At 41.2% G+C, this 72,089-nt stretch overlaps 2 protein-coding genes across 2 annotated transcripts; one reads left to right on the top strand and one right to left on the bottom strand.

The window, feature by feature from the left end:
* The first annotated feature begins 14,124 nt into the window (after positions 1–14,124).
* Positions 14,125–26,804, top strand: CMAS (cytidine monophosphate N-acetylneuraminic acid synthetase). Its single transcript, XM_075758623.1, has 8 exons — positions 14,125–14,348; positions 17,241–17,383; positions 17,592–17,747; positions 20,312–20,445; positions 21,708–21,802; positions 22,595–22,766; positions 24,637–24,787; positions 25,462–26,804. Exons 1-8 carry the CDS (start codon positions 14,158–14,160, stop codon positions 25,731–25,733), a joined length of 1,314 nt encoding a protein of 437 aa, XP_075614738.1. The 5' UTR covers positions 14,125–14,157; the 3' UTR covers positions 25,734–26,804.
* A 12,290-nt stretch (positions 26,805–39,094) lies between these two features.
* Positions 39,095–47,559, bottom strand: LOC104634775 (sulfotransferase 6B1). Its single transcript, XM_075742892.1, has 6 exons — positions 47,415–47,559; positions 46,418–46,602; positions 45,308–45,434; positions 43,093–43,187; positions 41,885–42,071; positions 39,095–39,988 (listed from the first exon to the last, which is right to left on the bottom strand). Exons 1-6 carry the CDS (start codon positions 47,557–47,559, stop codon positions 39,870–39,872), a joined length of 858 nt encoding a protein of 285 aa, XP_075599007.1. The 3' UTR covers positions 39,095–39,869.
* Positions 47,560–72,089: the final 24,530 nt, after the last annotated feature.

The raw sequence follows: 72,089 nt of genomic DNA, 5'->3' as shown, positions 1-72,089 counted from the left end.
GGAAGAAAGTTGGGTTTTTGTTTCTATCTGTGCTGTATTGAATTTGTGTCCTCTAGGCTGACAGTGAACAATTCAGACTATTCCTGTGTGTTGCCCAGAGGATGCATTCAATCCTTAAGAAGATCCATATCTTCTTTTTCAGGCAAGATATGTAGTGCAGTTGTCTTTCTTACTTTTCAAAAAAACATTCAACCATAAAGGGTCCCACATCTGCCTTTTATCTAAATCCTCATACTCCAATCTCTGAAGTTGCATATCTCAAAGCTGGAAGCTTTTTAACAAAGCCTCTGTTCAGGTTTCTGGGAACAAAAAAGAACTTATATTAAAATTCACTTTCATTTGGGGCAAACCCCAAATATATTTAAAATCATTGTCGTCACACTTTATGTTGTATTTCAGTTAACAATATGTCATCTGCATAATTTAACTACTGCAGTGTAAGTGTAATAATTGAGGCTTTAAATTGTTCTGCCCTGTTCTTTGCCTTATTAGAAACCCCTGTATTTAGTGGGTACTAAATACTGATGTCCTGGATGTCTGATCTTTTCTCATTCTCTTCTTTCTGATGTCATCTGCGACCCTTGTTGGAAATTGGGAAATAGTAAGGTCCATCTTAGAGCACACAGAACTTTACTAAATCCCATTCTTATGTGGGTTAAAATCTGGAATAGAAGTTGGTCAAAGGGATCAAGATTAATTTAAAATAACTCTACTTCTTTACAGTAGGACATGTCAATGGCACAGCAGTGGAAGGCAATGTCTTAGCAGAAGACACAAAAGCCCATTAATGAAAACAAATAAAAATTTCCTAAATTATCCAGCAATCAGCACACTGCAGAAACATTATGTCACAAGGAATGGTGCCCCCACAGATTCTCCCAAAACACTTTCTGATGTGCCTTGGTAGGATATATCTAAGGTACTTCTGTAATACTTCACCATGAGCCTGTGACAGCAGTCTGATGGCATGATCAAAGGGTTCATATAGGTAAAGAAAAAGTGGGATAAATTGTTACAATACAACTCGGTCCAATTCCAAGACAGCAACAAGATAATACCATGTGGTACAAAATTATAGAAAATAAAATAGTCTTTGGGGTGAAAATAGCGGTCCAGTAGAACAGTAGTAGTAAAACACCACTCCGAAGTGTATAATGCTTCAAGGCAGACTCTTGGCAGACAATATAAGGTTTATTAATATAACTTCAGGGTTATTTAAATCATATTTGCTGTAATAAAGCAAATGGTCTGAGAAAAGCAAAAGGGAATTAAACAGACTTTCATCAGTGTTCATTCTCTGGTTTAGATCTTGTCCCTGTAGCAGTCATGGGCTTGATAGGGAGCACTATCTCATTTCTAGTGGACTAATGGATTCTTTTGTAACTTTGCATATGAAATGCTGACATGTTGAGGCAATCTGGAGATCATTGAACAAATACAACCAGAATCACTCGAGCCAGACTTTTAGTTTGTGAATTGGTATGTAAATTGACTCCACATGATCCTGCATTCAGTTATTCTGATGAACTAATTTATCCCTCCTCCCAGTTATCTCAGGGATAGGAAGACTAAGCTAGAATGTGCACGAGTGTGTGTTACATGTTAAGTAATGTATTGCTTATCACTCCAGCTGCAATTAAAAATGAACCCCATCTGTACAACTCTGATCCAAATCTGGTCTGTAGATGTGTCATCAGCCAGCAGAAGTTTCCAACTAAAGGGTAGTTTTTTATCTACAGTGAGACAGATTCTGTGAGCCAACTTGTGGCAACTAACTGCTAGACATGGCTGAGGGATGTCTGACAGCAGTTGAATATAATTGGGTTTAGATTTGAAACATAAGACAACATCCACTAGTGATATGAATTATAAACATATGATATGTTATGTCTGAACAGATGAAATGATATCTTCAGGAGGTCAAACTCTCATTTCCCTCTTCAGAAAATCCTAGATGGAAATATGAGTTCATTAAATCGGAACGCAATATGTCCAGTATGTATTTCATAGATTGTATTGTGTCCTGAGCAGCTGATGTGTATGTGCACTCTTTTATTTAAACTAAAAAAACCCCAAACTCACTTTATCTGTTGCTATGGCAATTTTATGTTGTTGGAAAAAAGTAGCTACTGGAGAAAGAAACTGAGAAAAAGTGAGGGGAAGAGAAAGAAGGGAAAAGAGAAAGGGAAAGGAAAGAGAAACAAATCCTTGTTTTAGAGGATGTCTCCAGGAACATTTGTGTCTTTGAGGAAAAATACAGTTGCACATCCTTCTTACCTTCATTGAGCAGACCCTCTTGTAAGACAGGGTGGCTTCACCTGAACTGGCTATTTGGTTAAAGTAACTCAAAAGGTGAGATCCAAGGAAAAAAAGAGGGACGAATCTGGTCACTTTCAGGAATGATGAAGATGAGCAGGTCCATTGTGAAGCAGCATTGTGTTCTGAAGTTTCTCAGATTTGTATGCTGTTTAATCCTTACCACTCAGCCCAGGTAACTATTTAATTAAAATGGTTCAATACTAGCTGATAGGAAATCCATGACTAACAGAGTTGGTTGGAATTTTGCTTTGAGAAGCTTTTGTCTTACTCATTTAAAAAAAAAAAGTTAAAAGTATTTTTGTAATGTTTTTACTTTTTAGTTATGAAAAATACAGCCTTTTTTTCTTATTTCTATCTTTTTCTCCCTCTTTTGTTTCCTCCCTCTTTTTAGTAGCAAAACACAGAAGACGAAGTTGGAAAGCCTTTTTTTCTGGCATTTTGAAAGTTCTTAGTATCTCATATTTGTTGAGATGAAAATTATGACAAAATTGTAAAAAGTCTTATGCATGAAAAACTTATCTTTCTGATTCCTATGACTTTTGTTTCAGCATTTGCAAAATGCAAAATGCTAACTTTAGGCCCCATATTTGAAAATCTTAACTTGCCTTCTTAAGAACTAGTGCTAACATTTCTAAGTACATTCTCACTGAAGCTGGGAGGAGATGCAGATTCCTGATACCCCTAAGAATCAAATTTTCTGAGGAAATTTACAGAGCTAAAAAGAGAGATGTATATTAATTGAAGTGAAAGAAAATGGGGAATGTATGGGATGATATAGTTACTTAATGTACTAACATATTTTGTTATGCCTTGGGAAACTGAATAAAATGAGATCCTGATAAATAAACCAAACTGAAATGCTATTTTATAATAGATAATATTCCCCCTACATTTACCACAGTTTCTGGATACACTTTGAAGAATAGAAAACACGATTATTGTTCAGAAAGCTTTCTCTCCTGCAAACATGCATTTCAGCTTTCACCACGAAAGTTTACGAAGCTCATAACAATGGCAGAATGGTTCACTTATCAAAACATTCTGTGTTTCATTATCAGCTATCACCAATAAAAGTGTTCAATACTATCATATTATATAGATATCTACAACAACATTCTCCTCTAGTCCTTTTGAAGCAAGTATTGAGGTTGCTGGAATCTCAGAAGCTAAAACATTATTACGTTCATTCAATCAATAAAATACAAAAGCATTAACAGTCTCAAATTTATAAACTTTTTCTTGCACAGACAGAAGCTGATGAAGTCTCCCAAGGAAGGTGAGTTTGCCTGCTGCCGCTGTACCTTCCTGCAAGTTCCTGGCCTGTAACTGTTAATGCTGATCCCACTATAATTTTAAAACAACCTCCTTTTCATACATAGTCTGAAGCATTCAACACTGGTACCGAAACAAAGTGCACCAGTATTCAGGCATCTTCTATCTACATATGGAACTGTGGAAGAAAGGCAAGTGATACAGGGGAAAGTTCCTCCTCCCTATCATCAGCCCTGCTTGCTATCAGACCAGTAGGTGTCATTCCCTCTAAGCTCTAAGAAACACATCAATGAAGATAAAAAGTTCTTGGCTTGTGCCAACAGAGTACTTGATTAGGGAAAATGGCAAGACAGACAGGAGGAAAATTAGCCTGCAATTGTATTTACATGAGCAATTTAGCCTGAAGACAAAAATGGTTGACAGAATAGTTGGATGCTTGTGGTCAGTGTGGCCGTGGTCAGCACGAGGAGGAGCTCTGGCTCCAGACCGGTATCCCCTTGCAGCTATCTCTGCACTTTCTGCCCGAGTACAATTAATCCAGCCTAAGCAAAACACTTATTTCCATGTCAAAGATATATATATATATATATCACACAGTTAGTGACAGCTAAAGGAGAGGTAATGCATTTCAAACACTATAAGGTAAGAGATCTAACTGGCACTATCCACTGGGCAGGTCCTTGCAAGTGCTGTATTGTCAATAGCAACTAGTGTTTTCCAGGAATCCTTTCATCAGATACAAGGCACAGGAGTGATGTCTGATTTGCCTCAGACTTCCTGGGAAAGCTCCTTCCTGCACTTGAACGGAGATCTTTCTTTCAGATCACTTAGAACAAACAGTTGTGAATCTCCTAAACTGTTTTAAGACATGGTATACAACACATGCTGTAGAATACATGCAAATTGTAGCCCAAATAGTTGAAAGCAGGTCACTGTGTAGTACTGAAGGGTAGAACATTTAAAAGACCAGCTCTGGACCAGGCTTGGACTGGGGTTTGGAAGATGATTTGAGGTTACATGGTAGGACAGATTGAGGTTTTAGTACCATATTACCAAAACCTCCTGAACTGTTTTCAGAGATTTTATTGAAAAGTGACAAAAACGTTGCAAAGGCAAGGGTAAGGGTATTATAAGATCGAAGACAATAAGATGACTAGACAATGTCTGTCTCTATAAAGTAGAGGTTTCTGTGTCCAACTCTTTTCCAAGACATAGCAAAGAAAAAGTCCAGAGTACATGAGTCACCTAATGTCCCTTTAGTCACCCCTTGGCCATAATGTCCACCTCAGCTACCTATTTGCCCTCGGGAGGCACTTCAACCAAAATTGCATTGTTGAAGCTGATCACTGCAATTCAGGGATAAATCAATCAAAATTGCATGACTGAAGCTGTTTTTTAAAAAATAAAATCTATAAAATCATTTTATATTACAGATATTTTGAATGTTCTATGTCTTTATTAACAAAATAAAATAATTCTTTACTCCGCAACCAGCATAGTACTACTTCCAGGGAGGGTTAATGAAAAATCAAAATTTATCACAAATGTTCTATGGCTGTATGTCTCTACTAATATATATTCAATGACTTTCCTTCCCAGCAGCAATTACAAGTGAAATGCAGCTCATGCGCTTGCATGGGTTGTCCAAAATGACCATTTGCTAACCGATCAGTTAGAGTGTGAGAACCACCTTCCAGAAATTCCCATTGTAGTGAGATTGTCCGTGCAGACCTGAGCTCTGCAATAGTCTCAGCGGCTGCGTTGAGGCAAGTGACCCTATGGAAATGTGACACAAAATCTCTCTGGGTCTGGGAAGACAGTTAGCTAAACACAGGGGCACGAGAGCAACGAGAACGTTCTGACTCTGTTGCGCAAGCAATGGGGAGTGGGACGTAGATTTCCTAACAGCAGGAATTACAAAGGTGGTTTCAGGAGACCCTGATCTCTGCCTGATCTTTTGTACAGGCTTCTGTGATTCACACGCTTATAGAGACATTATTCAGACGACTATTTATCTGACCCCGCAAAATTATGTTCAGGCTGCGCATGTGCTTTCTATCTAGGGCTTGCTCCATGGGTCATCAGCCAGCAATGAGATTGGAAATAGGAACTGGTCCAAACAATAACACTTTACTGTACTTGTTTCCCATCCAGCTTGAGGCCTCAACAGAGGGAGCGTGTTTACATTGAAAGGAAGATGAGCAACAAGCAGGCGCAAGGGATTCATTTCACTTAAAGGGAAACTACCATCTGCTCTATACCTGTAAGTCTTGCTCTGTGAGGAGTAGGAATTCGAATTCAACATAACGTAAAAGGAGCAAAAAATGCAGTAATTAGAAACTGCAAGAAGTAATGGCATAATGGCATCTGCAGAAGCTGTTTCATGTGCAATAATCAAAAATAACTGTCTGGAAATCTGTCTACAGTAAAAATAGCTAGTGATTTTACTGAGTTCTCAATGGATGCATTTTGACAGCACTGTTAGAGTAAGAAGGGTGATTTAAGCAGAGTTCTTATTGCACCTCTGACCATGATTTTCTCAGTTGATTACTACTTGCCTCTGTACCACACGGTGTTAACGCTGCTATAATAATGGCACTAGATGGCACTGTTCCCACCAGCCGCCAAAATAGCATGCAACTACTACTTTGGGTTGCTAATTCTGAGTTACACGGGGTTATATCAGGCTATGTTCCAGGAGCAGTTTCAGAAGACATAGCAGACTATGAGCAGTATGAATCTATAATTAAATCTACCGCTTTAGATACAAGAAGGTATAAATTGCTTTAGACTAGGAACAAATAAAGCAAACTCTGTCCTGATTAGGCCACAATTTCAAATTGTGGATTTCTCTTCTACTGAGAAGCAACATGCAAAGCCTCACACTTGGTAGACCAAAACCATTAGCAGCAGTCAGGGATGTTCAGTGTCAGGCAAAAAGGAGGCACTGTATACACATTCCTGTGCTTCAAGGGAAATAATTTGTTAATGTGTAAAATAAATGTGCATTTCATAAATAGTTTTGACATATATTGTGGGCAAACAGCAGCAGCAGATTGAGGATGTTTATGGACTCAGGCAGATAAACTGTTTAATGGCCCAGTGCACAGATAAAATGTGCGAGCTGGCCGCTAAAGTTGTAGAGATTTGTAACCAAAAAAAAATATTAAGAGTGTTATGAACACAATATGAATGGAAACATATGTGTGTGAAAGTACCAGATGAGATAGATAGCAGAACAAGGAGTAAACGAATAGCCTGTACTGGTAATGAAGAACACCATTCCCTTGACACTGTTCCCAGAACATTGTTCTCAGCAGTAAAATTGAGTAATGTGATGTTTAGGTCAAGCCTAAAAGACCTGCACTCAAGGCCACAAGGCCCACACTCTAACACCACAGGACAAGATGACTTGTCAGCAGAAGATGCTGCATCCTCATAACAGGAGGATGGCAACAAGGCTGCAGCACATGACATTCAGCATTTCTTTTCCCATCGACCTGTTGGAAAAACAGACATACATTTCAAACGAACAAGAAAAACATGGGCAAAACCAGCAACTTTGCCTAAGATTTATGGAGGCTGAAGTAAGCAAGAGCCTGAAACAAAGGACTGCCCTAAAACAAACACTAATTGCTAAAGCATATCAAAGATCTGTCAAAAATCAGGTTCATTGTTGTCAATAAGAACAACTCCAGAGAAATGATGAACATATGACAGACAGTGTCCTTTGCTATCTATGTTGCACCCAAGCAATCCTTGCCAGGGAGACACATGTAGGTGCTTGCAACTGTGATATGGGACTGTAAGTGAAATATTTGAGGGAATGCTACTGCATAACATCAACTTACATAGAGACTTTGTAAATAGATAAAAAGTTCTCTTTCTCTAAGATCTAGCACTAGGTTTTGTTATGATGAATTTTCCTTTTTTTAAAAACGTCTATTCCCATGTCCCTTGGCTCCTTCACTTCTTTTAACTCCTCTCTATTGTAATCTTCTGTGAGCCTTGTGTATGATAGTGGGTTTGGGTTTCTTCTCTCTCTGTTTTCTTTGTTAGATTGTCTTTCTTGCAAATCATAATTTTAATAACATAAAAAGAAAGGGAGATGGAAGGGACTTAAAGAGATCGTTTAGGTCACCCAGTGGTACCTAGAACAAATCCTAACACCATGTCAGTGTCAGCTGCCAATGTCACATCCTCCCTGAGCAACACAGGGGTAATTGCCCTTCCAATTACCATTTCTAATAGCTGTCCTGAATATCCTGTGATGTAACTCAAGCTTGTAACTTCTTGTCCTAAGCACACTGACATGACAAAGATTTTTTCTTTTTTGTTGCAGCAATCTTTCGCTTGTGTGACGATTACTATCACATCCCCTCTCGGTTTCTCCTTCTTTTGATTGAAGAGCTCCATTTCCCTCAATGGTTCTTCACAGTTTCAGCCTAAGAAGGAAAACCAGGCAGGATTTTTGGTCCTTTGCTTTTCCAGCTGGCAACAACTATCTCATATTTTCAGGGTTCAGCTAGCCTCCCATAGGCTAGTTGATGGAGGGAAGATGTAAGAACAATAGGCTAGAAAAAATCACCTGGTCATAAGTGTGATAGAGGGTTGGTCCAAAAAGAATTGCAAAATGCCAAACCATGAAATTTCCTGATGCTGTAACAAGACATACAAGTTGGAATAAAAAGAGTGAAAAGCCACCAACTACAGGAAGTAAATATCATTCATGTACTAAGTCCTTTAAGTAGGAACTTTTGAGGAAGATTTAGGGAGGATCACAACTAAATCACACTACAGAAGAAAATTTAAATAACAACAATCAAGGTAACAAAGGTCTTTGCAAGTCTGAACCAGGGGAAAATTTCTTTCTGCTTGCGCATCTGGCTAAAATCTTAACCTTGTCCAGGTAATCAGGACACACTAACCTGGCATCTGAAAAAGCTGAGTATCATGGGATAACTAGCACCGCTAAAACTCATTTTCCCGCTGGGGAAAGCTGGTGATGCACCCTCTCTGAAGGCAATCCAAAGTTTACGTGCCTTCAATTGTTCTCTAACGGTACCTTCTGAAGGATATTTGAACTATATACTTTGACTATACAAAGAACCTTAGGTATTCAGGCTTCCAGCTTATTGCCTTATGTAGATGCCTGAATTTAGGTAGGATGAATGTAATTCATGGTATCAAAAATGATGCATAAGTGTAAATGTCTGCAACATTGACTTGATTTACAAAGTTGTTTGGATTCTTTTATGGAAAATATTAAATATAAATCAGTGTTTTTATTACAAGAATTAATAATTATTTTATAGCCAGACAGGTAATGTCAACATCATTTATCAAATAATGTAATAGTCTTGGTAATAATAATAAAGACTTCACTTCAGCAGTTTGAAATTACTCTTAAATATATATATTTCAGTTCTCTCTGATTTCTTCTGTGTACATGAGATTGCCAAAAGGAACATAATCCATTCAGCAGGCATTGAATTAAACAGTGCATTTCAGTATGCTGCAGCAAAGTAGTTTGCTCCATTTAATTTCTGCAGAAAGTCCAAGTAATACACCGGGTCACATGTAAGCTCTAAGTAATCATATTCCTTCCTGTCTGCTTTTAAGAAGTCTCAGACCCTTGAACACTTCCTTGGCCTTTTTTATAAACCTGTATTCACCTAACTCTCATGTATGGACAGACTGTATCAGCCCAAGACTTGCATGAAGCTTCCAATAACGGGAACAGGGTAATTTGCTAGACTTTCCCAGACTCATTCCTTATTTCCTTTACACTGGTTTGACTCTGGCATAACTCCACGTATTTCACTGGAGCTATCCATGGTTCAGAGCCAAGAAAGAAGATCTGGATCTCTGAACTTTCCTGTTGCTGCAGAGAAGCCTAGAAGGACGTATCCCTGAGGCTACCACTACATGCTTCCATTGAGTCTTACCTGTTTCTGTAGTATTCATTAAGTTAGGTACGTCCTAGAAAAAGCCAGGACCCTGCAACTGGACCCACCTACATTGTTACTTATGGACCTCTACTAACACAAACTGAACTAGACTCCCCACATCCTGGCCCCAGTTAGGCCAACAGCAGTTTTACTGTTGTTTTTTAAGGCATTTGGCTTTGACCAACCCACGACAAGGCTCTGCTCATGAATCTCCAATGTCAGCTTCAGAGAATCACTATTACATACTTTTCTTGTCTTAAAGCCTATGAAGAGTGTTGTGAGCAGTATGATTGTCAGAAAGGGCAGAGCAGATCTCCAGACTGGCAACTGGGAAGATGAAAGGGCAGGGTAGATCTCATGACTGGCAATTCAGAAGGTGTTAGTTTGAAAGCAGACCCCAGCCGTCATTACTAGTGAGCTTTCTTGTTCAGAGCCATGTCTGATACACATTAATAACAGTTACACACTGCATAATAAAACATTTCCCTAATTAATAGTTCCACAATGTGCTCCCTGTTAGCAGATTATAACCTTTGCATGGTGATCACAGTAACACACAGACCTACTGAATGCCTCCGGTTTTGTTCATTTGCTCTTACACGTAGACTTGAATGAATGGACTTCTTTCTTGAGAGAAACTACAATGTGATATTTTATAGCAACTGAATGGTGGCCAGAAAGGAAATTCAAAGATTTTACTATCCCCAATGGAATCATATGGCATGGAACATGTTTTTAAAATAGATTTATTCTCACTAGTTTTACTAGTATATGAGTCTTTCCTTGAAATGAGTCAGTTTGGCCCTACTTTGTTCAGGGACAGCCGGGCATGACCGGACTATAGGCAGGCGGGCTGTACAGTCACAAGATCTTGACCACGTTATGTGATGAGGGAACGTGTGCTGCACTAGCTAGCTGTGAGAGCTGAAACCCTTTTTTCCAGGTTGGGAAACCTGTGCCTGCAGGCCACTTCATGATTACATAAAACAGGGTACATGTTCCAAAGAAGCGGAAAGCATTATATTCTTTGTTTTGTTGTCTGCTGCTCTATTATTAGAATAGCAAATGTTCTTATCTCATTGTGTGCTGTTACCCACACAGTCCCTTCAGGAGCAAGACGTCAGAACAAATATGGAAGAAACAAGTCAGAATGTATTTAGGTGATTAATATGTACTCAGACCAGCTCAGAGCTGAGTTTCATCCTTGGATACTGAAGCAGCTGGCTGACAAAATCTCAGAACCAGGTAGAGTTATCGAGACTAGAAAGCATAAAATGCCCCCTATGTTAAAAATGTGGGGAAAGGAAGAGCCTGACAACTATCCGCTATGTCCGCTTTAGCAAGTAGTGTGACACAGTAACAGCTTACGTGCTTTGAGACCCAGTTCAGAAGTGCACTCTTCATCTGAACTAAAATTTTGATACAGATGCATTTGAAATATTAGTTAAACACTTGATCCTGGGAAAAAAAATGCTGGAATAAATAAGTTTTGGTAAGCCCATAAAAGAAATCAAAGCCATTAATAGCAGTCAATAATAACTTAACTAGAACAAGTCAAATTAGTCAATTGCAATCTACAAAACCAAGCCTGTGGCTAGAGGAAGATGGAGTAGATATCATATATCTTAAGCTTAGTAAAAATCTTGATAAGGTCTCACATAGCTTTCATGTAAATAAACTAGACGAACGTGATTTACATGAAAATATTTTAATTTGGGGACAGATCTGGTTGCTGTAGGAATAAATACAAGATACTGCATTTGGGCAGATGTAGCCAGAGGCACAGACAGAGGTTGGAAGTATTTGGCTATGTAACAGCTCTTGTGGAAAGAAATCTTAGGTCTTCGCAAACCACTGGCCAAATTATGTCAATATTGTGCAAGAAAAGGTAAATTGTACAGAGATGTACAAATGAGAGTACAACCTTCACGGTATGTGAAGTAGTAATCCTGCTTTGCTCACTTGCAATATTCTGTTTAATTTTGAGTACTATATTACAAGCAGTCCAGAGGAGAATAATGGCAATGATCAGAAGTCTGGAAAATTTGAACCAGGAAGAAAGACTGAACTAATGGGCGTGATCCTGAAAAGGAAAAGTCTAAGAGTTGAGACGGTGCCTGTTTTCAAATACGCACGTGCCTGCTGAAGAAAGACAGGAAATACTCTGTTCTCTCGATCTGTTTTGGATAAGACTGGAATTAATGGACTTACATTGCAGAAAAGAAGATTCAGTAAAGATTAGGAAAAGCTCTGCTATCATATGAATCTCTAGATTGCCTGGACAGGTTATGAGGTCAACATTACTGACAGTCTTTAGGACTGGATCAGATACATGTCTATGAAGAAAGACAAAGGTATTTAAGATACTTGCTTGAGGACCATTTCAGCCCTATGAGTGAAAGATACGCTTTTGATGTCAAGAGGAAAAAAAAATTAAACAAGTTTTAATTATGCACAGACTTGTAAAAAAATTCTTACTAGATGAACCCCATCTAGAAGATCTATGATGTATGTCAGATCCTCTAATGTAATTTCTTTTCTCTGTAAATGAAAGTTGAATCCAGACTCAGCTCCCTGCTCGGGATATCCCTGGACTATGAGAAAGCACTGAACTATGTAGCTGAAATATTATTGATAAATCATCCAATTTTCACAATACGCTGGACCAAAATACAGATGTTTTTAACCCATTGCTACTTATCAGGTAGGTATTTTGAATATTGCCTCTGAAAGAGATTTAATACAGCATATGACTTCTCATTCTTCAGTTGTTAAAGCCTTGTATATTTTCTTTGTAACATAATATGCTATACAGGTGCCATCTCTGGCTCTTTTAATGGAATTTCTCAAAGAACTGCACAAAATCATATGATTTAAAGTCAGTCTGTAAAAACTGACCTCAAAAGGACTTGTATCTTTCAATATAAAGGACCTTTGCTGGCAGCAGATGGGCACCTTGCGGCTGTCGTGTTTGTTCAGAAGTCTGGCAGGCATTTGATACTCCTTTTTGTTATATCTAGGTCTAAAAGGGCTGACAGGTAGGATCTTGCAAACTAGTTGTGCACTGACACACTTTTCTTTATACCCTCCTGGAGATTCCTGCCTGTACAGCAGAGTTGGCAGCTCTCAGCAAGACCACCAGACTTTGCACTGAAGTTGATCTTGTTCAGGCACTCGTTTTGTTGAACGAGTGGGCACAGCAACCTCTGACAGAGTGTAGATGGCTAGGAACTTACATCTGATAAAGGCTTGAAACTCTGGAGTTAAAAATTTTTCAAAATTAAGCGCATGGAAAGCGGCCTGTAGGAAATACGGTACTTAGCAGCCTACGACTACTAGTTTCAATTTCACCTAAAAAAAAAGGTGCCTGAAAGGTGTTGCCTTGATCTTCACAGTAGACAAGCAATCTATCTCTGCTAGGTTTCTGTGAACAGATGTCCACTTCAGAAAGAAAAACCAACACCCCCAATGATTATTCTTCTTAAATGCCTGCCTGCAGCCGGATATAACTGGGAGCGTTTCCTTTGGCAGTGGCAGGTGAGGTCCTTCTGCTCTGCAACACATCTTAAACAACCTGAGGATGACTTCGGTGAACTGTGTGTGATACGTTTCCGTTATGGACTGAGACCCTGCGCCTCCAGGGGTGACTTGATGTTGTTCAATGCCCTCTACTTTCCATTTCCATATTACATTAAAACCAAAATCCCTCTGCAGCCTTATATTGGTAGCATATTACTTTATTCGGCCAGTTTTAGAGATAAATGCGACTTAACTTACCAGTTGGACTTAACATCGGGTTTTTTTGATGCTGTAATACACTTTTTTAGGAGGTGGAAAGCAGAAGCAACGCCTGCAGGAAGGTTTCCCTTCCCACGTAACAACGCTCCGGTGTGACTACTCTGCCCTCTGCCGGGACTCCTCACGCGGGAAGGGCATGACGCAGGAGAAACCACTGGAGGCTGAGGATTTATGCTGGTGGATGTCGAAAGAACTACAGAATGCGGTGGGCTGGTGCTTGCGGCAGTCTCCGGACACAGGCTGCGGTTCCTGCTCCGCTCCGAGGGCTTTCCAGCGCCAGAGCTGAACGCCTTAAAGCCACGTCGTATGTGCGACGGGAAAGGCAGCCACACCTTTGGCCAGTTTGGGGGTTTGGGGGTTTTTTTACGTGTATAAAGTACTAAACAGAGATACCCGGCCACATCCGTACCGCAGGGCGCTAGAGACCCTCCGCCCCGCCTCGAAAGCGTTACCTGAGGAGACGCTGGGCGACCCCCGCCCCAGGACAGGGCTTTGCGGGGTACCCCGTGCCAAAGGGGGGGACACCCCGTGCCAAAAGGCGGTACCGCGCCCCCTCTTCACCCCCACCGCCCCCAAAACGAAGCGCACCGAGCACCAGACTCCGACTCCCACACAAACCCCTCCGCCCTCAACCCCCGCCCTCCGCCCCGCCCCCTCGGCGGCCTCCCGCCCCTCGTGCCCGCCCCCTCCCTGCACGCAGGCGCGGAAGAGCCACCGCCCCGCCCCGCAGGAGGAGGAGGACTACACTTCCCAGCATGCACCCTGGGCACGTGGCAGGGGAAGGGCGGGGGGGGTGAGGAGAGGAGCGGAGAGCGCCATGGAGGCGGATGCAGGGGGCTCGCGGGCGCTGCTCGCGGGTGAGGGGCGGCCGCGCGCCCACCTGGCCGCGCTGGTGCTGGCGCGCGGCGGCAGCAAGGGGATCCCGCTGAAGAACATCAAGCTGCTGGCGGGGGTGCCGCTCATCGGCTGGGTGCTGCGCGCCGCCAGCGACGCCGGCGTCTTCCACAGGTGCGCAGGCGCCGTCTGCTGCCCCCCCCCCCCCCCCGGTCTCCCCTCCCGCGGGACGGTGGGCTGCGTGTCTTCCCGCACGCCGAGTCGCGCAGCCAGGGCCTGGGGCAGGAGGGGGGTGCCGGGCCGGGACGGGGGTGCCGGGCTGGGATGGGGGTGTCGGGGGGCCCCGGCGCGGGGAGGGGTGGGGGGAGAGGCCCCTGCCCGCAGCAGGCTCCCGGGGCAGCCCTCCCTTCGCAGCTGGCTTCTCCCTGACAGGCTCCGAGGCTCGGCGCCGGAGTCCCGGCTGAACTGCCAACGGCAGCCGTTACAGTGAGGGGGCTGGCATCCCCCGGGGCGTCTCTAGCCTCGCTGAAACTGCTGCTTCGGGTTCGTGGGTGAGGCAGGTGTGTAGCGGGAGGTCCTCGCTGAAGACAAGGGGGTGCAGTTAACGTGGCACCAGGTTAAGGATCGGGCGGGGCGCCGAGCAAGCAGGCTGCACCCCGCCATGAACTCTGCCGTCCCTTCCTGGTGAGGCTGAGCTGCGAAGCAATGAAGGAATCAAAGTCTTACCGCACGGTAATTTGAAATGGAAGTTGTTCTCATTCGTGGTTGGGAGCCACTGGTTGGTGATGTTTGCCAGTAAATGTTGACCTTTTTACTTTATTAAGATAGCTGCAGTAAATGAAACTGAAAGGCTGTAGGTAATCTCCTGTGACCCGCTGAATCCTAGGATGGCTTCGGTTGGTGGTCATCTGGTCCCACCCACTGCAAAGCTGGACCGGTTAGGCTTGCTCGGGACTGCATGCTGAGCTTGGGTGTCTCCAAGGATGAAGAACCCACAGCCTTTTCTGGGTGCTGGCTCCAGGGATTGAGAGCCCTCATGGTTGAAAAATTGTTTTGTGATTATCTAATTGGTGCTTCTCTGTTCTTGTGATATGTGTCTGTGTCCCTACTGCACTCATCCAGGAAAAGTTTCTCTGTTTTCTCTCTACCTGCCCATCAGGTACTTGAAGATGGCAATAAACCCGTGCCCTTGCCCTCTCTTCATAAGACTGAATCGAGGCGGCTCTTTCAGCATCTCCTGGCATGCATGTGCTCCCAGGCCCCAGTCGTCGTGCTAGCTCTCCGCTGGGCTTGCTGCGGTTTTTCTTTCTTGTATCAGGGAGCCTGCAGCTGGACGCAGCATGTCAAGGGCAGTCTCATAAATGTCAAGCGGAAGAAAATAATTGTGCGTGCCCATGTGACACAGAAGAGAAGCTCAATTTCTAGCAAAGTGCACAAAACTTTGGTAGCAATAATTAGAGCTAGGTAGAAACAAGTATGTTGTTAGCATTAAGAATATGGGCATTACAAATTTCTTTTTTCTGCCAGAACAAAACTGAGACTTTTCTACACACACACAGATAAACTTAATTAAAACTAATGTGTGGTTAGGATGCACTTGGTATGTAGCATACGTAGGTGCAGGTTCCCAACGCAAACTTACTGCATTATGGTCAGAGCAGGGGCTTGATGTAGTCAAGTAGAAATGTAGCCCAGCTAGACAGAGAACTGGAAGTAAGCACGAGCCTTCTGTATCTCGTAACTGCTGTACCGTTCTGTTCTGGAAAATCTTTTTTACTATGTCTGAAAAGTAGAGGAAGCATCACTGGCTTGGTTTAATTTCTAATAAAGAAGCAGTCAAAAACCTTTCTGACCTGGATTACTGGTAATGACTTAATGCTCGTGAATCTGTATTGCTTAATGGCCTGTGGAGGATATGGTGGTTTGAGTCACCTCCTCATTTTCTGTTTGGCATCTGAATTTGCCCAAGAGGAAGTCATTTAAGGTTATGTAGCCTAACTGAGGCATAACAGGTGCGTTAGATGGAAGTGCAGTAGGTTTTCTAGTCACCTTTGAAACAGCTGTGCTGCAGGGTACGTGTTACACAACGAAACTCTGTTAGTTGAATGGGGAGTGTATACTGTACCTAACAAGCCTGAAGCGGTCGATGGAAAATACCTCTTCTGCATTTGTTCACATGGGTGTGACTTGACATTACTGTCACTGTCATACATATTTTTATTATGATGATCCCATGATGTCTTTGGATGAAAAAAAACTTAAGCACCATTCGCTATGTACAGTGCATTGAGAATGCTAGTGCTACTGAGAGAAGAAGGGTTATTTTTCATAGTTTTTGTTTTTATATCTCACATGCTCTTTTGTCCCAGTGATGGCAGGAGTGACCTCACAGTACTCAGCCAGTGTTTATCATCACATAATATTCAGACTTAGCCCTTCCTCTTGTAAATGTTTATTATCCCTGAACAATCACAATCTTGCTTTACCAGTATTGAAGGCTTTCTGTGCCAAAACATACGTGATGTAGCTTGAACAGCTCTTTCTCTGGGATTGTATGGAGCCAAATTAACACTTTTTAAAACACTTGCAGAATAAGCTAATATTCTAACTGTGTGGCAGTTTTACTTGTTGTCAGTCTTGTTTCTGAACTCTTAAATGATTTTTGAATGCCTCATTCAACCCATCACATTTCATTGATCTGTTAGCACGCCTAACAAATTGTGGTGTGCTGACACTGGATTTTTATGGTAACACTTTGGAATTTTATGTTGCTTAAGCTTCCTACATGGAAGGTAGGTCACGCACCCTACAGTATTAAACTGAAATGCAACCCAAGCTTGAGATTTTGCAATCTAGAGAATGTGTGTGTTTTATTCCTGTTGTTAAAAGTTGCGTGTTGGACTGACAGAGATAGTTTTACTGACGCAAATATAAGAACTAGTTCCTTTCATTGCAAGGTTTAGTACATACATAAGCCAGGGTGTTGTTCAGGTTAGATTACGGCAGGCAAGTCAACAATCCTGGGATTTATTCTTTGTGTTCATTTCTGTCACTGTCTGCCAACAGTGTATGGGTTTCTACAGACCACGATGAAATTGAGAAGGTCGCAAAGCAGTTTGGCGCTCAAGTCCATCGCAGAAGCCCAGAAGTTTCTCAAGACTCTTCAACTTCTCTAGAAGCTATCAGAGAGTTTCTTAATCATCATCATGGTAAATCAGAAATGAAATATGCTGAGCTTTTATGTTGTAGCCCCAGAGGGGTGATGTACTTATTATTTAGAAGAATAAGTAAAGTCTTTAGTAAATAAAAGCTGGAAAGCTTCTCCTTTTTTTTTTTTTTTTTTGTGGCTCATAACATGCTTCACAGTTGTGTGTATTAAAAATATTCATTGTTTCATAAATATTTGTTTTTCTTTAGAGGTTGATATTGTAGGAAATATTCAAGCAACGTCTCCCTGTTTACATCCCAGTGATCTTATAAAAGTGGCAGATCTGATCCAGAAGGAGGGGTTTGATTCTGTCTTCTCTGTTGTCAGACGGCATCAATTTAGATGGAGCGAGGTAAAAAAAGGAGGTAATATTTAGCCATTTCTGGTTACAGTTATACTTAATATTTTTTTTTTAAATGATTTATTTTCATACCCGTAGTATTTACATTAGGAAGTGATATCAGAGGCAGGGGCTGAGTTCTTGGAAAGGTGTGAGATAGCTTAGAAATCCCTTCTAAGTGGTGCTGTTTTGATACTACTGATCATTGCTCAGCCTTTCTGTAATTGTTTTGTAGAAATGCTAAGGTATTGAAAATTAAAATGTTATTGACTTGTCTCAATATAGCTCAAAATATAGCTCCCAAAACCTTTACATGTTAACTTCTGCTTGGTGGGTATTCATGTGTATGTAGACATGACACTGAGGTCCTATCTTAACTAGGAAAGTGTGTGTTCTTACTATGCAGTAGCTAACAACTGACAAATAATGTGAGGTAAAGTCTTAGTGAAGATGGGGTGGCAACCTCTTAGCCTGAAGACTTAGCGTTTGTTTCAGCCTGCTAATTTGGCTGCTGACTTCAGTCAAATTGCAAAGTACCTTTGAGTCATGAGGACTGAGCTCATGTTAGTTAGCTTATACAGAAGAATACGACTTTTTGCCAGAGAAAATATGCCTCTCAGCTACAGTTGCCAAGATGACTAAAGACTGAACTCTTTACTTACAAATAAAGATTGTACCTTGTTGTAGCTATAGAAGTACCTTTTGTCCTTGTACAAAGAACTGTTCCACGCATTATCTATACCGGTTTTGCTTCTGTGTTTAAAGCAGAAATATTTGCTTCTTTTTCTAAAAATGGTTAGTTCAGATACTGTCACATCGTTATTTTTAATTTTTAAAAATGAATGTGTTACTCGGACATTACAATTATTCTGAGATGTAAATTGCTTCAGATGAAATTTTTTTTAATGAGTTTATAAAGCATCATGCTGTAAAAGAGCATGCAAAATAAATGAAGCTTGGTGTTAGAGATAAGTTGGAATAAAAGTTAGGCCTTTGTTTAGAATAAGTGGATAACTTGAATGTTCTCATTATTCCTTGTAAGAGGAGAAATAACATGATGCTGTAAGGTATAAGAGGAGTATCAAAATCGTGGATGGCAGTTTAGGACTCTGTGGATTGCACTTTAGGCAAGCAAGTGAAAGTCCACTTCACATCTTGAGATGGTAGAATGGACATCTGTGAAAGAGCAAATCTGATTTGGATGTACCATGCGCCTTTCTGAAGTGGTTGTGTGCCACCTAGTCTCAATAGGGAGATTATTAAAATAAAAAATCCTAAAGGCCTACCTAAAAGGGCAAGTAATTGTTTAGTATAAAATGATATCTAAAGTCTTTTAATGTGGCGAGAGATAAAGAATTATTCAATTGCAAGGAGTATATGCGAGGAGAACAAGGAACACATTGTGCAGACATTACCGGCTTAAGGGTAACAGCAAATGGCCTTTCAAGAGTGTGGTGCTTCAGGTGACAGTGATTCACGGGAGCATTATACACTTTAGTATTGTACTCTTTTTTTTTTTTCCAGTCGACTTTACAGATTATGTTAAAAGAATTTTATATCTTTTCCTGTGTGTCTCTATTGTTCCTTTTGCATTAAGGTTTAATATTGATGCACCCTGACAGGGAAAAATGTCTCTCTCTCACTGGAAATGTTTACTTCATTGAGCATAAAGCTATAGTGTATTTATGAAATAAAAGGTGTGTATATATACTAAAGCCTCAGGTTGTTTTGGGTGTTTGAGAATGCCCTCTAACTTTTTCATGGTTACTAGATCATGAGACCTGGTGAATTTTAGCCGCTTTGTGCGTGTGAATTTGGGTGGTGTAAGGACAGACGTCTCTGGTCCCTGGTTCATTTTCTCCTGCATGCACTACTGGCATTGATAAGAATATGGACTCTTAACGGCGTCATGTTTGTTCAAAGACACTTGTTTGGTCATTTGTGGACCCTGATTAAATCACTTATGAAAAGTTAATATAATGTGTATCCTTAAATAGGAAGTATTTTGGGGAAATGCCAAGATGTTTTCACAGGCACAGTTTCTTTCATATGTTCTTTTTTCACCTTGCAGATTTCAGGTTGGTCCTCTCAGCTCTTGAAGTTCATTCAGGACATTCCTGATTTTAGGTGTAGGTAGCTAAATATGTTTTTTGTCTATTTTTCATCTCTGCAAGTTAAACCTCTTCTATCGTATACTAGGAGATCAAGTACAGAAAGAGTATAGTATTTCTTTCACATTGGCAAGGACAGTCTAGAATAATGTCCTCCCTACAACCAGTTTTGGAGCCGATGACCTCTCAGGTTTTTTAGGTTGGTTTTTTTTGTTGGCTTTTTTTTTTTTAAGTTGGAATGAACAATTTCCTTTTCCTCTGCTAGAAATGCAGGGCAGTCCTCCAGTTTGTTACCCATAGTTCCAAGAAAGAGCAAGCAGTAATTCTTTATAAAGCTAAGCAATGAGAGGCAATAATGAAGGAAGTTGGTGACTGAAGTGTGTCCTTAATTTTTCAACAGAAAGCTATTTAAAGGAAGTTAAGTAATGCTGAACAGGGATTCTGGAAAACTTACTTTGTCATTTTTCACTCTTAACAGAAAACAAAATGACAGAGCCTCAAAACCTGAACCCAGCAAAACGGTACCGGAGGCAAGATTGGCCTGGGGAGCTGTATGAAAATGGCTCATTTTATTTTGCCAAGAGACATTTGATTGAGAAAGGCTATTTGCAGGTTAGTGCTTCTGTTTTTCATGCTCTTTAGGATAATACATCTTTTTAATTCTAGAATGTGTTCTATTTCTGATGCAGTCAGTATGAAGTAGCAGCACTTTGACCTCAGGACACTTTGCTTATTACATAACTTAATGGGGCTAGCTGTAGCTAGGGCAGTTCCAGTAACAGCATCTTCCACAGCAAACACATTTCTGCAAATAACAGAGCAGTATATAAGTATAAGCCTAAACCAATACAATATTGACTTACACATCAGCTTGCCAGGATGTAAGTACATATCTTGTAATTCATTTTAGTGTTACTGAGGGTGTGAAACTGACCTTGGTGCAGTGTCACAGGCTTCTCTCATAAACTTGTCTTCTTGGCCAGTTTAGTCTTATACTAATTTTTTACTGTAACTTAAACAGTCTTTTTCCCTTTCCTGATGTTTATGTCCCAGTGTAGTAATGCAGAACAAATGTATTTACTTCAGCTTTCATTTTGTTTGTTTACAAGTACAGTCTTTTAGTTTTCTCATGCAAGACAAGCTCTCCATCTTACAGATGATTTCCAGTATTTGTCAGCAGTACTGAAAAAAAAGCCCAGTGTAGATACTTCCATATTTCTAATGGGAATACCTTACTAGGTACATCAAGAATACCAGGTTCTTATTTCTGTCTTTTCCAGATACCTCACTAATGTCTAGATACTAGCTTTAGGTCTCTATAGTTTGCACAGACATATGCAGTGCCGGTTAGTGCCATGTGGACGGTATTGATCTGGATAGTACAGTTGTGTTGAATTCTACATTTTATGAAGGTTGGGCCACTAGCTCTCTGAGGATCAGGACTTTTACTTTTTTTTAATTACATTGGAGTATGGCGGATATTTTCCCAATTGGAATTAAGTCTTTGTGTAGATAGCAAACAAAAAATAAGCATACTCTTACTAAGTGCATGCTAAAGGTATTGCTCTTTTACTGTATTAAAAGACTTAGTGGAATCAGTGTGACGTAATGACTATAATGCATAACATCTTTCTTGCATACTTTCTCTAGTTATAAAATGAAAATACTTATTAACTATTGCTTGTAGGAAGTTGTTTCAAATGCTTGGTTCTGTGTCACTGGTAAAACATCATTATTGATGTTTCACTTATATTTAAGCTACTGTGACCACTGTGGAACCAGATAGTTAGCTTTCATTACATGGTACTAAATTGTACAGTTTTGTATTTGTATTAAGCGAAGCAGAAAATCTTAATGGTTTCTGTTTTATTTAGGGTGGTAAAATGGCCTACTATGAAATGCGTGCAGAGCACAGTGTGGATATCGACATAGACATTGATTGGCCTATTGCAGAACAGAGGGTATTGAGGTAAAAGCACTTTTTAATCCTTTATTTCTTTGATATCACTCTTTGTTTCAAAGTATGGTCATGTGAATTTATAATGTATGTAATGTAAGTAAACAAGATTAAAGTTAATTGGACAACTTTATTTCTGCTGATCATTTTTTCCTCTCTCTATTGAAATCATCTGAATTACCTTTTCTATATGTTTGGGGGTTTTTTGGGGGGGTTGGGTTTGTTTTTGTTTTGTTTTTTTTTTTTTAAGAAGTTCAGCTTAGGGAAAAGTATAAGCCTGACAATACAATAGAAATGTGTTAGTATCATCTCTGGCTTTTCCAGCTGAGTTGTCCTAGGCTTCCATGGTCTGGACCACATTTACTGATGCACATAACTGAGAGTGTTCATGCAGAAGGTATGAGCTGATTACACCTTGCAAAGAAAAGGCAGCTGGCAGCTACTCTGTACCTCTCTAAGGAATTAATGGGTGGGAATGGAATATATTTTCTGTGCCTTTTTATCCTTTACTCCATTTTGGTTTTGCCCCAAATAAACGCTACAGAGCATAACCTCTTACGCTAAGGAAATAAATCTCATCCTAATTTTTAGATGAACAACATAACTGTGCTGTCTTTTGTATTGTTCTGTTTTTTTCTTTGAAGAGACAGAATATAGTTGGAGAGTGACAATGACGAGAAAAGGCATTAGAAAAAAAGAATTTCAAAGCTGATTCTTCTATCTGAAGATCACAATTGTATTTGAAATATTTGGTTTTGGAGTGTGCAAAAACTTCTATCCTAAAAAGATAACTTCTTTGTCTAGCTTTGGATATTTTGGCAAAGAGCCATTAAAAGAGGTGAAGCTATTGGTTTGCAGTGTTGATGGATGCCTGACAAATGGTCGCATTTATGTGACAGAAGATCAGAAGGAAATGGTCTCCTACGATTATAGAGATATTGTTGGTATTGATCTATTAAAGAAAAGAGGAATCCAGGTAAGTGTTGTTCTGAAGTATGAGGATTTGTCTGATGTAACCTGAACATTAAAAGATTCTAAAACCCTGCAGCATATAAGTTGAAGTTTCTTCAGAGCACTTGTGATGAAGCAGCATAATACATTGGTCCAGTGTTGCTCTCAGATCCCTTAGAGGAAAAGAAGGGTTTTGAGAAAGTTTTCAATCTCATTCACAGTAGCTGTACCGTCTCTCTTTTTGACATGGAAAAAATGTGGGAAGAAATTTTTATGGTGTTTTGCTAGCACCAATCATATCGTTCTGTGTAGTCCAGACACTCATCAATTAGAAGTCAGCTTTACCAAGCAGGGATATGTAGTTATCTCTTGGCTATAGAAGAGAAGGAAATACCTAGGCAAATTAGTTGGTTCATCCTAGGTCACCCATGGTTGTTGCAAAGATGGGAAATCAAACCCCAAACACTTTTCTCTGCTTAGTCGTTTTAACCGTAACTTATGTGCTTTGAAGTTGTATGAATTCAGTGTAAATGAAAAACTGAAACCACAGATTGTAACATGGCTATCATTATTATTATTATTACTACTATTTATTATTATTACTGCTAGTAAATTCTGCTGATCTGAATATTTGCTTGCATTTATGTAAAATTTGCCTCCTGGCTATTTTCTGTCTGTGCTGCTGCCACTTTTGATATACCTAGAAGAGTTATTTGGAGTAAGAACTAAGTAAAGAATTAGGCTGCCTTCAGTGAGCCTTAACTCAGTTCTGTTGCAGATAGAAATAGGCATGGATAAGACAAAGGTAGCTATACCCCAAGTAGGCTTCTCTGGATACGTTTTTGGAGTCTCTATTGTAGGATTTTTTTTTATAACAGGTTAGATAAGACATTCATGACATACTTTGATGCAGCTGTTGCTGCCTTGGGGCAGTGAAATGCAGTAGATGGTTTTTCAAAACTCCCTCAGCTTTGTTTTCCGAGGCAAAAAGGGGAGGAAGCTTGTAATCATTGTTTTGTTTGCTGTGGGAGCCCATTTTCCTACTTGCTGTGACATGGAATCTTTCATTAAAAACCTCCTGGCCTTTGTGCCACACTTTACATATTTCTGGTATATGTTGCTGATACACTCTTGCTTTGTGCACCACTCCTGTTTGTTTTGTACTTAAAATCAGTGCCAAGTATTTGTTAGTATTTAAAAGTAATTAAAGAAGATAAGCTTGTCCACGGCTTGGACAGAAAACTTGGAGGGGTCGTCTGAGATTTTTAAAGCATCCTGTCGCAATAATCTTACGGGTTTAGCTTACCATGTACATTGTTTCTGAAATTTCAGATTTGGAATGAACTTCTGGACATTAACATGCTGTGCCACTTCAATCTGTTTAGTGTTCTGTTGATGCTCTGAAATCTTACTGTAAATAAAATGATGTTACTAGGTAGAGGAGTCATGGAAAATACTTCATAATATTCTGCTTCCACAAATATTACAGGAATCTTCCTTGGGAATTCTCTTATTCCCTACTGTGGCTTAATTAGGTGATACTGCACTACATAGCATGCCACTGTACTATGATATCCAATATTTTATTTGGTCCATGTTGCATTTAAAAAGACAAATGAAATTTTTTTTTTTTTTTTTTTTTTCTTTTGAGCCCCAAGGAAGCCTACAGAATGGTGTTTCACTTTCCCAAAGCAACTTCAGGACTGCAATGTGATTTTTGGATGTTAACCATGTCAGCTCTGAGTTTTGATTGAAGAAACCATTTATTTAATGCTTTTCTGATATGTGAGAGAGCTTCTATGAGCAAAACTTTTGCTGTTTTTTTTAATAAATCAACTTACATGTCTTATTTCTTTGTATGTAGAAATTATTCTAACTTGACTTTATTTTAATAGGTTCGACTCATCTCTGAAAGAGACTGTTCAAAAACACTGTCAGCCATGCAGCTGGGATGTATAGCAAAAGTTAGTGCAACAAATAAATTACAAGTCCTGGAGGAATGGCAAAAAGACATGGGTTTGAGCTGGAAAGAAGTTGCTTACTTAGGTTAGTTTCTTTTTTTTCAGTAAAATTTCATATAGTATACACAAATACAAGCTTCATAGTCCTGCTCAGGTGCAAAACACGTTGCTCATTGTTAATACACTAAACTAAAATGGATTTTAAGGCTTGTTAGGGCATGATCTAAATAGTAAAGGCATTGATGAATTGGTGTCTAATTTGGTCAGGGACATCTTAGCTGGTTTTATAATGAAACTTAAACACTTTTGATATCACACAAGCATACAGTTACAGCTCACAGTTTTGAACTGATTCTAGTTCATTTCAGATGGATATTGTATAGATGATATTCTGAAATGGAAACAAGAAATGGACAGAATTCAAACTGAAAGCCATATGATTCTGTACAAAACTATTTCAGTGACAGCTTAAGTGTATAGTCCTGCAAATGCTTATTCAGTTGCTCAGATAATTTTACTACTCTTAAAAGTACCATTCTCTTCTCTCTGAAGATTGTGTGAAGTGTGATCACTGTTTATGTGTATCACTAAGATGTCTGACAACTGACTCACACGTGCAAAGCGCTGTTGAGCTGCTGAGATGAAAATTGTGACAATACAAATTTAAAAAAATAGATTAATATGTACACAGAAAAATACTGAATTTTCTCATTTTTCCCCAGTGTGATATTTTGTCTTGTCTGTCATCTTTCTCAACAGGAAATGAAGAGTCTGATGTGGAATGCCTGAAGAAAGCTGGCATGAGCGGTGTGCCTGCTGATGCTTGTGCTGTTGCTCAGAAGGCTGCTGGTTATATTTGTAAAAGCAATGGTGGCTGTGGAGCTGTCCGGGAGTTTGCAGAACACATATTCTTGTTGTTAGAAAAAGTGAACTCTGCAAGAAAGCAAATGGAAGAAGTGAGTTCAGCAGGAAAGGAAGCATGGGGAAATGAGAACAGTAGGAGAGGAAATAAGGAGCTAATAAAAAAATAGTATCACAGTTGGTCAATCCTGCTTTTCTTTTCCCCTTCCTCTCTCATTATGTCTGTATCCCAAAGGATGGCTTATCTTTAAAGTTTTACATTGCAGTAGAGGTAAAAAATATGTTTTCCTCTAATTTAAGGTCCCACTTTAAGACAATTCATGATTGTATGCTGATAATCATCATCATATCCATGATTATTTTAAAAGCCATGTAAGTGCAATGGAAGAAATGCTACAAAAAGTAGTGTCCTATAAATTTACTCTTAATCATTGCACCTGTCCTACAGGAATTGTGTGTCTTTATTTCATAATCCAAATATTTTCAGGGATCAATGATTTTGCATGACTTGAAGATTTGTAATTCAGACTTAAAAAAAAAAAAAAAAGTCAGTTTTGCTCATTTTATTTACCTTTCCTTTATCAAATGTCAATATGATGTTGTAGTTGCGAGCTTGCCTTTTATGGGATTCATCCTTAGTAAGGAAGAGGGTTTTTTAGCATATGCTGAAGAGGTCAGGTGTAAAATAAGTATCAAACTTCTTCCTATATTTTTAAAAGACAGCTCAGTTACTGTAAAACCAGTTAATATTAGTTAAGAAAAGCACTTAAGCATTTCTTCAATTTTAAGCTCTTAAATAATTAAATGGCCTTTGGAATTGTGCCTCTTATCTTTGAATCTGTTTATGTTGGGGTTTATTGAAATGTTTAAATTAACATACCCAAATGTTTTGCCAAATTTGGAGTTAAATTTCCTATTAACTTTGAGATCTTCCCTTTGCAGAAACTCTTACAAAGGCTTTATTACAACCCCTAATGATTAAAAATTTAAAAAAAAAAATCTTTAATGTTTATTGTATGGAAAAGTAACTGCTGTTTAAAAAACACAAGGCATAGTTGTTGATTGCAAGTTTATATAAAATATATATTCAGACTTTTTAGCATGTTAAAGCTGATGTATATGTATGTTTGGTTTTATGTAATATACAATTTTTCCTGTGTCTTCATTTAAAGAACTCAGCTATCTGTAAAAAAATTTGTAGAACCAACACTAAAAATACACATCAGTTTTCAGTCCTGGTATTTATCAGTGAGTCAAGTTCTGCCTTGGGTTATGCTAAAAAAAAAAAACAAACCACCAAACGTGGTACACAGGCACTTACTACGGAGGTGAATAATAATGGCACATCATTTTATTTTGTTTCTCTGTTAAATAGACACTCCCAATGTAGTATCACCTGATATATTGCCCTGTGTTGATTAACTTTGTGTTTTACTTCCTTTTACAAAGCAAAATTTTAAACAAATTCATTCACTGCCTATCTACAGTCACAAGGTTAACAGGTGAATAGTTTACTGTACTAATTGGCTCTAAGTTATCATTTAAGTATTTCCTTTCGGTCAGGTTTAGGGTTCTGCACTGGATAAATCCCCTGGACTTTGATAACAAGAGCGCCACATTTTGGACAGAACTATGGACTTTGGTATAGGTAGATGAATTATTTTTGTTGTATAGACTATGTGGTAAAGCTGCGGAAGTCCAGATTGGATGAATAATTCAAGTTTGATAATGTCATATAGAATTGGCCAAGTTTTTAGTTACTTCACCTTGTCATCATCAAGTAACTTGCTGACTTTGATATCAAGAACAGTTTTCTGTGAATAGATAGCTTTAAACAAGGTGACTGTGATGAACTTGATTCCTGTTCATGTTAGAGATGTTAGAGAAAGCAAAAATATGAGTAAGTGCAATTGAATAAAAGTATGAGTCAGCAGTACTGTTCGTAGCTTACTGTTTGAATCAAGAACTCTTCTAATGTTTCAGCAGCTTGCTGAATGTGCCACATGTCCATTGGGTCTCTACCCAAAATTTCTACATGTATCAAAAATAAATGCAGAAACACTTTTGTATGAATGTTGTTAATGGGCAGAAAGAAATGGTAGCTGATAGATGTGTTTTCAATTTGACAAATTCTTTAGAAAAACATGGTATAATCTTACATTGGATATATAGGAAAAATTTAAAGAACAAAAGAGCTCTGGACGCTATTTACAAAATAAACCCTGTTTGAGAATATGGGAGATGCATGATCTGCTGCCTGAAAGGTTCAGATTTGTATTGCCCACACTGCAAGGGAAAGCCTAACTATAAACTAGAGCAGCATGAGGGATGTCTTCATTACTCCTCTTGGTTTTTACAGAAGATCATCAATCATATGAAGGATTCAGGAGTCCCAGAGGGGCAGAGATAGTGAGGATAATGGTCACCTTAAAGGGGAAATCCCAGGTCCTGGGAAAGCTTCAAAGGCCTAGCATCTCTTGCCAATGACTGTTGTTTCAGTACATATCCTGGCACCATGATTGCCTTTCATTAGAGGTGTGCAGTTCACTCAAACTAAATTTCAGTGGTCATTTCTGTTATAGTGGGCTGCTTTTGGAATAATATCTTTTGGTCATGTGAGCACTTGGTTTTTACTTTAAATTGCCTAGTATATTAAAAAAAAATCTTAATGTGGACTGGTTTATTATGATTTTGTGAAACTGAAAAAAGTAAGCTATAATAATTTATAATAAACTATTACAAAAAAATAGCTGATTACCTGAAAGTTGAAATAAACAGTTTTCTGTAGTCTTTTGAGTAGAGAATGGTTGTGGGGTGATTTATGATGAATTTCTATACTGTAAATCATACACTTGTAAGTTCATGTGCCACATGAATGGATCATACCTGATGAAGGTGGGCAAATTTAATGCCCCAATTAATCACATGCGCACACAGGCAGTTACTTAAAATCTTCATCTTGATCTGGTCTTGGAGGTAAATCTTGAGTGTTTTTTTGTGTGTGGTTATATAATATTGAACTTCTCCACTTGTCTGTCTTCCATGTATTCAGATAACTGGTTTCACACCGCTGTGTGCTTTGTGCCTGCATTTGTGAAAAGGTAGGATTCATCTCTCTGTTTGCTGAGCTGTCAAAGCCAGCCCAGTATTTCTACAGAAGGATAATCTTGTAAATTGAGCAGAACATACTGAGAATTACTTGGCAGGATGTTCTCAAGAGGGAATTGCTCTTTTAGTTAGGCCTTGAGATCTTTACTGGTTTTGGCTGTTTGGTGGCTCTTGCCAGGAGAGTTGAGGGAAGAAGGATAGACAGTAACTTACTGTCGTTACATTTCAGTGCACGGGGTAGGGGTTAGACCTTCACCTACTTGTGGCTCCATTAATTTATTTTTATCTGATCTTTGTGCTGTTCAATATACGGTTTTCTCCAGTTCTGTGCTGTTTCCCGTAGGATGATCTAATGTGTTGTGACCTTAGTTCATTTCAAATCAATATGAATCATATAAAACACAACCTTTTGAGGTTAGAGAGATTTTATAATACTTGGTGATTTCAAGTTCTTAATACTTTTAAACCTGGAGGACAGATTAGTTAACTAGCTTTTCCAGAGCCCGTGTAGGAAGGGTTTGTTTTAAATTATACTTTCTATTAGTATTCTCTTAAAACACTATTTCCTGTTTCCAGAAATAATTCCAAATTAGTTTAGTTACACCCAGCAGGACTAATTATCCTAAATGTCAGTGTTACAAAAGCAATAATAAGGTACGTCCAGTACAAGAAAAACACTGTTATGCATGAACCTGTTGCATAAATGAGTTAGAAAAAACTTGTCACTAAGGTACTTGTCTGAAAAATCCTTGGATGGTAGGTTTGTTTCTCATTCTTGGACAGATTTGTCTATCCCCATTTCTGATCCTAGGTACATTTATGTATGTAGCTCAGGTTTAACAGAGCTTTCCCACTGCTAGAGATACTGGAGGAAAGAAACATTTGGGAGGAGTCTCATTCTATAGCTGTCTCCCACCCCTCTGTAGCATTACAGACCACTTCCCCTAAAAGGGTTGCCATTATTTTCTTTTTGCAGATGGAAGAATTTTTAAATTATTTATAAAGAGTGTGTTAAAAGGGAATGAGCAGTGAACAATGCAGAGGCAAGGATGCCAAGTTATTCAGGTTAGTAAAGAGCAGGGCTGATGAAACTGAATATATATATATATATATGGTGAGCTTAATAGAAAAACAATCCTCATGTATAGAAAATAGCCATTTCTGCTGAGGAGTTATAATCCAGAAAAATAGCTATTGGTTTCAAGTGTGTGCTAGTAGTTAAAAAAGCAAACTGAATTTTAGGAATGATTAGGAAAAGCATATAGAACAAAAAGGATAAAAGTAATTATTCCACTGTATAAATCAGTGATTTGCATGTATCTTGAATACTGTGTGGTTTATTTCTTACATGTTAAAAAGTTTGTAGCACTCAAGAGGTTTGTGGGAGGATAAGATGGATGCTGAAAGGAAGGAATCAGCGTGAGCTGTAGCTAGGTAAGAATTCTTCACTTGGGAAGAAGGATGACTGAAGGGAGTTGTGTTAGATATCCGTAAAACTAAGAGGGACAAGGAGCTAGGGAAAGACCACTGTATTTGGCAATGCTTTCCTGTGGCCTCTAAACATTTGCAGCTCATGGGATTCCAAAGCTGGACAGGGCTTACAGACACTTAATAAACAGCACGCTTAAAGCAGCCTTTGGCACTGCTGCTCCTCCATATGGGTGGGGATGAAGCAGAGACACATACCACAAAAGCGATCAAAAGGGACTTCAGGCTCTTAGGACAGTCACTGAAGGATTCGGGGTACAGGTAATATTCTCCTCCCTCCTTCCAGTTAAGGGCAGCAATGGTGGGTGGAACAGGCAGACGCAGTCCATAAAGGCATGGCTCTGTGGCTGGTGTCAACACCACAACTTTGGGTTCTTTGACAATGAGGTGGCCTACACAGCACCAGGCCTGATGAACCCTGATGGGATTCATCTCTCTCAAAGGGGGAAGAGGATCTTTGCCCAGGAACTAGCAGGGCTCATCTACAGAGCTTTAAACTAGGCTCGAAGCGGGAGGGGGATAACATCAGGCTTGCCAGTGACATGTTGTGGGACGATGTGCCCAGGTTGGAGGGACGAGGCGCTGGCAAGGGCCCTCAGCCTACTGCTCAGATACGTGCTGGATGCACTACAGCACGCTCAAAGCCTAGAGGAGATGTGCTGGGGGCTCCAGATGCAACAGGAACCAACAGGGTAACAGTGGGAAGATACATCAAAAGAATCCCAGCCACCCCAGCCCATAAGTCAGCCTCATTGGGGGCACAACTGAAATGCCTCTACGCGAACGCACGGAGCATGGGGAACAAACAAGAGGAGCTGGAGACGTGTGTGTGCCTGCAAGGCTATGACATTATTGGCATTACAGAGATGTGGTGGGATAGCTCCTATGGCTGGAGTGTTGGGATGGAAGAGTAGAGGCTCTTTAGGAAGGGCAGGCAGGGCAGGTGAGGAGGGGGCGTTGCCCTCTATGTCAATGACCAGCTGGAGTGCATGGAGCTCCACCTGGGGATGGAGGAGGAGCCCACCAAGAGCCTATGGGTCAGGATTAAAGGGAGGGCTAGGGCAGGAGACATCATAGTGGGGGTCTGCTACAGGCTACCTGACCAGGGGGACTGAGCAGATGAAGCCCTCTATAGGCAGATAGGAGCAGCCTTACGCTGACAAGCCTTGGTCCTTATGGGGGACTTCAACCACCCTGACATCTGCTTGAGGGACAACACAGCTGAGCACAAACAATCCCAGAAGTTCCTGGAATGTGTCGATGACAACTTTCTCTTCCAAGTAACAGAGGAGCCCACGGGGAGAGGTGCCATGCTGGACCTTATTCTCACCAATAAGGAGGGCCTGGTAGGGGATGTCAAGCTCAAGGGCAGCCTTGGCTGCAGTGACCATGAAATGGTGGAATTCAGGATCCTCAGGGCAGCGAGGAGGGCATGCAACAAGCTCACTACCCTGGAATTCAGGAGAGCAGACTTTGGCCTCTTCAGGGATCTGCTTGGTAGAATACCATGGGACAAAGCCCTGGAAGGAAGAGGGGCCTGGGACAGCTGGCTAATATTCAAGGGTCACCTCCTCCAAGCTCAAGAGCAATGCGTCCCAACAAAGAGGAAGTCAAGCAAAAACACCAAGAGGCCCCCATGGATGAACAAGGAGCTCCTGGGCAAAGTCAAACAAAAAAACAAAACCTACAGAGGGTGGAAGCATGGGCAGGTAGCCTGGGAGAAGTGCAGAGAAACTGTTCAAGCAGCCAGGGATCAGGTTAGGAAAGCCAAAGCCCTGATAGAAATTAGTGTGGCCAGGAATGTCAAGGACAACAAGAAAAGCTTCTATAGGAATGTCAGTGATAAAAGGAGGACGAGGGAAGATGTGGGTCCCCTCCGGAATGAAATGGGTGACCCGGTTACCCAGGATATGGAGAAGGCTGAGGTACTCAACGACTTTGTTGCCTCAGTCTTCACTGGCAAATGCTTGAGCCACACTGCCCAGGTCACAGAAGGCAGGGACTGGGAGAATGCAGAACCGGCCACCGTAGGAGAAGATCAGGTTTGAGAATATCTGAGGAACCTGAAGGTGCACAAGTCCATGGGACCTGAGGAGTTGCATCCACGGATCTTGAGGGAACTGGCGGATGAAGTGGCCAGGCCACTCTCCATCATATTTGAGAAGTCCTGGCAGTCTGGCGAAGTTCCTGCCAACTGGAGGAGGGGGAACATAACCCCCATTTTTAAGAAGGGTAAAAAGGAAGACCCGGGGAACTACAGGCCGGTCAGTCTCACTTCCGTGCCTGGCAAGATTATGGAGCACACCCTCCTGGAGACTATGCTCAGGCAAATGGAAAATAAGGAGGTGATTGGTGACAGCCAACATGGCTTCACTAAGGGCAAATCATGCCTGACAAACTTGGTGGCCTTCTATGATGGGGTTACAGCGTCGGTGGATGAGGGAAGGGCAACTGACGTTATCTACCTGGACTTGTGCAAGGCATTTGACACTGTCCCGCACAACACCCTTGTCTCTAAATTGGAGAGACATGGATTCGATGGATGGACTGCGCGGTGGATAAGGAATTGGCTGGATGGTCGCACTCAAAGAGTTGTGGTCAACGGCTCAATGTCCAAGTGGAGAACGGTGACGAGTGGTGTTCCTCAGGGGTCGGTACTGGGACGAGCACTGTTCAACATCTTTGTCGGCGACATGGACAATGGGATCAAGTGCACCCTCAGCAAGTTTGCTGATGACACCAAGCTGTGTGGCGGGGTCGACATGCTGGAGGGAAGGGATGCCATCCGGAGGGATCTTGACAGGCTGGAGAGGTGGGCCTGTGCAAACTGCATGAAGTTCAACAAGGCCAAGTGCAAGGTCCTGCGTGTGGGTCGGCGCAATCCCAAGCACAGCTATAGGCTGGGCAAGGAATGGATTGAAAGCAGCCCTGAGGAGAAGGACTTGGGGGTATTGATTGATGAGAAGCTCAACATGAGCCAGCACTGTGCGCTTGCAGCCCAGAAAGCCAACCGTGTCCTGGGCTGCATCAAAAGTGGTGTGACCCACCAAAAGTGGTGTGACCAGCAGGTCAATGGAGGCAATCCTGCCCCTCTATTCCACTCTTGTGAGACCCCACCTGGAGTACTGCGTCCAGCTCTGGGGGCCCCAGTACAGGAGAGACATTGAGCTGTTGGAGCGAGTCCAGAGGAAGGCCACGAAGCTGATCAGAGGGCTGGAGCACCTCTCCTATGAGGACAGGCTGAGAGAGTTGGGATTGTTCAGCCTGGAGAAAAGGCGGCTCCGGGGAGATCTAATTGCAGCTTACCAGTACCTGAAGGGGCCTACAGGAAAGATGGTTGAGGGACTGTTTATCAGGGAGTGTAGTGACAGGACAAGGGGTAATGGGTTTAAGCTGAAGGAGGGTCGATTTAGATTAGATGTTAGAAAGAAATTCTTTACTGTGAGGGTGGTGAGGCCCTGGAACAGGTTGCCCAGAGAGGTTGTGGAAACCCCATCCCTGGAAGTGTTTAAGACCAGGCTGGATGGGGCTTTGGGCAACCTGGTCTCGTGGAGGGTGTCCCTGCCCGCAGCAGGGGGGTTGGAACTAGATGATCGTCGAGGACCCTTCCAACCCAAACCATTCTATGATTCTATTTCACAAGCCTGACACCTAATACAGTTCCTCTGGTTCTGAACCTTGGTTTCTTCCTCCTATTTCTTGTATGGGAAATACCCAAGTTCAGTTTTATCCTTATTTCACACAATATATCAGTTGTTCATTCTAAAATATCAATGTGTAGCTCTGACACAGTGAGGAGCAGGACATGGCATTACTATTACCAACAGGATTAATCATCTAATCTTAAAAACTAATTGAAAATAGGGCAAAAGTGTACACAGAACTGTGTAAGAGTATGACAACATCAGCTGAATTGGCATCATAGATACTGATGGTAAATTGCTTAGGAAGTTCTTTAAGAAAATTTAATTCGAGGTTGGGACAATATTCAGGAAAATATCACGTGCTTATCCTGTTTCTTTACATACTCATGCAGACAGGTTTCTGGACTAAACTGACATACATCTGAGCTGGTCTGGTTACTCGTGTATTGGTTATACGTGGAGATAGTGAAAAGTTACATCCCCAAAGAGTCTAAGGCTGTAGTTGCACAACTTTTTTTTTGCCTGTACAGCCCATTTAAGAGTTTGACCAGTTTTATTCTCCCACCTTTTTTTCCTTTTTCCATCTTATCCACAGCAACACATTCCTGAGTTCGAAGGGTATGTGTCACCACTGGATCCTTCTGATCAGCAATGCCCAACTGACGTGTTGTGATTGATTAGGTGAAGCCTGACCTAAAAAGCTTGAGAATGGAATGAAGCAATCTGATCCAGACAGATATAAACCACCCCCATTTGTTTAAGTTCAGAAAATCAAAGATTTCTTCAGAACGTTTATCATTATCTGCCTTTGGATTCATTCAATTCTATGAATACTGCCATGCATTCTCTTAAAGGAGCTGGAGCTACACTTGCATCAGACTGGAGTATGAATGGGTTTTATGGGCGGTAGTTCCGATGACTCGCAACCAAGTGCTAGTCCTGACTCACCACATCAGTATATCAGCATCCTTGTGTCTTTGTGCACTTTAACTGTAAAAAAAAGTCCTGTTGGCTGTCTGCAAGCCATGCTGTTACTTTTTTTGCTCTTGTATGCTTCATATGCTGCCAGGTTTTTACCATCATGTCATTGAGTGCCTTGTAGCTCATAAGAGCGAGGCTCCCAAAGTTTCTTATTTATTTAAGAAAGCATGCATTTGATTTATAACGAAAGCCAAGAGATTTCAGAGGTTTTCAGGGAAAAGTTGCAGCAATGCATGGCAATGTGGAGAACAATGAGAAAACTGGGTCTGTGCCTTGCAGTGCATCTGTACTGATGCCGAGAAGCAGGGGAGCTCAAGTGTGGGCTGCTTCAATTAAGCTGCTGTTACTGCTGTCTGAGCTTGGATAGCAGAGAGATATACAACCTAGCTTTATATTGTATTTCATTCACCTGACAATGAAGTCCTGCTATACCTTTTTTTTTTTTTTTTCTTGTAGGTAAATCCTTGATTTAGCCAGTAGGCAATACTGTAGACTGATTAATTCCTCATCCTGCTTAAGTAGCTAGGCAACTAACTGCAGTTTGAGCAGCACAGCAATACCTACCTGGCTGGTGGATTAGGTCTAAGTAGTTTCCCAAGGTCACAAACGACAGAGAACAACAAACCTTTGTTTTAGTGAAAGGCCTTGCAGGCTGAAAAGGAAAATCTGCTTTTATTACTCCTAAGTGTCAATATTTGCTTACTTGTGAATGCCATCTTCTGTCCCTTCATCCTGTTTCTACTGTGGCTGCTAGTAGATTCTCAGTGGTGCAGACTGATCATTCCCAGGTACATCCTTGCACACGCTGGCAGTCAGAAATGAAGGACTTCATAACCAGGCTGTGGATCAGGACTGTCCCTTACATACCCAGAGACAGACCTGGTCCCCTCAAGCCTGTGTCTGATTCCCTTCAGCATCTGCTTGTGCTTTTGAGCCCCGCAGCATCCTGCGAAAATTAATGCCTACTTCTCGTGCAGAGCTTTGCAGTTAAAACACTGCAGTCAATAGATGTCAGTGAAGAACAAACCTTTCTGTGTCTTTCGGAGGCAGCGCTGCTTCCCTTTTTACTGGCAGAAAGCCTGGATGGCTGCAGAGCTCACGCCAGGGTGGACGTGTCTCTGGTGGCATGGGGTTATGCTCGGTCCCAAGGTGACTGTTTCTCCACTTAGCGTTGGCCTGCGGGACCAGTTCGGAAAGAGGCAGAAAGGAGGCACGGCAAGGGAATTCGTGACTTCGTGCGTTTCTGTCGCTGGGTTTTCACTCGAGCAGCTGCTGCGTGTTCCCGATTGGGGCCACGAGGTGCCGCCGCTCCTCTCCGCTTGGCCAAGGAGAAGCCTCTTCCTCGGGAGCCCAGGAAGGGCAAGGGCTCACCACGACAGACACCCACCGTCTTCCGCGGTCCTTTTCTGCAGTTTATGCTCTGCAGTATGCAGGATGGGTAAACAGATTCAGGAAAAGGGGAGGACTGTCTCCTATCAAAATTAATAGTGAAGTTGCTGCAGAACTGTCTCTCATAGTTGCTGGTCCCTTGAAAGAAGGTGGATTGTGGTCACCTGTGAGGCTGGAAGTGGTGAGAGATACAGCCACTCAGTCCCTTTCCCCCTTTCTGAACATGATCAGTCTTTCAGCGATCACCTTCACCCCCACACTCAGCCCTTCCTGTCAGGTTTGATTCCTCCTGTCCCATCCCACTGGGTCTTTGCAGAAGGAGCACGCTTTGCTCTTTGTCTGTGATCTCTTGACTGTCTTCCCTCTCTCATTGGCTGGTCATGAAGCAAGCTCCATGGAAACTCCTTCTGGTCCTCCACATTTACTTTTCCAGCTGGCAGATGGTTACAAGTAAAACCTTGTCTTGATCCCCTGAGCATCTCTGCTCTACTTAGACCCACTGCAGAAACCCACCAATTGATCTACCCTGAGTCTCCTCTATATTCCTATGACTTCTGGCTTCAAAGATTACCCGAACTGGCTCAGATTCCTTCCTTGCCTGCTCTTTCCCACTCACTTCTCCAGACTCACTTGCATCTTCTGCAAGGCATTCCTGAAGATGTTTGGAGAGATTTTTTTCATCATTGTCTTCCTCCAAGAAACTGCTTTAGGCATCAAACTCATTGTATCAGAGCTAATGTGACTTAAAGTCAGGTTGCTAGGATGTTTACCTGAGCACCTTTTCTTCTCTGAGAGCTATTTTAGAAGGTAGTTGTGTGATGTTTTCAGGGAAAAGGTCCTTGAAGCAAGGCCTGGAATTGAAGTGTTCCTCTCACAAGAGTTGCTCTTTTTCATGTGACCCAGAGGCCAGGTAAGCCTGGGTAGCAAGCAAAGCAGGCTAACTTCACAAGAGTGGGTAGAAGCCTCATGGCTCAGCTGTAATGACATAAATGTTTAATGCTGTCCTCTCTAATTAGATCAATCTTGAGAAGAACCCTTACTCAGGAAGGTGGAATATATTACCCAAATAAGAAAGCAGTATTGTCACCATTTACATGTAACAGAGATTGCACAGGACTTTGTTTCTTCCAAACCTAGTATTGCTGTGCTCTAGATACATTTTGGACCAGTATTTTTGTTTTGTAGGGCTGAAATTTCTCAAAAAGTTTTAATTGCCATAGAAAGAAGAAAAATGGAGAGAAGAGACATTTTTACATCTTACTATGGAAGTTTTGAAAATTTCTGACTATATGACCTGCCAAAATGACTTGTGGAGCCACATTGACGATTCTTTGAAAAATTCAGTTTGAATCCCTCTGCTACAGTCATAGGAAGGGGAGGGGGAGTAGCAGCACAGTGGGGAGAACAAGAGAAAAGAGGATGAAAGAAATGGTAGGCGTAGCAACTGCTGGGAGAGCCTGGTTGCCAGTAGCTACCATCACGTACCCCCCTCCTTTAGGAACAGTGCCCAGCCTGGCTTTCTGCACCTCTGACATCGGCCCGTTTTGCTACCCAGTCCGCAGCTGCACTGGGCTGTGCCAGCGCATCGGATGGACCTGCTACCCTGCAGTGTCACTAGCAGAAGCTGCTTTCTCAGGCTGTTACTCACTGCCACCCAGCTGCTGTGTGCTACCTCAGGTGTGGCTGCATTGCGTAAAGCTTGAGTACAGCTGTATTTGGAGATTAAAATTGCTGTGTGAGTACAGAGTGTTACTGAGAGGAACTTTATTTGGAAAGTTCATTTACTCTGCAATGCAGTGCTAGGGGTCAGACAGCTGGCAAAACACTCGCTACCTTATACTCTAATGGTGTCCCTTCAGCCAGCTCGGGACTGTAATGCTTTAACCCCCTCATTGATCCACGTGCCATGTCCTCACCCTTGTCCCTTCACACACAATTTCGTGTTGTGAATATACATATAAATGCCACTTACAGCAGTCGTCTTAATGCAGTTAATAAACTCGCTTGCAGACTTCGTTTACCCAAAGCCCAGGACCCTTTGGCTTTTTTTCATGCTCAAACGGCTAGAAAAAATAAGTCATTAAGTAAAATGTTCAGACATCACCATTAGCTGATCTCTTGCAATTTATTAATAGAGGAAGAAGGACACCTGAAAGGAGGTCAGCTGTGGTTTGTGACATTTTAGAGGGAGAGAGAGTGATTTTAGTGTCAGAAGAGGAGAACAACACAAACAAACTTCTGGTTTCCAAATGGGTCGTTTGCATAAAACAGCGCTCAGGGCAGGATCTCCCTTAAATTGTGTTGAATCGGTAAATGGTGAGGGACTGCTATTGAACAGGCTTTTCTCTCACTGATATCTTTAGCACGTGACTTCTGTATCATTTGTGCAGATGCAAAATCAGTAGGTATTGATGTCAGCTTGCACCGAGCAAGGTATGAAAGGAAAGGGCTGTGTGGCAAGTGTGAAATGTGTGGCTAGAGAGAGCACTAGCATTCACTGTAAAGAAGGCCATACCTCAGCTTTTCAGAAACCACACCCCCAGAGGACGAGCTGGCATTACGGATTTTTACCTTCAGAGCACACAGAAGTTAAAGCAGAGTAATCATGCTTTGTCTGCATGAGTTTCTTTTTGATCAGCTTTTGCTATGCTTTTTTTCTGCCTGCTGATGCCTTGGAATTGTATGGTTGGGGGAGAATTAGTTTGGGGAGAAAAGTCCTTAAAGCCAGCCTGCAAAGCAAATTGAAGGTGAGGACAGAAAACACATCATGGAATAAATCAGAAGAAAAATCTTCACTGGGTTACTAGAACAGTCCCTTGGATGTGAACACAGACAGCTGATTCTTGGAAAATCTGTCTTATCAGTGTTCAGATTAAACTGTCTCTGAGTAGTGGTTTGTTTGCCACAGTGGAACTGTTCAGTTCTATTGCACAAGGGCTGTGAAGTAAAGTGGTTCTCATCAAAACACTGGAAACAAGCATTTTGCAGGAAGAAAGTCAGATGGAAAAAACTCACATTTATAGTTCCCCGACATATGGTGCAGAAATTTACACAGATTTATATCAGTTGCATTTAAAACACAAACACTATACAGTACCTAACTCAGAAATAAGTTACATCAAAGTACTACATATTTAAAAAAAAAAAAGATGACATTTTATAAATTAATTTCACTTTAGATCTTTGAATGTACAGCTGCAGTTTTCAACTTCAGTATCAATAACAAAGTCTGATAAGATAGGGACTTTCCAAATCATGGTAGAACAGGGAGGGAGCAAGTCTGGGTCAAATCTTTCATTATTTTCTTATGATGTGGTTTTAGACTTTTTATATATTCAGATTCTTACAGGTTTGTTTTTTGGGTTTTTTTCTTAACATCTTAGGTAAAATTCCTAAACCAGATCTGAGAAGTCCATTTGTATCCCTCTAGAGCAAAAAATAAATAAATCATAAAGTAGATTTGGTTGTAGAAAAACAGATCTGACACCTGACTCTCTTTAAACCGTATCCATCTGCCCGCTGCAGGCTGAGTTCAGCTGTGACATTGTGTTATAATTTTCCTGTCCTGAAAAATCTCATGTTTACCATCCTGTCTATTGGGAGGAGTGTAAACTGAATGGGAGCCCCCATTCAGAATTTCCCACTAATTGCTCTATCTATGTTTGTTGATAACTGGGTAGTGTTCTTCACGTGGAGTCAAAATTCATAGGTGAGACTTTTTGCCCTTTTGCTGAGTTTCATTTTCTCATTAAATATCTCCTCAAACCTTCGATTCTGTTTTGGAGTGAAATAGTTCTTCCAATCACCAACAGTGCCTAGGAAAGCAGGGGCAGAAAAAGGACAGTGAGGCTATAGCAATATATAGTGCAGAAAATTATTTAAAGGCAACCCAGTTTTGTTCATGTTACAGTTGGCACAAATTATTAATCTATTATTAACCACAGTCTCTGCGGTAGGTCATGATCATGAGTATTATGTTTTATTGTTCTGGTGAGACTCTGATGGAAGCAGCTGGATCGTCATCCATAAAGGCTGTTAAACCCTCAGCCTCAGACTCCTTTAGTGCCAACACCACCAAGTGGTACCTGAAGAGCAGCAGGTTTCCTGGGTGGAATTAGAGCTCTCGGTCATCTCAGCAGAGAGGCATCTTGCTGCACCTTAGATGTATGCAGTTAAAGGTCTCCCTCCACCTGGGCTCTTTCACAGTCATTAGAGGGAAACGGTTACTTCCTGGCTGAAATTCATCTCATTCGAGTCAACATCTAAAACTCATCAAATGAATGATGCCGCAGAAGCAGCTATATCTCTCCACTGACTAAAGAAGACTCCTAAAAAAGGAGCCCAGAGTGACCTGATAGCTGAATCCCACTCTCCCTCCCGCCCCTAATCTCTAGGGCTTTCTATGGATGAGGCAATCCACTGCTTAAGTAAGTGGGCAATTAACTACTTCTGGGTGGCCATGCACACTTGTATTCAGTAAAGCATTTCAACTGTTACCCAGTTTGAGCAAACAGGAACTTGGTTTTTAAACAGACATATTTTGATGAGACAATGCTTACAGTTTCCCCTCATGCAGTCTCTAAAGATCCTGCATCCCAGAACTGCTGACTAAACCAGCATTCTGGGCAACAAGGACAAGAAAAGAGAGCCTGAGGAATTATATATATATATATATATATATATAAAATCTTCTGTAAACTGGCTGAACCTGGCTAAAACTTTGGGATTTGCTTGGGAACTACTTGGAAGTGAAGCTGTTGAGATTTTTCAAATTTTTCAACTTAGCTTTGTCAAAATCCGCATGATTTAGAAAAGTATCTGAGTTGTTTGTTTGTTTGCTTTTTATTGACGGATTGTATTTTGGCATTTGCTTCAGCTCATTGGTAAAAATATTCTGGATTACTGCAATGTACCATTTCCCTATTTATAAATGAAAAAATTTTTTTCTTAATTAAAACAAATCTTAGTTTTAATCTGTCAATTATTGTTCAAAAATTAACCAAGTAAAAATAAACATTATGGTTTTGATTTACTCATTATCCAAATCTGAGGAAGCTTCTGAAATGTCAGGAACAAGAAAACAGCTCCTGCAGGTATGTTTAAGTCACATCTGAGCTAAGCACTGTTGAAGACGTTACCGTGGATTCCAACTTGGCCAAAGTCTGAAGGCTACCTATGAGGCCATCAGGTGATTGAGTCATTCATTCTTTTGTTGTTGTCATTGTCAGCATATTCCTTTTTCATGAACATTTCAGTAAGATAAGAGGTGGTATGGGAGATAAAGGCTACTGGCAAAGTCTCCTTCGCAAGGAATGTGTCTTGCTCTTTCTCATTATAGTAAACTAAGTGACCTTCGCAGGTGATATCGTACGGGACACGTTGTAAAAGTCTGGGTGGTCAACTTTTAGATAAAAAAAGACAGATAAAGAGTAATGCTTCGTGAACCTTTCCTTTTAGCTCGAAAGCTCCCACAGAGCAGTATCAGTCAGACTGACGTTCAGACTCCTCCGTGCTTCTCTAATATGTGTGCATTTGAAACCAGAGAACTTAGAAAGAAAGTGATTTTTAAGATGGCCTCAAAGGGAAGGATCCTGTCACTGCTTCCCAGGGCTGACCCAAAACGTCACTGCAGCCCGGGAAAGAGCTGGACTGCGACCTCTGGCTAGATTCCCACTCCTTCTGCTGTATTAAGCCTGGCCCAGGGAACTTACCTTTTCGGAAAATCAGCTTCCTGTTGGATGTCAGCGCACAAACAGTGTGACTGGGATCACTGTTTTCCTTTTCTGTGTCGCTTTTCATCTCTGAGAATGAGGACTTCTTGCAGATGTCTTGGATATCATTGTCACTGACGTTTAAACCCAGGAACAGACTAATTTCCTTTACAGTCTTAGGGAGATCCTGAGGTACAAGAAAAAGAAAGCTTTTATATTGCTGAGCTGATTATCAGACTTTTAGTTGATATGAAAACGATCCTTTTTATTGCATATCAAGCTTATCACACATTTATTTGCTTTCAAGCAAAGCTAAACATGTCATTAGACTGTGTAGATGACAGGTACAGTAAGCCTGATTCCCCTCTTACCCATACTCACAGAAATGAGTAAATGCTGAGTATGTGATATCAAATACAATTACATTGCCAATTTTACTCCTAGTTCAGGCAAAGCGTTCTCCTATCTCTCAGATTTATTTCATTGGGAACAGGGAAATACTCAAAGCTCAGCTTCTGTGTAAGTAGCTTATTTCATTGGAGGTGCTATATCTAGAGATCCAACAAGTGACTCAGGATGCAAAATGGCTTGTTTATATTCCTCGTAGTGGATTTTTTTTTTTCAAAAACTATTTTAATGGAAACACTATAAAGTGTTTTCTGTTCACCCAAAAATTCATTCTCTGAAAGCTAAGGTATGTTGGTATTTGAGTTTTCTGCATAGTAATTTCCTTTCACAAAAACTTTTTTCCTACCCCCACAGCCTCTAATTTTCTTCTTTATTGGGAGCACAAGTCCCACTGACCCTGAGTAGTTCTCTTACTTTACATCACTTTTTGAAATTCCAGCTTAAATGTCAGGCAAAGCAGGTTAATGTGTAGCCCTCAAGAGATGTCCTTGGTTGGTCTTTCCATAGGACCAAGAACAAGGAACTTAAAATTTTTCCTGTAGCCTGGGGAAAATCATGTAATATGTGTCCCACTCCTGCATCTATGAAATGCAACTCTCACAGGATGTGATATTTATATAACTTATGCAGTCAGAATTAGCTCACTGATATAAAGATCTATGCAAATATAAAATATGCCTAAAGACATACATTCACATTTTCCCTCTTCCTCCTTTTTCATTATAATTTGCTCTTTGATATTTTAATGATGTTAATTTACAAGTAATCCATTCTGACATAAGAGCAGAGAGCATATTTACCTTCTTCATGTCTTCATAGAACAAAAACAGGATGTTTTTGTCATTTTCTTGTTCTTCCCAACTTAGGAAATGATCGAACCAGGATCCACAGACAACTGAAAAGAAAACCCATGTAAAAGAGACTCATATAAATTTTATTCATAAATAGGTCTGTATCTCCCACACTTAGGGGAATGATCCCTTCTTAGTGTGTACCCTGTATTTCTCTAAAATGGATTAAATTCTTTTTTGTGCATTGACTCAAGCTTACAGTCCAAAGAGGTTACCATTTTTGCTGGAATTTGGTTTTGTATCAGAAATGCAGGTAACTGTTCTGAGATATGATTCTGTAGTGGAAATAGGCACCAAATCTAAGGAAAGGCCAGCAATCAAGGAAAATACACTGGCCTAACAGGATCCGAGCATCTCAGCAAATGTCTGCCTGCCTGTGGTCACAGCTAGAAATATGATCACTTCACTAGGAAGTGAAATACGGAGTCTGTTAAATGGAGCAAACTATTTTGTCCCAGCAAAATGGTGTGCAACTAAACCCCGCTGTCTTGGTCAAACACACCGGGGTTGTGGGCAACGATAGCACAGAATAGCCCTGTTGGCTTCAGGGGTACAGCACACAGCCTCACAGACTCCAGGGACAGCGTCACAGTTGTCTCTGCGTGTCCTCACCCTTGTTCTGAACTGAGATTAACTCTGCAAGAGTGCTACAGGACCTGAGTCAAGGAGCACAACCTTCACATGTTTCTATTAGGAGCAAAAGTGACAACCTCTCTCTCCCCATCACCTCTGACATAAATTTCTGTTGTAACCAACATAGTTATCTTTTTATGCCATGCGTAAGCACACAGAAAATAGAAGGTGGCTACTAATTTACAGATAAGTGGGAGATGCTTTTAAAATTTAATATCATCTTCTCTTCTTTTTTTCACTATTGTAAGTTCACAGTTTATACTAAACAAGCCAAGATCCTGCAAATCACCGAAGCATGTGCCTTAGGGCTGCTCTGAACTAGGAACACAAGACCTGAGCCAAGGCCAGTAGACAAATTTGAGCAACCTGGTCTAGTGGAGAGTGGCCCTGCCCATGGCAGTGGGGTTGGAACCAGATGATCTTTAAGGTTCCTCCCAACCCAAACCATGATTCTATGATTCTATGAAACCATTCTATGATTCTATGATTCTATGAAATTGACTTCTGGAGCTCTGATGTAAGCCCGTGATGACTGCAATCGCACTTTTCTTTCAAAGTTTTCAAGCTGATCTGTCACTGTTGCTGTTATCGTCACTATGGTTGTATAGCAGGAATACACGTCCTCAAAAGAGTAATAAAACACTAAAAATGGGAGTGGATAACTGGAACATGGTCCTGTTGTCAGCTTCCATGGCACCATGGCCACTCATAAAAAAATCTCACTCTTGTCCTTGGTCTTTGGACCCCACTACTAAGGCAACACATCAGGCAGAGTGTGCGCAGGAGGGCTTATGAAAGCATCCAGACTCCCTCTGAAAGGCCACCCAAGGCTGTTTTCAAGATTGGAGAAGGCACTACCCCAGCAAGCATAGCTCTCAGTGCAGCCTGGGGACTGTCTCCTCATATGCCCCGTTGCCCGCACTTTGGCACGGCAGTGAGCCACGTAGAGCTGGCTAAGCACCTTCAAATAGAGAGCCTGCCCCACCAGCCTGCTCGCCAAGGACAGGAGCTGGCTGCGGTGAGCCCTGCTGCCCTTACGACTGCCTGGGAGGAGCTGTATACGCATACCTGCTCTATCACAGTTTAAACATGAATTCTTGGTGGGAAGCAGTCTGTTATTGTGGTTCACAAGACAAGGCTGGAAATGTTTTAACACAGAAAAATCCGCATCAGAATCAACAAATTGTCAGGGGTTTCAGAGTGTTTGTGGGAAGAAAGGAAATCAGTAACTTGTCTGTGAGAATATGTTTTTTAAAAGATATGTCAAAGAGCAGCAGCCTGCAAAGAGCAGTTGTGCTGAAATAATGCAGCTGCTTATCAAAATTTCTCCTTGCAAGGCTGAAGATAGCATCCTATTATTTGCTCTTGTTTAGTTTGGCATTAGAATTTATCCTGAAAAAAGCCCCACGACTAAAGCCGTATGAATAAGGAGTTCAATCAGGCGTTTTCACACAGTTCACATTTCTTAACTCTTTCTGTGCCTAATAAGCTAATGTAAACTGCAAGGAGAAAACATAACATTTATCCTTACCATCTCCTTTTAAGAACAAGTCAAAGAAAGCAGTCCAGGTGTCTACAGTGGGAAGGTTTGGGTTATCTCTGTAGTAATGATACATGGAAACTGCAGTATCTTTTGGATTTCTGCTGATGTAGATCATCTGTAAGTGAAGATGATATGGTTATTAATGATAATATCCTTCCAATATTTCAGAGGAGCTCTGTGTGTAAATGTAGCATTTTCACAGGCAATTTGCAGCATCAAAACCCTTTCCTTTAGGATTCCTCCTTCGGTGACTATGGCATTAAAATAAAAATGTATGTCTTGTCTTAGGCAGGAGTCAGTAGTGACTAGTAAACAATTCCATGTGGACACGGGTGCGTATGCTACAGCTGGGTAATGTTTAAGTTTTATGAAAGAGGCTGTGTTCATTTTAACTCATGAGTCAGTGTACTATCTCATATATCTAACATATGAAACCATTTACTAATAATCATTCACAGAGCAGCTGCAAAACATAGATTTTTGCTTTTCATTCAAATTAGCTCTGTCCCAAAAGTCTGGATCTGAGTAATTCTGAAATTTTGGACTTTAAATATAAAATCTGAGATCCAGAGCTTATTTTTTAAAGACCTCCCATGTTAGCATGGGAGAAATTCAAAACTGTGACCTGAATCTGCCTCCCATATTTCAGTTCTCCTCTGTTTGCCCAATATCTCTGTATAGGCTCTTCTCAAACTTTTAACAGGAGGGGCAGAGTACCTTCACCCCCAGAACAGCCTTTAAGTACTCAAGGTAACTATTTCCTAAGCCAGTGCTCCAGCCACTAGGAAATGGGGCCATGAGAACACCCCTATCCTAAATAATATATTTCTGATTGAAAGATGTTGATGTTCTATCTTGTGTGGTGCCTGGTATACAAATCACCCTGTGGGAGCAGCGGGGCAGGAGCAGAACCCAGTCCCTAGCTCAGCTCTCTTCTCATGCCGCCTTTGACTGCTGGTCAGCTGTGTCTCCAAAATTTGCAGCAAACCACTTCTGGAAACTGTAAATAATTTCAAAATTATTAAGGATCAACAAGACAAAATAGATTCCTAATAGACACTTAACATATCTTACTGCTTTTCTATCTTTTTGCCTTACCTTGCATTTTTTATTCTTAAAATTTGGAGGTAGCATGTTGTAGTCCAAGTGTGTTGGGATGATTCTCTTTGACGAGAGTTTATTCAGCTCCTCCAGTCTGGAAATATCTCCAAATTCAATGGGAGATGTTAGAGTAACTTGAGTGTTGTAAAGCTTTGTTATAACTCCTGCAAGCCAGTGAGTGCCTGCAGAAAAATAATTTGGGGGGGGGGGGGGGGGGGGAGAAAAAAAAAGGAAGATTTGTTACTGAGAAAATATGTGGAACATGCATTTTGCATATGGAAACAGCTTGCTACTGCACAAGTGACACTTCTAATCCCCCAGATTCAAGAATCTTTACATAACTGAGTAATCCCATTGGCTCCAAATATATAAATACTAAAAAAATGAGGGCTGTAGCTGAATTACAAAGTAACTCTGTGAGAAGTGTTAATATTGGAACCAAAACAATCTCATTAGGCAAACTGCTTGTCAACTGAGAGGTGGTTCTATGATTTTTTTATCATTTATTTTAGAATAACTTGGGTTTTTTTCTTATAGTAACTTGAGTCTGTATATTTGGAAAGTACTGATTAAGCTTCCCCTTTGGTGCGTGCTTCTGTGTGCAAGTGAGGTGGCTGGGGAGAGGGAATAAGAAATTAATAAATCTACAGCCAAGAGCCATACAAATAATTTAATACAACTCTTGACTTGCTCATAACTGAATGTGGAAAGTCCTCAGGAAAATCCTTGAAGTACAGATTTTGCTTACAAGAAAGAAATACTTATTTGCTTTCCAATATGAAAACACCTGAGATTATTTTCAATGAAAGAATCAAAATTTAGATAAATGACCCATGTATTTTGTAATTTGAACACTTACTGACAGAATAACATATTCACATACTCAAGCATCCTACCCTGTTTCTTGTACTCAGACATTTCCCAACTAGTTTAAGCAGAGAACATGAAACAAACAATTGAGACTTCTTGCAATTAACATCTAAGTAGAACTTACCAGATTTGGGATAGGAAACCAAAAGGACATCATCTTCTCTAGCATCAAAAGTATCCAAGGATTTTAAAAGTTCTGGAGAAGACCTGGTGGTAAACGGAATCCCCTTAAACATGTGAATGAGTTCTGCCTCGCTGGGGTTGGACATGGTTGCTTAAGTCTTGGATTCCTGCAAATCAGATAACAGTGAAATGATGAGGATTTAAGAGCCACTTCTAAGTCAGATGGTTTGAACCCAAGTGACAAATTGAGAGTGACCAAGCAATACAAACCTTATGCTTATATACTTTGCTACACACCATGGAGTCCTATCAGATATTGATTTTTCCATGTATTTGATAAAGGCAACTGAAATATTAGAGGTAACTTGATAAATAACTGACATGCAGAGTCATGAAAAATGCATGTTGTCTGTCATTTATTAGCTCTCCAGATAAAGTTATGAGGTAACAGTCAAAACGTATTAATTGTGGAAAACTACAAGAATTAACATTATTTGTTGCCTTAAAATATGTTTAATATGGTTATTCTGTAAATTATACTTTCTTGTAAGGTGTTTGAACTTCCAAGGAGAAACCTACATCTTAAAATACTTTTTGTGAATACAAAGACAATGTCTTATTTTATGCGAATGAAATATTTTTTTTCATTTTACCAAATATACAACAGCTTGATTTTTCAAAAGTGCAAATCAATTCCAAGTGCTTGAATTTTGTGAATTTTTAAGGAACTAGTTTTCTGAACATTTTTGAATTTCAGCCCGAGGCATCTTAAAAACAGAGGCACTCAGAGGCACAATCATTTTTTAAGCTGTCGTATGTCTCCATAAAAGAGACAGTCAACAAAAATCACAAATTTAAAATAGATATTTAACATTGGCTTGAACCCTGCATGTTTCAAGACTGGAAGTGGTTGAGGATTTTTAAATCTTTCCATAGAAGATGCAGATTCATCAAAATAAAAGTTGTTTGCAGGAAAGAGGCCATTCTTAATTAATTACCTGTTTTGAAATATATTTTTTGAAAAAAATTGAATCTGTGGAAATCATCATTAATGGTTTTCAAACTGAAGGTTCCAATTTTGTTTAAAGTGGCCTTAAGCAATGTGAATGCATCACAGTAAAACAAATAGCTCAGTTTTGAATCAAAATGGTTTGGAATGTTTCATATTTTCAATTTTCTTTTCAATGGCCACAAATTTATTTGTTACATTCTTTTCCTCAAACATCCCATGGCTTCACTATTCCTATTGAAAACCTCCTACAATATATTCAGCTGAGGCCCTGCAATCGCTTCAGCTCACCTTGAGAACCTGCATGCAAATCTTGTCTTAAAATAAAGCAGTCCTTCAGGAATTTCCCAAGTTTTCCAAGATCCTAGTTCTTTTTTTCTCATAAATAATAACTTAGGTTTGGTCATGGGAGCTGACTACCACAGGTACCTCCCATGACCCCTGGTAAGAAGTTAATAATTAGAGATGCCTTTCCAACATACACCAGAGCAGTCAAGCTGAAGGAGTAAGGACAGACAGTTACCAGCTTCTGAACTTGCTTCTTTCTAACTCAAACTCCAGAAAAGCCAGCAACATAGAATTTATTTTTTTCCCCTTGCTTTTCTTTGCAGTATTGCCAGCCTACCAGTCAAAGAGAAGTGAAAACAGCAAGCCTAGACCTTCTCGCCTGTGTCGCCTATAAAGTTGCCCTTAAACAGTTAGCCCCTGCAAAACATGCCCTGTGCCGTCAGTAAACTCCGAGTTCCAGTTACGCAGGGCCAGGTGGGGATGAAAACCACGGAAAATATGCTCTCGGGAGATGTTCCCTGTCATTAGGGTTGAGGGGAGACAGGGGAGTCATTCCAGGAGGTAATCAAGTGAGTCAGTGAGGGTACAAGAAACACGTGGATCCTGACGCTCAGGTAGGAGTTGGGGGATCTCTCAGTGGTGAGGAACTCAACATTTTTCTCTCGCTCCCAGTCTGAAGACCTAAGCCATTGCTTCATATCTTAAGGTGTAAATCCTTAAAAATATATCTTCTGTCAATAGATTTCACTTTGGTTGCTTCAGGTATACAAAGTATGTTTGGAGACATAAACAGACCTGTTTCTGTGTTATCCTGAACATCTGTATTAGTCTGAATACAGAGATTTCTAAGGTTTATTTTGCAGTCATCATTCCAGCCATGTACATTTAGCACAAGCTAATAAAATTATATTACCTTGACCTAGCAAAAATAATCTTATTGCAAAATGCCTTGCATATTTACTATGCCTTTTCCCTTTCATTTCTTCCTGCATTCCTATTATGTTTTGAGTCAGCACATTTGCCTAATCTCATCCCTTGGACCTTAATCAGTCATTCACAGATGACATGGCTAAGGTGTAAAACAGAAGCAATACAGTAGCAAAGAAAATTCCAATTCTCTTAACTCATCTCGATTGCTTTTTATCTAGCTTCTGTTTTCAGTGCGTATAATGTTAATCCAGGGGAATCACACTGAGATTGGTCGTCCTCAAATGCTGCCTATACGTGTAAAATAGGGCCTGCAAGGGTATGGTATCCTGAATTGCAATGACTTAAGAAAAAAGAGAGTATTCAGCACCTTGCAGGACAAAGTTATTATAAAAGCTACGCTAACTATAATAGCATAAAAAGTACATTATTATAGCTACATTATACAAAGAGAGCACAGGTTTAAAGAATGCCATGCCAGATCTTCCATTCAACTTTAATTTTCTCCTTTATTGGTATTACAACAGAGAATGTAGACCACAACTGATGCATTTTGAACTGGATGAACACAGGCACGGTAAGCTAATACCGAATGATTCCTATACCTATTGCCTAGATCTCTGCCACAGGCTCTGAGGAGCTTCTCCCAGCATCAAGTCGTCCTTGTCCTGGTCTCTGGCCCTGCTATCAGTGCAGATGGAGTGCACATTTTACCAGCAGGTTTCACAGATATTTGCTGGCAAGAGAGAAATGTTAAACTTGGAGTTTGGGATTTCTTGTGGTTTGTGGAAAATACAGCTTGGTAGCTGGACACTGCACTCCTGGGCTGCTTCAGTCCAGCTCCTTCTGCCTCCGTGTCTGACTTACCTTCTCCCATCTATATCCTCGTCTGGGTGACTGACTTCTGTTGCTTTAAATGACTCAAAAAATGTGACTGTTCTGTTCCTGCCTCTACCCTGCCACCTCCACTTCAGGCTCAACATTCTCTTCTCTGCTTGATAAAAGACAGTACCACGTACATCTCCTTCAACTGAAAATTTCTCAACTGAGGCTGATCACAATACTGTTCCCCTCCAACCCCATCTCAGGCAGCATGTACCGAAAGAAATAGTGACGTTGTGGAAAATATGCAGATGAAGTCATATGCATTGGTTACACAAGTCAGAATTTGGATGTACATCCACAGGGTTCTGAATGGTTTTAGCTAGCGCTGTCAAGGATCAGGTTTCTCATTTTTTGAAATGCCCTAAAACTGTGAAATATTTCAGTCCTGTCATATTGACTAATGAATTGACACAGCCAGTCATAAGGTTTTGTTGCTCTAATTCTCCACCAGATGCACCAGTCACCTGAAATTAGTAGAAGTTATGTCCATAAAGATTGTCCATGTGCATCTACGTAAAATTTGTACACAACAGCAATGAAGGAGTGACATCTTTCAAGACTATTTCAGTACAGGCTATCAAACACAGCTGCTGTTACCAAGTGTGCAAGACTGATCTCCAATACAGAAGTTCAGCTAGGAAATCCTTGTTACAGGTAAGCTATCTAGTCCCTTCCACAGCTCCAACTTCTTTTCCATACCTCCACAATGATCTGAACCCCACAGTCTCTTCTGTAGGGATCACTCCGTCCAACCTTTGCTTTCCCATAGTGCAGAATGACACCCATATTTATTTAAATGTTACAACTGAAGTGTGTCTTCTAAGTTTATGGTCAGTGACTATTTAATAGAGACAGCCTGCAAAATGTTAAATACGGCATGAGTGGTCAGACTGATTGGGAAGTTAGGGCACCTCAGCGCCTCGGTGTCAACAGTTTGGGAACCTCACCCTGGGCTTTTATGCGGTTCTAAAAAACCCTCGGTTGCAGGGTAGATGTAGGGCTGTCCACAACACATCAAGACTCAGCTGACCTGTAGTAACTGTCCATTGGTGCACTCTGAGCTGGTCCCAGCTATCAGGTAGCGTGGCTTAGCCAAAACCATTTCACTGGGATGGGCATTGCATTGCTTTATGCTTCCAACAGCAGTTTTCTTCCTGGGAGGCTTTCTTGCAGTGCCTGGACTCTTGCAGAGAAGCCTCCCTTCATTGTCCCATAGTTCAATACTAATCAGGTACTATGATATAACAACTGATTTCAGAAGTCTCTAATTTCATGGGCATTGCTATCTGTAGCAGCTACGCCTGCACTAAGGTATCCTGTAAAGGAAGTCAATCATATGTGCTGAGTCAAGTTGCATTTATGGCATGCCAGATTATAAAGTTTCTTGACCTTCTTTTATCCCTTTCACAACAAACCATTGCCTGAGAATCTTTTGTGCGAGATCCACAGCTGATACAGCTAATCATAACAATCCCATGGCTGCCAGCAGAGCTGTGCCCTTTGGAGAGCTGGCAGGCAAATGCCACGGCTGTGAGGTTACCACTGCCACCCCAGCTCCTGCCCTACGATGGCGCGTGATGGTACCTTCGAGGCATGAACACATACGTAACGAAGGCATGGGCAGGGGACGGTGGTGCAAAAAAGAAAAAAGAAAAGCAAAAGAGGATTTGAACCTTCATTGGAGTGAAAAAGATGATGCTGTGTACATGGAGGAGGGCTAAGCCAGGTGAGCTCTCTCCACAGCAAGTGCTTATCTGTAAGGGTAGGATTGCCTGGCGACATTCCCAGGTCCCCAGGGTGAGAGGAGAGGCCTTGGAGGCCTGGTTTATTTTCTGTTTATTTTCATATCTAATGTGGATGTTTACTGGGAGAGGCTTAAATGACAGAAACTGATGAGTCACCCTGTTATTGCTAGTATACTAGCACTTCAAGTGATTCTAGTGACTTCACTAGTGACTTCAAATGGTTCCACCTTGTTTTGATTTTTTAGCATAACTACTTAGAAATTGTCTATTATTTTGAAGCACACATACAATAGTAGGTTATAGTATTCTATAGGGAGCCAGATAAAATCCAGCAAAAAAGCCTGTTGAGATGTATGTTCTGAGATCTACACCCTGTGGAGGATCGCTGCACACTGAAAAATCAGAGCAAGCAAGTCTGATGGTGAATGCTAATCCTGTCACTTCACACACTGTCTTTAAATCCAGCAGCTGGGGAAACCAGCAGTCCAGCTAACCACAACTACCCCTGGGAAGGCTTGTGGGCCACAACCACAAGTGTGGTTGTGGGAAGTGTGCAAAGAGGAGGAGGAGCCCTTACGTTGATACGCACAGTGAGACAGTGCCCAGCATGTTGCACTCTGTGCCAGCTCTCTGGTGGGTCCAACCCAAATAAGCAGGGTGATCCCGAGGCAAGAGACAATGTAGTTTGCATTTGAGGCAACTGACTGGAAACCTTGGGCTCATGCAAATGCCAGAGGGAAGCCAACCTTGGCCATGAGGGACCAGAGGCCTCCAGGTCCCCGAGCTGCACACAGAGCTTGCAGAGAGCCTCACGCAGGACAGCTGACAGCCCCATTGCACCATGTTGCATTTGCCCATGTCCTCATGACAGCCAAGGGCCAGCTAAGGTGTTGCAGCATGAGTCTGGTAGCCAGGAGCATGCACCTCCAGTTCTGCTATCCCTCCAGCCAGTCCACTAAGACAACTCTGCAAGAACCTCTCTTCTCCCAGGAGGAAGTAAAGAAGCGATCAACCAGTGCCAACCTCGGCATTACCTCTCCCTGACCTAAGGAGGCTGACCCATAGGCTCTAGGTCCACACCTTATCAGTTAGGTGGTACTATTCAGGACATCAGCATGGAGACCTGATGGGGGCTTGGCTGCAGGACCCGTATCAGCAGGACAGACCTCACATTGTAGCACGGCTCCTATCTGCAGTAGAAAGGTCAGAGGAAACATCTCGTTCTTAAGAAGGGGGACCTCCATAGTTGCCAAGAAGAGTCTGTGATAAAACACAAACATGGTGTGTCAGGTTATCAAGGACTTATCTTTTGACATGGTAGAGGGGTCAGGTTGTTCCCTCATGCCCACGAGAGATTTGGTCAGCATCACCCACCACCCTGAGTTACAAACACACTCTTCAGTCGCAGCCGCTCCTTCAGACTCCTCCTCAGCCGTGAGCTGAGCCCTGCAGCAGCCCTGTTGGGATGGCCCCCTCCACCCCGCCTTCCCACGCAGCAGAGCTGCACTGCCTTGGTCCTAGCTCATTGTAAGGTCTCTTAAGATCCCTCAGTCACAAGTTACTAGATATGAGCTCTAAAATGCCACAGGAAAATCAGAAGGTGGTAGAGAGGAAAGACAACACCATGAAAAAAGTTAACTCCTTCCCAGCCAAAGCCAGGACAGCCCCACAGTCCTCAGAACTATTAGTCACTCCTGGAAAGGCAAATTAATTCCAAAGTCCAAAGAGAATTTACTTGGCTGCTTTTTATAACAGCTTTCTGTCATTTGTGATAGGAACAGTAATCGACACGCAGGCCAGACCCAGACTGGATAAGTGAAACACATGTTTAATGCTGATTCACTGCTTTTGTGTCCTGCAGTGGCTACATAATATTTTGCAAACTCTTGTATTTATTCTCTGTTCTTATGAGGGCTTTTTTCATATGCTCATGTGTTATATGAACTATTTAAGCATAGACATTTTATACAGGAAAGATTTTTTACTTTTTTTCTGTAAGTAGAGAATTCCTACTGCACGCGCGTCCTCTCTGGCAAAGTCAGGACATGGGTCAGAACAAGGGAGCAACAAATCAGTCATTCTCTGCCACACAGTGTTTTAGTCTTATTGGATGGAGAGAAAAAGCCCACCTTTTCGTGGTTGTAAAGGAAGCTTTCAAAACAGATGTTTTACAGCTGCCCAAACCTTTTCCTGACATGCAGCACAACTCATAACTCTTTCCTCGCATTGTATGAGGTATCATTTTGTTTTACAGACTTAAAGGTACAAATGGCTCCATAGATCCTGTAGTCTAAATACAAGTCTAACACACCATACGGCTTCAGCCAGTTGTACCTGGTCAGATCTCAACAGCCTGTTGCACACAGGTATATTTTCCATCTAGCCTTGTTTGAAGTCTTCACTCAAAACAAGAGAGAAGTCATTTCACCCATTCCTTTTCCGGTAGGTAATCACTGTTGCTGTTATACCTGTGTCTTACTGCTAACTTAGAAAAAGAATTTTTCCAAATGTGAATAACCACGAATCACTCTAATTTTTTTTTCTACCCCCTTTCTGGGAGGTGCTAAATTATAAATGGCTTAAAAAGCTTCAGCTTACCTGAATTTTCCATACACACCATCACCCTAAGAACAACAGTTACAACCAAGACTTGCACCGTACAGTGCAGAAAACCAAATGGGTTCCAGTCCCTTTAGGTTGTTATTTCTATTGTAACATTTGCACAAAGCAGGGACAAAGTGGGAGAATATTTGTGGACGTGGGCAGCAGAATGCTGTGGGGAGTCGGCTGCCAATTTCCCAGGTCCAGGGGCTAAATGCCTTTTGCACTCAGATATCCCAGATGTGATTGGGATCCCGCTGGGCTAATACAGCATATAAACTGGGACTTGCAGCAGTCTGCCTGTGCTCCTGAGTGCTCACTGTCCGTGCTAGGGCTGCCCCAACGTTAATGAAACTGGAAAGCAAGCTGACTTAGGCCAGTCTGGTTCCCCTATGAGTTCATGTGATTATGGTTGTAATTTGCGGGGGTTTTTTAACCACTCTTGTTCTCTAACAGATGTTCAGAATTAATTGGGTAGGGATATTGGCTGAATCAAATGAATTAACCACTTTTGTCTAGTTATTAGATTCTGCTTCTGTTTATTAATCTATATTTATAGAACATGCACATACATGTAAACACCAATTGCAGTAGCTATTTTGTGCCTTTCAAGTTGCTGCAACTTTTTCCCTCAAAAGAGAAGAAAAACTGTTTCCATTTCCACTTCTGATGTGCTTCCAGGGTGTGGAGTCTCCTCCCTTTACATTGGAGGTCTGTGGACAGCCCTTCATTAGGAGTTACACAGATCTGCTCTACGTGTCACCAGGACAATCCAAGCAAGCTCTCAAAGGCACTGTGCTCAGTCACATTGCTGAAGATACGGGACTTGCAAAGAGAGCCGTTTCCTATCCAGCTGATTTGTAATGCTGGTGGGGGGAACATAGATCTGTGCAAAACATACACAGATGAACTAATCTTGAATGTGCTGCTGAAGGCAAGCCTGGACATGGTTTTTACTCAGATATGAATACGAGTCAGCAGTGCACCCTTGCAGTGATAAATTGCATATTGGGCTGCATAAGAAAGAGTGTAGCCAGCAGGCTAAGGAAAGTCATTATTCCCCTCTGTGGAGCACTTCTGAGGCCACACTGGAGTACCATGTCTAGTTTTGGATCCCCTGGTACAAGGGAGGTATTGGCAAACGGGTAAGTGCAGCAGACGACCACCAAGCTGGCCAGGGCCGCGGCACACGATGTACTGAGGCTGAGACAACTGGGTCTGCTCAGCCTGGAGAAAGTCAAGGAGAGTCCTTAGTGCTGTCTACACCTACCTACTGGGTGCTTGTAGAGAAGGTGCAGCCAAACTCTTCCCAAGAAGCGCACAGCAACAGGACGTGTGGCACAAACACAAGCTGCGACAGGGGAGATTCCAGCCAGATATTAGGAAAACTTTTTCACCATGGGAGTGGTCAAACATTGGAACAGAAAGGCTGTGAAATCTCCATCCTTGAAATGATTCAACACTAGAGTGGACAAGGCCCTGAGTAAACCAATCTAACTTGGCACTTTGGTTGCTCTGAGAACGGGTGGGAATAGATGCTCTCCTGAATTTTCTTCCTACCTGGATTGCTCTGTGGTTCTGTATTTCAGAATTGAATGACAGGACCACTGTTGAAACACAGTCCACATTTGCACAAATTTGAAGCAGATATTTTCACCTGATGAATGTTGTCTTGATATACATAGTGTTCTGTGGATAGCATGATAACATAAAGGTAAAACTTCAGTAAAATAAATGGAGTTGAGATATTGATGGGATAACTGCCAATGCAAGATTTTATCTTTCCAAGTCAAACCTAAAATGTGAAATTTCCACCTAAATAAGCAATAAAAGAACAACCAAATCCAACTAGTGTTCTACCTAGGTCAGCTTTTGTCTTCACTAGCAACTACTTTTTTTCTGCTACTTATGGGAGTACCAGAAAATCCCAAAAGTTAACTGATGCAGAGTGGAGTTGTCTTCCCCATCACTGCAAATGAATGATCATTTTCTGTCTCAAAAATGTTGGGTAAGGCCTCCAAGATCTTTGTAACTTTTAGAATATAATTGAAGAATGATATTTTGTATGTAACTACATCACAAAAATCATGGTGTAACTTAGCTGAAATAATTATCCTTGTCTTACATGATTAAAAAATTAGAATCCAATCCACACTAACTACACTGAGAACCTTTAAAGACTGCTAGGCCAACATCCACACCAATTTTTAAATTTGTGGATCCACATTAAAGCCTCCTAAATGTCGTCCAAGTCCTTTGCCTTAATATTTCACATTGGCTGGCTCTCTGTTTTCAAAGTTACCTTGGCATAAGATACAGTAAAGTCTATAGTGACTAATAGTCTATAGTCTAATCACACTAAAATCTATAGTGTGATTAAGGTGTAATGTGGGGTGATCTATGAGTTCTTTGTGTTTTTATTCTACTTGTTGACTCACTAAGTTCCACACTGCATCAGGGCTAGCCAGCTTCAGTAATGTCTATTCACAACAGCAGCATCTTTATTAACTGAGTGCATAATTTCTTCAGATGCCCTTTAATCAGCAAACTTTTTCAAATGTCTCTCATGCTGTCAGCTTAGTAATAACTTCATGAGCTATTTTATTTTTCTCTGAAGAAAAGCAAATGCTTCTGAAGACCAACAGGTTAAATGCAAAATCGAGCAAATTAGTGCCAGCATTACAGATCTAGAATTCCAGCTGCTTTTCACAAAATTGCCCTCAATTTCCTGCATTTTCAGATCATTATTTCTTATACTTGTACCATCCTGTTATTATTATACAAAAAGAAGAAAAAGTAGCTGGCTGAGGGATGAAAAGGAAAGTTAATGGAAGAGAAAGAGCATGCCGTTTATTTCTGCACATTGCATTGCAGTCAAATTCCTAAAATGATCCTTAAAATAAAATAAAATACAGATAGTGAATATAAATATCAAAATACAAAGTCATATTTCTTCAAGATTTCAAGAGTATCCAGAATTTTGCCTCAAATCCATATACTTAGTTAAAAAATGTTTCTTTCTTTCTTGCATGAATGTAACTCTAGGCTTGGTACTGTGTTTTGTATTCAGAAAATAGGAAATAACATTGAATTGAGGGAGCAGTATGTTTATGCATGGATGGCAGAATCTGGATTTTTTCATTAGTAGGTCTGACTGACGGGAAAAAATTTTTTTTGGAGAATAGAAATAAAAATATTAAATGTTACCAGCTGCAAGAATGTCACTTTGCAACAGTTATTGATTGCTCAATGTACAATGAAATAATTATGTGTATTGGCTTCTTTAAATGTCTATGCAAAGTCACACACATGTATGGAAGATATGGCTTTAGAATGTGGAAATGAATATATGAAATGAATATATGTAAATGTAACCCGGATTTTCTTTTATTCTTAAAATCATAGAGATCTTCACATGAATATTTATGGTTTGTGCAAACATCTTATACAGCTATTAGGTCTATTTCTTTTCTTTAAGCTTGTAAAATGATTTATCCTGCTGACATTGAAAGATTTAGCATCAGAGGTCTGTCCTCATTGTCAGGCAGCACAATAAGCAGTGACTACATCACTCGCATTTGATGAAGATATATTAAAAACTTCGAGCTATTTTTCAATTACTTTTGCTGCTCTTTTTATGAAATGTGAAAGCAAAGTGCAGCAGAAAAACAATGCAGTCAGCCAATATCATGCACCTTAATGCAGAATTCATGCTTATTAATTTTTGAGACATAAGTCCAGAGGTGTATTTTTTGTGCTGGGCATTGTGCCACTGGTTAGTTTTAAATGAGCAGATAACATTTTGATTGATTTGAATTAATTTCTAAATAATCACTAAATTAGATTTATGGTATTTATTTATTTGCTTAGTGAACAGAGGCTGATTCTACCGTTAAAGCATATTTCTACTGACAAGCAACAAACAGTGTAATAGATATTCCTTCTTTTATAAATGTATAAATTAAGGTGTGGCAAACATTAGGGCTTGAATGCGGTTCCTAATCTCTCAGTTTTGAGCTCTGGAATGTGAAGATCCTCGTTTTAGATAATAATATAAATACCAAATAATATAAATACCAAATCTAGTCAGTTTAAAATTCATAAACATTTGTTTGTCTTCTGAAGTTGAGGAAATGAAGTTCTCCCTCTGGTCTGAAGGTGCCCTTTTAGCTGGCTGACAAGATTCATTCTGACTACCTGGTGCTGGTAGCTCTCTTACAGTACATTCATCGACTTGAGCTTCGCATCTCCATCTCAGTCTTAGGTGCGGAGCAGCACAAGGAGCAGCAAAAACCAGTTTGCCCCAAGCCCTTTGACACGCGTCGGGGGTAATCACAGGGCCTCTCCCTTCAAGCCTTGTCCACTGTCAGGGAAAGCCCACAAGGAGAGGGGTGCTGCTGGACCTTGTACTAACAAATAAAGAAGACTTGGTTGAGGATGTGAAGGTTGAGGGCAGTCTTGGCTGCCGTCACCATGAGATGGTGTAATTCAGGATCCTGCATGGAAGGAGCAGGGCAATAAGTAGGATTAAAACCCTCGACTCGAGGAGAGCTAACTTTGGTCTCTTCAAAAACCTGCTTGGGAGAATCCCATGGGTTAGGTCTCTAGAAGGTAAGGGGATCCGAGAGAGCTGGTCAATATTCAAGCACCACTTTCTCCTAGCTCAAGATTGGTGCATCCTAAAGAGTAGGAAATCAAGCAAAGGAGGAAGGAGACCTGCATGGATGAGCAATGAGCTCCTGGAAAAACTCAAAGGGAAGAAGGAAGTTTACCAAATGCTGAAAAAGGGAGTGGACACTTGGGAGGAATATAGGGATATAGTCAGAAAATGTGGGGATGCAACAAGGAAGGCTAAAGCCCACTTGGAATTAAATCTGGCAAGGGATGTCAAGGACAACAAGAAGGGCTTCTTCAAATACATCAGCAGCAAAAGGAAGGCTAGGGAAAATGTGGGCCTGCTGCTGAATGAGGTGGGTGCCCTGATGACAGAGGATACAGAGAAGCGGGAGTTACTGAATGTCTTCTTTGCTTTGGTCTTTACTGCTAAGGCCGGCCCTCAGGAATCCCAGACCCTGGAGATAGGAGAGAAAGTCTGGAGAAACGAAGACCTTCCCAAAGAGGATCAGGTTAGAGAACATCTAGGCATACTCGACATCCACAAATCCATGGGCCTTGATGGGATGCACCCATAAATGCCCAGGGAGCTGGCAGATGTTATTGCTAAGCTGCTCTCAATCATCTTTGAAAGGTCATGGAAAACAGGAGAGGTGCCTGAGGACTGGAGAACTGGAGGAAAGCCAATGTCACTCCAGTCTTCAAAAAGGGCAGGAAGGAGGACCCAGGAAACTACAGGACAGTCAGGCCTCCATCTCTGGGATGATGATGGAACAACTTATTCTAGGGGTCATCAATAAGCACGTGGAGGAAAAGAAGGTTATCACAAGTGGTCAACATGGATTCACCGAGGGGAAATCACCAAGGGGAAATGCCTGACCACTCTGATAGCCTTCTATGATGGCATGACTGGCTGGGTTGATGAAGGGAGAGCCGTGGATGTTGTCTACCTTGACTTCAGCAAGGCTTTTGACAGTGTCTCTCATAACATCCTCATAAGCAAGCTTAGGAAGTGTGGGTTGGATAAGTGGACAGAGAGGTGGGTTCAGAACTGGCTGAATGGCAGGGCACAGAAGGTTGTGATAAGCAGCACAGAATCTAGTTGGAGGCCTGTATCTAGTGGTGTGCCCCAAGGGTCAGTGCTTGGTCTGGTCTTGTTCAACATATTCATCAATGACCTGGATGAAGGGACAGAGTTTACCCTCATCAAGTTTGCTGATGATACAAAAATGGGAGGAGTGGCCAACACACCAGAAGGCTGCGCTGCCATTCAGTGAGATCTGGACAGACTAGAGAATTGGGCAGAGAGGAACCAAATGACATTCAATAAGGGCAAGTGTAGGGTCCTGCACCTAGGGAGGAATAACTCCAAGCACCAGTACACGTTAGGGGTTGACCTGCTGGGAAGCAGCTCTGCAGAGAAGGACCTGGGAGTCCTGGGGGACAACAAGTTAAGCATGAACCAGCAGTGTGCCCTTGTGGCCAAGAAGGTCAATGGTATCCTGGGGCACATTAAGAAGAGCGGGGCCAGCAGATTGAAGGAGGTTATCCTCCCCCTCTACTCTGCCCTGGGGAGGTCACATCTGGAGTACTGTGTCCAGTTCTGGGCTCCCCAGTTCAAGAAAGACAGGGAACTACTGGAGAGAGTCCAGCGGAGGGCTACAAAGATGATGAGGAGACTGGAGCATCTCTTGTATGAGGAAAGGCTGAGAGCTGGGTCTGTTTAGCCTGGAGAAGAGAAGACTGAGAGGGAATCTCATCAATGCTTGTAAATGTCTAAAGGGCGGATGTCAAGAGGATGGGGCCAGACTCTTCTCAATTGTACGCAGTGACAGGACAAGGGGCAAGGGGCACAAACTGGAACACAGGAAGTTCCATCTCAATATGAGGGAAAACTTCTTCACCTTGAGGGTGACCAAGCACTGGAACAGGCTGCCCAGAGAGGTTGTGGAGTCTCCTTCTCTGGAGATATTCAAAACCTGCCTGGACGCAATTCTGTGCAATCTGCTTTAGGTGATCCTGCTTTAGCAGAGGGGTTGGACTAGATGATCTACAGAGGTCCCTTCCAACCCCTACCTACCATTCTGTGAATCTGTGATTCTGTATCAGCAGGGAGCATGATAGCTAACTGGGGGAAACTAGCATTTCTCTCTTGTTCTACAGTAATTTTCTCTCAACATGCACTCCTCCTCCTTCTCCCCCTTCCAGCATTTCTTCCACCGTTCCCTCGCCATTATGTGCTATTGAGCTATTAGTACTAGTAGTAAAGACATAAAAAAAAGCTGATCTTTGCTGACTGACAGTTCTTGCTGCTGCGTAGGCACATCACAGCCAGCAGTTTATAAGACGACATGAAATCAGGGCCTTAATAGCTGCTACATCTCTCCTGCTGACTATTTCTCTCACTCTTCCCTCAACACCTCTGAAAGATAAAAGACCTCATACTCTTTCTCATTTGAGGGAGGTGATGAGAGGTGCAAGACCCAAAGACATACAAGACAATTATAACTTGTCTGGAGCTCTTGGAGAGATGTCTGAGACCCCAAGGCTAAGTCCCCCAGCCTGTTTACATACATAAGCAGGTTCAGAGTAGGTGAAGGTCTCCCCTAGGCTGCAGGCCAATTTCCCACACACAGGCTGTGGGCTTCTCTATACACCAGCATGTGTGCTGTGGGCAGTGAAAGTGGATCGGTTTGTCTCCTTTTTAGCCAGGAGACCTCCAGATTCCTGATCAGCAGAGGAAGGGAGAAGAATGGTTCAGCCTTGCCCCCAACTTGAAGAGATGCTTCCAGTTACTGTCTCCCAGCTGAGACCCTCCCCACCAGCTCATGCTGGATCCCCCTTTCAGATCCACCAGTATTTTCCCCTCACTGTCATGTCTGCATCAACCTCAACCATATCTCTTCTCTTTCACTCTCAATCTCTGGTTAGCTGCAGTCCTTGTAATCCCCAGCTACTCTTCTCCTGAACCCTTTGCCAATAAAAGTTCACTGGTACAATTTTTATTCTTTAAAACACACTTCAGGTTTTGCATAGTTGAAGGCATCTGCACCTGACAACATTTCTTACCCTCTTGAACACTACCGACAGAGGCAGCTTGTGGTTTCCTTTTTTGTTTTTTACCTATCCCACACAGGTTAATGTTGTTCAAGTGCAGTTTAGATTCGATAACACAATGTAGCCCTTTGGACTATTCAAATCACATGGAAAACAACCTTTTAGAAACCATCTTAAAAAGTCTTCCTGAACATATGCAGGACAGTGTATTGGTATGTGAGCACTTTGCATAGACATATCCAGACAGCTTCACTCTTTTTTGAATGCCACTATATCGGTACTGCCCCAAATCTGTAGAGTTAACTATGCAGCAAATAAGAAAATGATTAATGTCTTAGATTTGGGGACCATTATAAAAACCCAGGAGAATAAGAAACATTGACAAATACTTTGTTTAATTTTTCAAAGCAGCAGGATTATATTGAAGAAACCCCTAATTTAAATGACACCATTTTTGGCTCATTAGCTTTACTCTACAAGCCATTAATATGCAAGCAAATTTCAAGAGAATTGAGGCTTTAAAACACTTAGAATTGATCTTTAAATTGTCTTCTTGTCATACACTGATAATATAAATGATGCTCTGCTGTGATACAGGATGATTTTGTGCTTGAAAAGAACAAGATACTTTTAGGACCTGTGTCTCATATAGAACCTAAGTCCTGTGGTCTGGGTTGATTATTTACAGTGTATCATTTCCACTCTGGCATGTGCAGGAGACAGTTCAGACCAAATCACAGGAAAGTCTTAAATGCATCTGCAACCTGACAGATGATTTGCTATATTGGATATATTAATAAACAAAAACTGAGAGCAGCCACATGAAAAGACAAATAACAAGAGATTTTTACTAGCGATCTCTTCAGGAGTTAGAGGAGCACCGAACCCACAATCTACCGCAATTGTTGGCGGCATCTGTTAGGCATGAGACAAGTAGCCAAAAAACTGTCAGGCAAATATGTGCGTCTTGGGAGTGGGAGGGACATAAAACCCTCAAAATAGATGATGTTCTCTGAATGTCCAATCCATTCTAGCTCCTTCTGAATAGTGTTACACCTGTTGGGACAAATTCTCCACTCATGTCTGCTTCTCCAACCTTATTATCCTCTCTTGGCCCATTGTGTTTAAACAAACCAAGGAAAAAATGGGAAGTAAAATGAGCATCTAAGCAACATTATTTCTATGGATTTGCCACAGGTCTCATTAAATTAGTTTCTGGAGGATGCTGCAGCTGCTACCTAAAAGATCAATCACTTGACTTCCATTAGATTTGACAGCTATAAATGCTTCTAGATGCAGAGTCTGTTAGATTAGTCTCTTTAGAAGTGGAACATCACACATCAATGCAAGCTTAGGATAATTGCCCTAGTCGGCATTTACAGGGGGCCAGGAGAAAAATGTTTCATTATATAGGTAAGTGGGTATATGTGGAAAAGAAAAAAATAAAGAAAAAAATGTTAAATCTTGGAAAGTAAAAATATAAATATCTGAGTTACTGCTTCTGGCGTAATAGAGCAAAAGGCACCACAGTGAGATCAGACTCAGAAATCCAGATTCCTTGGTCTGGAAAGTTATTCTGCTATTAATCTTTGTTTTCAGGGGGGCTTTTTTTGTTTTCTTGCTTCTCTGAAATACAATAAAATCTTTTTGAAAAGCCAACTGATCAAGTGTACTAGGCAGATTTCTGAAGCAGAGGCATCTTCCAAAGCCTATTGAAATCAAAAGAAAGGCCTTCATGTATTCATCTGGTCCAACATAAATATAGGTCTGCTCTTCCTTTATTTGGAGACCATCCCATATGATTAGCTGACTTGGGCAGTCCAGTCCCTTGGGTGCTCAGTCCAAATGGGCTTAGTTTTCTTCCCACAGAATAACATATACTATGTTGAAAACCATCAGAAAGAGTACAGAACAGCCCGGGACATGTAACTGAGCCAGCTTGAAACATCTTCATTTACACACCCCTTTCTGCAATCCTCTTTCTTGTAGAATTACTATTGAAATGCGTGAGAGTGATGAAGGATTGCATGGTTTGGCTTACCAAGGATTAACTGAGGGGGATCTTATTTCCAGTAGAAATCTTTCAAAACTTCTAACCTTTCTTTTGGGAAAGAATCTAGCAACTAAGTTCTGGGTAATAGTAAGGGCTGAAGAGAAAACAAACTATTTATTTAGTGAAAAAAAGCTATAATTGACCCTGGTGGTTTTTTCAATATCCTTTCCAAAAAATGAACCATTTCAAATTTTTCTCTGTAAAAAAATGCAAACTCTACTCAGTCACTTGCCAACAGCTGGGAGAGGCATTATAGTCAGATGAAAATTGAAAAAAGCAAACTCCCTTCTTCAGCTCCATACAAAATGGTCCAGATCTTTATGTTTAGTAGATCAGCCACTCTCTTCTATTCTGAGGACACTTCTAGTGGAAAGTACATGTTTCTGTAGTGTGCTTGGATTTTGATGAGGTGGTATTTTCTAGCAGAAAAACATGTCTTCAACTGTCTAGCCAGCTCCATTAACATCTCCAGCAGTTCTATCTAATCACTTTACTTAACAACATCCCCAGCTGTGACAGGTATGTACTCACACTGCTTAGCACAAATGGTACTCACAGTGCTTTGTAAACACTGAACTCGGTGAGAAATTAGGGTATTTGAGATTTGATCCATTTTCTAATCAATCTCTGCACAACATTGTGGGAAGCTACACGAGGGGTTTTTTTCCTCTGTTGGTGATGTTGTTCATTTTGTCCTTTTAGAGCTCAACTCTGATCCCAGAGAAGTCCGTGGGTGCCTGTAATTCTCTCCGTGGCCGTGCGAACTCACTGGTGCTATTTCACCCAGCTCAGAGGGCATGCAATGCTGTCACAGGGTAGTTGAGCTTGCTTAAATTAGATGAACTAAGGTATAGTGACATAACAGCAGAAAAAGTCACAGGTGGAATTTGCACAGTGGATTTCATGAAGAAACATTAAAAATGCGTGGAGACATAAAGGGATTAGTGTCCAGGTGTCTTCACTAAGTGAAGTCTCATAGCAACAGCCCTAGAGAAGAGACTGAAAGTATTTAGGCATTGACTGAAGGGTGGAACTCCCCTTGTTATTAACCTGCGCTGGGTTTGAGCCACTGATTGAGATGTGTGAATCCATTACTAATCCCTTAAGTTATTCAGTCCTTCTGGGTGTATTTTTGTTTTGTTTTCTAGTCAGATTTTTAGCTTAAGATTTAGCATCTGTACTTCGGTTTTCCCGATGTCTCTAGATCAAATCTCTCCTGACCTTCAGACGCCTGTTTAACAAAGTTTGGCAGAAGAATTTCCACTGAGAAAAGGGAGAGATGCAATCTTTTAAGGCAGGTATTTCAGTAGGGATTCTATTCCAAGAAAATGCAAAAAAACCTCCTATAAACTAAAAAAATTCAAGTGCAACAGTCTCCATTCCCCAGGTAGTTACTTCTTAAAGATGCCAGCAGGTACATTAATGAAGGTTTTATGCACTTTACAAAAGTATTCAGTCCAGACCATAAATAAAATTTAGCCTGAGGATGGGGAAAGGACCTTTCAGCACCTTAGCTCCATCTATTTCAGTCTTCAACCTCTGCCTGTCATATGTTCTCACTCCCTTCTCTAGTGTACCCAAAGCAAAGCCAATGTGACAAATACAGAACAACCACTGAAGCAATCAGAATGCATCAACAGCTGTGTTTTAAAACAATTATCTGACAAACTGACACTTTTCCAAGGCCCACCTTCACATAAGAGGATAAAGTTAATGTATGTTGGCCAATTTTTGTGGCTTTTACTGTGAAAATCCCATGTCTGTTATTTTCTTTTGACTTCATCATTGGTTTGACTGACCAAGGACTTTAGAACTGGCCCATTACTCCTTAAAACACAGCATAATTATTAAATCCCAACTCAAAACCTGTTTCTTGGTCTTAGTTTGCTGTCCCCAGCTACCATCTTTGTAGCTTTTGCGTTCAGGCAAAAAAGAAGGAAAGCCTACTGAAAGTGCAACAGGAAGAAAATTGGCCCAAGTTCCAATTCCCCAAAATGTGTCAGTGCTGAGTTCCAGCAAGGGAAGATCACCAGATTTTCCTGACCCCATTGAATAAGGTTTTTAAAGGTATGATGTTTGCCCACCTATTTTTTCTTAGGAGTGAGCCATAATGAAGACTACGGGTTGGAGGAGGATATTTTGACTGATAGAACTGAAGAAAGCATTGTGATGATAATGAAGGCATTAGGGGAAGGTATAGAAAATAAAGAAAAAATATATTAGAATAACAACTGGATAAAAGTGTTAGTGGCAGAGGATGTGTACAGAGAAAAGAAAGAACATGAAAACAGACACGAAACAAACATCTGGGAAAGGACAATGACCTGAGGGAAACTCTAGCTATGAGGAAGAACTAGCCTAATCAGATAGATAGATTACATTAAAGAGCAGCAAATCTGGATTTGCCATTAATCTCTACCTCTCATTGGAATCTTTTGTCTACTTGCATGGTACTTTTTGAAGTTAGTATCTTTATGATGTGTGCAGTGGGTAACATTGTAAGATTCAAATTGCAATTGTAGTTGCTATGTGCAGCTGTGATATAGAAATGGCAGAGGGTATAAAACTGGCAGAGGGTTTAGGAGATTTTCCTAAATTCCTGTACAAGGCAAATGGAGAGCAGAGGTGGGCAAGAGGATGCCTGCAGAAGGCAACATGCTCAGAGGGCTTGCAAAATGCCATGAAAATAAAAATTCTGAGATCTGCTCAGCTGCAGCCATAGGGGAGTACAACGTCAATGATATGAGGGAAGACAAATGTGTGATTCCCATTAACATTACCAAAATACATGCAGCTAAGTCCCCCACTGAGACCTCCAACAGCTGGATCTAACAACGTGGATAATTTACTCCGTCTGTTTTCATGCACTTCTGTTTGGTTGACCTGCTAGAAATTTCTAATTGAAACATCATCTCTGTAAGTAGATGGAGCGCTTGTGGGCATAAATGTCAGATGTGTTATTATTCATGCCAAATCACTGCTGGAGATAAGTCATTGTAAGCAAAGGAATTACAGCAGGGAGGAATTAGCCCTGCAGTAGTTAAAATGCCTATTTATACAGCTGTTTCAGGTAGCTGCACATTAGGTAAAATTTTGTAAGTGATGGTGGCAGTGGCATTATAGTGAGGAATGAAAGAAACAATACAGGCAATTTAACTGTATCTATGGCACAGTTATATTAGTATCATTAACTAAAGTACAGTGGGGTTGTCCTCCATCTTAAAAAAAAGAGTAAAAAAATTATAGAGAGGACCATTTCCTGTTGTAGTTGTCAAACCAACTACAGTAAATAAAACGACATCGATACATGCTTTATGAAGACATGAGTATTTCTTTGTCTGGCAAAGATTTAGCTGGGTTGGGGCTTTTCACTTTTGGGGAAAATTGTATCACCGTAGTAGTTCTGAGAAGGATATTGATTTCGTAATCCATTATTGTGAAAAGGGACATTTTCAAATGAAGACAAAATAAAGTCCTCCTCCTCCTCACCTTATCTATTCACTGCCCAAGTGAAAAATACCAGGAACATTTGAGTTGTTTGCATCACAGCCAAACAGCCCCGCAATGAGGCCCTCATGTGCAACTGTAAAACTGGTAGGTTTAGTAATCATCTCAGAGATAAATTGCCACGAAGAGATGAATATCCCTTTTTCCCTTTTGAGCTGCTCACCATACCTGCCCTCTGAACTGGGACAGCTTTTTTTGTTTATCCGAGGCAGATCGCAAGAGAAGTACCTGGAATGTCAGTGTGCGTCCCTCAGCCTTGTGAAGGGAATTGATAGTAATCGGAGATGCACTCCTCCTACGGTAATCTGATTTCTCAGTGTCCGAGCAGCCTGGAGGTACCCTGAGGGCTGGAAAAGAGACTCTTCCTTTCCTGGTTCTCACTCTGGGGAGGTTTTTGGGTGGGTAGTGGCCGCTGGTGCTGTCAGAGCAGCTAAATGGGCATCGCAACTCCATCCTACCTGTGATACAACTTGCACAGCTCATCCCCGTGTTGCAGACGCTGACTGAAACTGGCCACCCTGGGCTGACAGTGAGTTTGGGGCTGGTGGCGTTGGCCCCCAGTATTTCAGGATGCCATGGGGTCTGCAATGCCAGCTACAAGTTGCTGACCAGGGCTATGGCGGATTGGCTCAAATAACTAAGTGTTTGGTGGTGATCACGTTATTTGCAAAAGCAGATGAAATTACCTTTGAGGTTTGTCAGAAGAAAATGAAAATTTATATTGTGGTGAGGGGATTAATAAAAATCAGAACAATATCTTCAGCTTATATACAGCCTTTGGAAGCATGGAAAACATCACCCTCCAGCAATTTTTTTTTTTTTTTTTTTTTTCCCAGAAGCACTGCATGGAGGTAATATTTTAATGATTCTTGTCTTGTTGACCATGGACCTAGAGAAGAAATACTTATTTGCCTATTCAGACTGATTACAAAGTGAACTAAATGGAATAAAAAAAATATTGATTCCTGAGCAGGAAATATTGGCAGCTTCCCCGCATTTCACCACTGCACCTTCAACTGCTCATTGCAACCTTTATTTTACCTTGTGCAGAAAGAAATATATAGACTATGTGAGAGAACGCTAAAGATGCCAATCTTGAAAAACAAATATCTCAGTTACACAGTCAGCAGCAAGGACACCACAGTCTCCAAACCAAATTACTGTTTTAGAAATCAGGATAGTTGCTCAGTAGGGAAAGAAATGGAGGGTTAAAAAAAAAAAAGAAAAAGTGATGTGGCAAAAATGGGAAGTGGGATAACTTGTGCAAAAATATGTAAGCAAAAGGAGGTCATCCAAAATGACTGATGTGAAAGAGAGAAGTGCAGAAACTCAAAACCAGACCCAGCAGTTCTGCAAGCTCACTTCTCAGAAGCGAGTGGGTGGATGGACAGAGGAGAAGTGTTGCAACATGAAAGCTAGCTAGCAGCTGCAGAAAAGCAGGTGACAGGTTGTTAAGAGTTTACTAGGTGTATCAGCCACTTCAGAAGAGTGGCTGTACATTATGTATTGTTGTAAAGCAATTTTGATAACGTGCTAGTGGTACTCCGCAAGTATTAATAACAAACACTTACCAAAGGATTATATAAATTAATCTAAGTGACCATTGCCATTTAGGCTGAACTATGAATGATCCTAGAATACGAATGTGTAGAGTGAACTCTCACAAGAGGGTAGGGGAGGTTTTGAGAATGCAGGCACAGGATGAAGTCAGCAGCCCCAGGGCTATAAATAGACATTCTGAGTGGCTGATTACTTATCACTGAAGGAATACAACCATGAGAAGGACCAGTTTTAGGGCCAAACAAAATAAATAACCCTTTAACAAGATGGTATGCATGGCTAGATTGTGTTAATGAAGCCATTAGTTATGCTGTGAGGATGTTTCATCTCAAAGATGGTGGAAGGAGAAGAGGAACCTCGTGGTGAATAATGATATACACATCCTATAACTAAAACATAAAAAAATGTATTATATATGCCCATAACTGATTATTTTGAGCAAAGACATCTTTTAAAGTGTATAAAGACTGCGACTGAAAAAACTAGTTGTACAAGCACCAATGCTTCAGAATTAGGTATGCAGAAACGGTCACTCTGTCACCCTGCAGGACTGTATATATATGTATTATCTTACTGCTGCTGAAGGGAATTCTATCTCTAATGATTGTGTTTGGTCAAGGTTTGGCTGTAATTTGGATGCAGCAATATGAACTAATAACAAAATGAATGAATAGGAGGCCTTACAGGTAGTGGTGATGAGCTAATTCATTGGGGAGATTCACTTTTCTGATGAGGAAGCGATCTGGGGATGCAACACTCCCTGAACTTCTGCCACCCATCCGGCTGTGCTGGAGGAGCTAGGAGCCATGGCTCGGTGGTCTGATGGAGCCTGGAAATGAAGCTGGTCACTTGCTGTGCCTGTAAGGGAGCTCTGCGCATGGGCTCGCCCATTTGGATAAGCTGACATTGGCTCAGGCAGGCTGTGAATTTACTTACAAGCCTAGTTTATCCTGAGCTAGCTTCCAGGGTGGACTCTGAAGCTGTACCTAAATGCTTAGAGGGGTTTAGAGTGAAACATAGGGACTTAGTAGGTAGAAAATTGGGAAAAAAACCCCTCATGTAAAAATGTTGGGAGAAGTTATTCCAAAGTCAGTATACTTGTGGTGGGTCATATTTCTTAGACTTCTGTTGTGTCGTTATAATCACATCAGCCCCAGTTACTGCAAAATAATGTAAAGCCTACCCAAGCAATATTTCTTCAGGACCCCCAGAGACACAAACACTACATTCTTCCCAAAGCAGAACAGAACTCAGTATTTTAACTTGAGGCAGCATTAACATTTTCAAAGCAAATCGGAGAGGGGAAAAGCACATTTCAGCTCCATAGGACAACCCCCACTGCCCGTTTGAACAAAGGAATTTGCATTCTTTGTTTACAGTTACCATTTTTTGATTTACATATTTGAGCAGTAGCACTAACATACCCTGGTTTCTGCTCCATCTGCTATTTGGAAGAGGGAAAGGGGTTCTGGCAAACTGAACTAAGCTACAGACTGCCTCTTTTATTGCAGCATGGATATTAAATTTCTCCCTGTAAGAACCATTTTGCTACTGTTTGGTTAAACATAATTCTAATTCTAACAGACATTTCATCATTTTTGTCAAAAGCTTCTTACTATCCTTGATATTGCTAACGTGCTTAGCAGGTCTGCTCTGACCTGAGGTGAGTGCATCCAATTCCCTAAAGCTTTTATTATTGAACAGTGGCCTCCCTCCATCCAAGGAAGGCCTCTCTCTCCCCTCCAGAAAGAGGATAAATCCCCTTTTCATTGACAGCAGTTCATAGCATGCGCGCCGCTCACCCCCAGGAACCATCTCAGCAGAGAGTGGTCTGCCAGCTCCACGTCTGCAAGGCCAGGCAGCTTCTTACGTGCCCCCACACTGCACTTAAATCATGGCACAGCTTCCCCCACCATATATACAGACTTTCAGGTTTATCACGTGGCTTACACTATGGCAGCACAGGGACCAGGAGATGACCAGCCATACACCAGAGTAACTGTGACAGGCAGCTGTCTAATGGATTAGTGACATACCACGAATTTTAGCATATATTTTCATTAGATGAAAATGTTTCTATTATCTTGTATTATTTCTGTCTGAATGCCTAATTTCAGCCCTGTACTTGTACAAAGCTTCCTTCTCAACTAACTTGCGTTGGATTAATGCCATTGGTTGATACCATTAACAAATGAACCAAATAAGGATCAGGCCAGTTGAATTATTCCATCTGGCATCCAAAGGCATAAACATGCATATAATATGCTGATGATTGCCCAACACTCTGCACGGCATCATTGTTTCCCAAGCTACCTGTCTCTGAGAAGTGCCTCTCTCAGAAATCAAGAGCTCAGCTAATGAGATCAGATGTGAATGACAATCAATTTTCTCTCACTTGAGCCCACCAGCAGAAATTGTGGAGGCTGGGCT

The sequence above is a fragment of the Balearica regulorum genome, chromosome 1, assembly GCF_011004875.1.
Source record: "Balearica regulorum gibbericeps isolate bBalReg1 chromosome 1, bBalReg1.pri, whole genome shotgun sequence".
Classification (NCBI taxonomy): Eukaryota; Metazoa; Chordata; class Aves; order Gruiformes; family Gruidae; genus Balearica; species Balearica regulorum.
Note: the sequence above shows the minus strand (reverse complement) of the source record. Positions and strands in the feature narration are given on the sequence as shown.

Coding starts and splice junctions, on each gene's coding strand:
- CMAS (XM_075758623.1), top strand. CDS start 14,158: ATGGAGGCGGATGCAGGGGGCTCGCGGGCGCTGCTCGCGGGTGAGGGG. Junction 21,803..22,594: donor GCAGAACAGAGGGTATTGAG/GTAAAAGCACTT, acceptor TTCTTTGTCTAG/CTTTGGATATTTTGGCAAAG. Junction 24,788..25,461: donor GAAAGAAGTTGCTTACTTAG/GTTAGTTTCTTT, acceptor CTTTCTCAACAG/GAAATGAAGAGTCTGATGTG.
- LOC104634775 (XM_075742892.1), bottom strand. CDS start 47,559: ATGTCCAACCCCAGCGAGGCAGAACTCATTCACATGTTTAAGGGGATT. Junction 46,603..47,414: donor GGTTTCCTATCCCAAATCTG/GTAAGTTCTACT, acceptor ATTTTTCTGCAG/GCACTCACTGGCTTGCAGGA. Junction 39,989..41,884: donor GAAGCTGATTTTCCGAAAAG/GTAAGTTCCCTG, acceptor CTGCTTTCCTAG/GCACTGTTGGTGATTGGAAG.